Below are 69,371 nucleotides of genomic sequence, written 5' to 3'. Positions count from 1 at the left end.
ACGAAACAAAAAGAAAAGTCTTGGTAGTCTTCCATTTCCACTAACTTTTGAACTGTGTGCGTTTGTGTGTGATAGGGATGTAGATTTGGCTCGAAGGATTGGTGTGGCAACTGCTCTTGAAACCAGGGCCTGTGGCATTCACTATACTTTTGCTCCTTGTGTGGCTGTAAGTCTATGGATTCGGTACTCGTTATTTGTTTCAAGTTCAGACTGCAGTTTATCAGATTGCAAAATTTATGGCGTATCTACTAAAACTTCGAACTCCAAAATTTGTTTCTTATGTGGAAAAAAATAAAATTCTACAACCTTTTGTGTCTTCTTGTTCTTGTTACACTCTTTTAAGCCACCAATTTTGGTAAATTTGTAGCATATAAAACTGAGGTATAAATGTAAGATAATAAATTGAGGCATGAATTGAATGGGTTTGTGAAGAAATTCACTTGAATGGATTCTGAGTTTGACAGGTGTGCAAAGATCCCAGATGGGGAAGATGCTACGAGAGCTACAGTGAAGACACTGAAATTGTAAGCAAGATGACTTCTATTGTTTCAGGCTTGCAGGGGCAGCCACCCCAGGGATACCCAAAGGGCTACCCTTTTGTAGCAGGAAGGTAGAAAGTGAAAGAAGAGTTATTAGTCAATAATTTTCCATGCATACTTCTTTCATGAAACATATTGCATCTTATCTGAATTTGATAACATGTCTTTAATCATCTTTGTTTCAAATAAAATCAAATAATTATTTTCAAAATTGTATACTAATTGAGGAAAAATCGAGTTCTTGGGGGTTCACAACTTATGCTTACCATGTTCTTGTATTCAAATATTTAAGTCCTATTGAAAGTAATCTCAGATATTTGAACTTTTTCTTACTTTTTTATATTTCAGAAACAACATTATTGCATCTGCCAAGCATTTTGTTGGAGAAGGGGGTACAGAGAAAGGTGTCAATGAGGGCAATAATATATCCTCTTATGACGACTTAGAGAGGATTCATATGCGCCCTTATCTAGACTGTATTTCTCAAGGAGTTTCCACTATTATGGTGTCCTATAACAGCTGGAATGGACAGAGACTACATGGACACAGTTTTCTCCTCACAGAAATCTTGAAAGAGAAGCTAGGTTTTAGAGTAAGGAACCCACATATATCGTCTGCACTATTTCCTACTGGAAAAGAGGCCCGTACAGATTCCTATTAGTCTCTTCTCAACTAATTATAATCAGTCATTTCAGCATAAAGATAATATTGCATATTGTGATGGACTATATGTTAGAATTTTGATATCCTGAATGCTTCCTAGTCATCAGTAAGATGCAACTCTGCAAACATTTGAATGAACTTCAAGTTACCTTCCATATATTTTCTTGGTTTATTCAAAGTGCAGAGTTTCTCTAACATTAAATGTTGTATGTCTAGATAAGCATCATTTTGTACTCTGCTGCAGGGATTTGTGATTTCTGACTGGGATGGAATTGACCAACTTTGTGAACCTGAAGGTTCAAACTATCGTTTATGTATTTCGTTAGCCGTTAATGCAGGAATAGACATGGTACATATGAACTCCAAGTTTATAAGCCTAACAATGATTTGCTTTCCTTGATCCTACATTTGTCTAACTGAGAAGGTATGCAGGTCATGGTTCCTTTCAGATATGAACAATTCATTGAGGAATTAATATATCTTGTGGAATCTGGGGAGATACCAATGTCCAGGATAGATGATGCTGTTGAGAGAATACTAAGAGTGAAGTTTGTTGCTGGTCTTTTTGAACATCCCTTCACTGATACATCTTTGCAGGACATAGTTGGTTGCAAGGTAATTTTCAGAGCAGCATGTCTCATTTTCGCGTCATTGGAACCGCTACATGTTTTGCATGTTATCATTTGAAAATGGCCCATTGATCATATATTCTGTTTTGAGCATCTTGTACTTATGAAACAGTTTCTATTTCCATGATATTCTCGTGCAGATGCACAGAGATTTAGCACGTGAAGCAGTTCGGAGGTCATTGGTTCTTTTGAAAAATGGAAAGGATCCAATGGAACCTTTTCTTCCCTTAGAAAGAAACGCTAAAAGAATACTCGTTGCTGGAACTCATGCCGATGATCTTGGAAATCAGTGTGGAGGGTGGACAGCTACAAAATATGGTAGCAGTGGAAGGATAACAATTGGTATGGAATTATGTTGCTATTTTTCTACAATTTTTATGACTGAAAGCCTAATTGTTGATTATCATAATCAATGTGACATATGTCTCTGTGTGTGTGTGTGTGTATATCTTAATAAGATTAGAATTTCACTCGCATGCATCATGTTTTCTCAAACAATTTCATTTTTCCAAGTTCTGAACCAGAATTTTGCAAACTTTATTTTTGAAAACCATTATAAACAGGTTATAGAAGTTTTTTTTTCCTTTTCTTCATAGCAAAATTTTGTTGAAAACAAGAAATTGATAGATGGTAAATTTGCATGCTAGTATCTTTTCAATGCCTTAATTGCACATGTGCAACTCACTAATTAGATCATTTACATTTTTAGGGACAACTATCTTGGAAGCTATTAAGAAGGCAGTTGGAGATGATACAGAAATCATTTATGAGAAGTATCCCTCGACAGAGACCTTAGCACGGCAAGATATCACTTTCGCAATTGTAGCTGTTGGTGAAGCTCCATATGCAGAAGGCAAGGGTGACAATTCAAAGCTTGTGATCCCGTTGAATGGAGCTGATATCATAAGCTCAGTTGCTGACAAAATCCCCTCATTGGTAATTCTGATTTCTGGAAGACCCTTAGTTTTAAAGCCCTGGCTATTGGAAAAGATAGATGCTCTTGTTGCTGCCTGGTTACCTGGTACTGAAGGAGATGGAATTGCAGATGTTATCTTTGGAGATCACGATTTCGAGGGCCAGCTCCCAGTGACATGGTTTAAAAGGGTTGAACAGCTGCCTATGAATGCTGGGGACAATTCATTTGACCCTTTATATCCTCTTGGCTTCGGGCTGGCATACAATAAGGAGAGATGTTAACAATAAATAATTTGTTACTAGGTTGTTCCCAAGTCTATGTTTATTGAACTTGTGTAAGCAGAGCAGACCAGATATTCATGAATGAATCCCCCCTTGATGCCAAATATGGAGTTATGGGTGGCTAGAATAAGGAAGAAAAAATCTGCGTCTGTTGTTGGGTGTAGAGATGGTTCATAAGTGGGCTGATTTCTACACAGAGGGGTGTGCTGATATTGGATTTACCTAGGTTGGGCTTGTACAATTGAGCCTATTCAGAACTAGGTTGGAGCCCACTCCAGGCCAAATGCAAATCCGCCCTTGATATTGGATCCATAACATATAAATCATGTCACCCACTTATTATATTATAATACATGGATTAGTAACGTGTTGGAATAGTGTAATGATCTCAGTAAATAACATTTTTATAGAAAAAAATGATTAGGTCCACAACTATTGCAGAATTAACTTCAACTACTAAGCTTGTACATAGGTTTATCAAGGTATTTATGGATTATTTTTCTGTTTTTGGAAGTTCTTTCTGTATTTGCCTTGAACATTTAACCTTGGTGCTTAAGAGACATGTAGAGATTAATTTGACATTGAGCTAGGAGAAGAGCCACTTCATGGTAAGTCAAGGTATTGTTTTGGGACATATTATTTCTAGGTATTGAAGTTGACAAGGAAAAAATTTATTTAATTGAAAAATTGTTGCCCCTACTTCTGTAAAGGGAGTGCGAAGCACCTTGGGTCATGCAAGATTTTATCGAAGATTTATTAAAGATTTTTTTCAAAATTACTTGCCCCTTGTGCGGTTTATTGGCCAAAGATGCTGTTTTTAATTTTGGATAAAAATTGCCTTAATGCCTTCAATACTTGGAAAGAGAAATTATCTATGGCACCTATTATTATGCCTCCTAACTGCTCTTTACCCTTTGAAATAAGGGAGTTTCACTAAAACACCCAAAATGGGGGTTGAAATTATAAAAAAACCCAAGCACTATTTAAACATATAAACACACCCAAAACCCATCATTACACACACTCAAAACCCATTTATAAACACACCCAAAAAATTGACTTTGGGGTTGATTTTGGGTGTGTTTCTATGTTTAAATAGTGTTTGAGTTTTTTTATAAATACATGTCTAGAATTGGGTTTATTTATAAATTTGTATTGAAATAATGTGTGATGCTTTTGATTATGCCATAGGTGTTGTTCTAGGACAAAAGGTAAATAAAGTGCCTTGTGTTATTCAGTATGTGAATTGCACCGTTAATGATGCTCAAATTAATTATTTTACCATTGAAAAAGAATTACTTCTTGTTGTTTTTGCATTGGAGAAATTGCGCTCTTATTATTATTATTATTATTATTTTGGTCGAAACACACTTTCATTAACGAAAGGGAAAGGATGGGCACAGCCCAAATACAACCAAGATACAGCACCAAATAAACCAGAAACCAGGCTAACAACTGTAAAACCCCAGGGAGCATTACAAGGAGCCACGCATGCCGACTACACCAGCCTAACCCAAAAAATAAGCCACCAACCAGCTAGGACAAAGCAAACTAGGATGCCGCCCTAGAAGACGAGCGTCAGTTCCTAATTGGGCTAAAAAACCTTAGATTTGTGGAGGAGAGGGAAGGCCATCACTTTGTAGAACGAACACCAGGGAGGATGGGGGTCTGTTGAGCTAGACCTCATCGCACATCCTCCTCTTTGCTTCAAGAGCTGCAGCATCCACTTCTAGGAGCAAGAACCGAATAGTCTGCTTTTTTCCTTTATTGCTGCAAGGATTGGGTAGATTGTCCATCTACCATTTTGAATATTCCCCTTATGCTTTGAATCAACTCCTTTGAATCAGACTCACACTCTAGGTGGATGCTACCCAAATCCGAGGCGACCACCAGGCCATTTAAGGCTGCATGGGCTTCAGCTTCAATGGGAGAAAAGGCTAGTCTGACCATTCTAGCTCCCCTTACGAATCTACCATTTTTATCCCGAATGACAGCTCCTAAACTAGCAATTAAGGTCTCATTCTCCCAAGCCGCATCCACATTTAGCTTTAGAGTAAAGTGGGGGGGAGGGAGCCATCTCTGGACAGAAACATCCACTTGAGGATTTGTCTCCTCTACACCAAGACTATTTTAAAGTTTACAACCTCCATCATCTCCAGAGCGAAAAGCCTAGCCCACTCAATAGATTGCTTTGGATAAACATTTTTTCCTTAAAAAACAAAGGCACATCTGCTCCTCCACAAGCTCCAGCATATAAGACTAATTTGGACCAACATCCAATTAAGATTAGACTTATCCAACTAACTAGTCACACCGATCAACCACTCATCAAAAGTAGTAATACTTTGTATATCCACTCGGTAGTTTAGCGAACTCCCAAACCAAACATTTGATGTCCAACTGCAGTGCAGCAATAAGTGCTCCACAATTTCCGGAGCATTTTCACAAATCGGGCACAAGGGGGAGGATCCCAAATGCCTACGGAAGAGGAGGGCATTTGTGGGAAGACAACCTTTAATCACACGCCACAAAAAGTTTTTAATTTTTGGGAGCAAAGGGGAACACCAAATTAACTTCCACACCTTCTCAGAAACAAAGTGAGACCCCGAAGCATGCAGATTTCTTTGAGTGGGATGGTGGCAAGGGTGAATCAAATTATATCCAGATTTGACAGAGTAGCAACTAGCCTTATTGTAGGGCCAAACCAACTTGTCGGATTCGCAACCTCCTCCAATAGGCATGGCCTTTATCCTTTGAGCATCCTGATCAGATATACTGCCATTGAGATTCGATAAGTCCCACGTTTTTGTGATGGGGTTTATAATTTCAGACACAAAGTCATTTTCATCCACAAGCTCGTCATTTATAGGGTGAAGCAAACCATCAGAAGAAGAAAACCATCATGCGACACAGGAAACCACTTATCTGTCCAAAGCCTAACTCTTGTGCCATTTAAAATTTGCCAATGTGAACCCCTTACAATCACTAAAATGCTGGCCCACGCCCAAGATGCACGAGCACCTTTGCTGCCTTGAAGAAAATTGCTCGAAGGGAAATATCTGCTTTTCATGATCAAAGCCCATAAATAATTTGGCTCAGTAATCAATCTCCAGCTCTATTTTGAAAGTAAAGCCAAGTTGAAGTCATGAATGTTACGGAAACCCATACCACCCTCCATTTTTGTCATTCCCAGCTCCGCCCAGCTAATCTAGTGGATTTTATCGTTTTCTTATTTTCCCCCCACCAGAATTTAGCAAGCATCCCATCCAACTCTTTGCAAAGACCACCTAGGAAAAGGAACACAGACATGGGATAAGTGGGAATTGCTTGGGCCACAGCTTTAATAAGGATTTCCCGACCAGCCTGAGTAAGGAGTTTCTACTTCCAGCCCTCCACTTTGCTTAACATTCTTTCTTTCACAAAACTCAGCGCATCTCGCTTTGATCTTCCCCACATCGTTGGTAAACACAAGTACTTCCCTGGGTTATCAGTGTGTTAACATGCAATATGTGCCCTACCTTCTCCCTAAGCTGCTGAGGAGTATTACGACTGAAATAGATACTTGACTTCTCAAAATTCACCACCTGCCCTGATGCTTGGCAATAAGAAGTCAAAATCCTTTCAATGGCAGTGCAATTTTCCTCAGTGACCTTTAAGAATAGAAGAGCATCATCCGCAAAAAATAAATGGGATAAAATAGGACCGTCTCCTCTAAACTTGATCCTTTGGACTATACCCCTCTCCACTGCTTTGTTTAGCATTGATGATAGGACATCACTGACCAGAATGAAAATATACGGGGAAATAGGATCTCCCTGTCAGAGACCTCTAGAAGGCTTGAAGAGGATTCCAGCTTTACCATTAAAAGCACAGAGAAGCGAACCGAGGTGATACACCCCATAACCAGGCGCACCCACGTTCGATCAAACTTTTGCAACACTTCTTTCACAAAATCCCACTCAATTCTGTCATAGGCCTTATTCATATCTAGCTTGAGACCCGTCTCATACACCTTTGTCTTTTTCCGAAGTTTCAAGGCATGAAAAGCCTCAGGTGCTATCAGAATATTGTCTTGTATTTGTCTTCCAGGGATGAAGGCACTCTGCTGGGGGGATATGATCTCTGCTAGAATTGGCTTCAATTGATTAGCAAGGATCTTTGAGATGATCTTGCATGAGAAGTTACATAAAGCTATAGGCCAGAACTGAGTAACAACTTCTGGCTTTGGGACCTTAAGAATTAAAGCAATCTCTGTCATATTTAAACTATGAACCGAAGATTCACCCTTGAAAAAATCTTTGACCAACTTGCATAAATCCCCTTCGATTGTTTCCCAATAATTATGGTAGAATATTCCAAAAAATCCGTCGGGACCTGGCACTTTGTTTGCTCCCAACTGGAAAGCAGCCTCCTTTATCTCCTCGTCTAACACTAGATTGCACAGGCTATCATTCATCTGTCCAGTTATCACAGGTGATATAAAAGCAAGAACATTCCCCCAATCTTTTCTACCCCCAGCTGAGAAAAGGCCTTTAAAGTAGTCTTCGAAAGCCATTCGAACTTGACTAACATTTTTCCCTCAGACCCCATTCACGCCTTTAATCCTGCTAACTCTGTTTCTCCTCCTTCATTGGAGAATGCTATGGTGGAAGAAAGCAGTATTGGAGTCTCCGGCCTTTAGCCATTGAATCCTCGATCTTTGTTTCCAGAAACTCTCCATGTCTCATTAAGCTCAAATTTTATCTGTTCAATTCTTCTTTCATTTTCTTCCCAGCCATGTTGTAACAACTCAAGCTCATCTGTTAGCTTTTCAGCTTTCATCCTGGCATTTGGATATTTGCCTCTGCTCCACTTCCTTAACTCATATCTGCATCTTCTTTGTTTTTTACTCCAGCATGTCTCTATACCCCCCCTATTACACATATTCCAGCTCCTATGAATGACCTTTCCACATTCTAGGTCAGTGACCCAATGAGCTTCAAATTTGAAAGGACGAGACACCTTTTCCTGTCTTCCTTCGGTTAAAATCAGAATTTGACAATGATCCGAGCCCACACTCGGAAGATGAATAGCTATAGAACATGGCCAAAGCTCCTGCCAGTTTGAATTAATCAGCCCTCTATCAAGACGATCCTGGATCAACACCCCTTCTGCCCTGCGCCCTCTCCAAGTATACGCCTGCCCTGAGAACCCCATATCCATAAATTGCACCTGATTCATAAAATCCTGGAGATATCTTCTATTTTTGTGATTAAAGGCCCTTCCCCTTTTTTTTTTCAAATTCCCAAATTATTTCGTTAAAGTCCCCAATACACATCCACAGTAGCACTCCAGGATGCAAGCAATTACTATCCATCTCCAGAAATCACTATTCTCTTCATTATAGGGGGTACTGTATATCCAGGAGATACACCAACTTCTTTCCCCACCTTTATCCTTTACCTCAGTGTCGATTAAATATTTTGAAGAATCCAGAATCTGAACCTCCACACTGTTGTCCCACCAAAGCCCCAAACCACCAGCATGTCCATGCGGATCCATACAAAAGCTTTTGGGAAATCCCATCTCCTGACTAATCTTCTTCAGTCTATTGTGTTTCGATTTTGTTTCCATAAAAAACACAATAGAGGGTCTGTTTCTTTTAATGATCTCCTTTAGAGATCGAATTGTCAGGTTCGACCCAAGCCCCTGACAATTCCAAGATAAGTAACTCATGGCGATCTGGCGGCTGTTGCTGGCCAACCGCCACCGCCCTTTTCCAATTCAATAATCTCATCTTCTCATCTCAAAGATCTTCCCTCACCTAGTTCATTCGCCACACCAACATGGATATCAGTTAATCCCTCCTCAGAGAAATCCTGTTGTGAGAACCTCTTTGATTCCACTGCATACTTTGGCTTCCTTGTACTTGAGAAGTTCCTCCGCAATCTTTGGTTTCCTTTTAGAATTTTCCTTGTCTCTTGCCTCTCGCTTTGAGGCTTTGCCCTTTTTAACTTCGTTCTTACTCTTTTGCCACCTTGGATTGACATCTCTTTTAAGCCTCATCCTGACAAAGGCCTCATCAACTTCTTTATGGTGGATCTGGTATGCAGAGGTGGGAATAGTGTCAAACGGGCTATTAAAACTAGCTCAATAGAAGTCTCATTTGTGAGGCCCAAGGTCTCCTCATTTTGCCTAATCTCTAGTGGACCCGTTACAACCCAATCAGTGACATAGTGTTTTCCAAATGCAATTTGGGTCTTTGCCCATTTTAGTCTCTCCTCAAAAGGGATGGGTCCTACTCTCCCTGTGGGCCAAGGCCAATGACTTGGGCAGTTCTCGTTTACTAAAATAACCATTTTCCTTCCCTCAGTAATGTCTGCTCTGCCACCCTCAGAGTTCCAGTTGAAAATTTGCAATTCAGTATTTAAATTTGAGGGATAAGCAACTTTTTTACCTTTTGTGTTTGACACACATCTTAGATGACTTGAGCTGGTTGCGGAAGGATCCGTAGCATCAACCGTATGGCAGTGATGGGAATTCCCCTGTTGTGTCAGCACATTTTCCAAACCTGCTTGATTTATGGGAGCTAGTAGTTGTGTGATATGGGACATGTCATTGCTTTCATCTCCAAACTGGGCTACACGGGCCACCAGAACCCCTGGTCTGACCACCCTTGTTTGACCCACTCTCCTTCGAACTCCTCTTGGAACATGTACGCTGACTGGAGCCCTACTGTCTCGGATTGCTCTGGTTTTCATCCACTCACCATAGGCTGTTTGTTCTGAGTTCCCCAACTGACATACACTAGACCTGCAACTCCTCTGGAGATGACCAAGCTTGCCACAGATAAAACAGAAATTCGACAGCCGCACAAATTTAAATTCCACCCATGTATCCTGTCCTTCAGCACGAGGAAGCCAGAACCCTTGAGGGAGGGGTTGTTGACATCAATCATAACTCTTATTCGTAAAAAGCCTTTGGAGCCTTTCTCCCAAGGGTCTTCAACTTCTTTAACCTCTCCCAACTTTTCACCAATCTCTAGAGCGTTCCCTGCAGTGAGTAGATTCAAAGGGATCCCATGAGCTTGAATCCAATAAGCCACCTTATGGAGCGGGAGTTCCTCAATGACCATTTTACTTGGCCAACGTTGAACATTGAAACAGAACCCCATTACAGACCAGGGACCATCATTGATAATCTAGTCAGCCATGCCTTCATCTTGGACCACCACAGTGAAAAGATTATCCTTAATGTGAGAAATTTTTGCTTCTCCAAATATAGCCCACGCATTCTGGAGAATGGTTTTTATGGCTCCTCTGTTTGGGATTTTCCCTGCTATGATTGCTCATGCCAGTTTTGGCCCACTCTCTAGATTCAATATTCCCAGTGATTCCTCCAACCTTATTACTAGATCTTCCGCACGAGCTTCTACCATCTTATACCATAGTCCTCCAAAGCATGAAACAGATAGGGAAGATTTCTTACAAGTGTTTGTTTGTTGGCCGGTATTTTGTTGTTTTTGGGAAAGCAACTTTCTAAGAACTACTAGGCTTGCGAGTAGGCTCCAGGAAAAGAGAAATTGTTTGTTGTCTTGAATAGACCCAGCAATGAAACCAAATGACCAGAAATACTTTCCATAGAAACAACATCAGGTAACCAACACTCACCATTACTCCTCTTGAGCCCAGTGGTTGGGCAACATTTGCTCTCCCCACTGACTAGTCCACTCCGGATCTACAAGTGTTAGAGATCTGCCTCTCATCTTTGGATTTCTTTCCAAAAAGATTGATCTCCTTTATGACTCTAGCCCTTTCCTTGTTTGACAAGCTTGCTTGAATTTCACAGGCCAGATTTTGGTATGAAATTTTTTTCTCACACTGTGGTGAGGGTGCTCCCATTTTAGAGAGAGAAGCTCCCATTTTAGAGAGAGGTTAAATTTTTGTCACTGCTCTTATACTGAACAACTATACTGCTCTCTTATTTAAGTGGCTCTAATAATATTATTACCTATTTTGATTATGCGACGTTGAAATATTTGCTAACCAAAAAGGATGTCAAGCCTAGGTTAATTTGGAAATTAGGGACGAAAAAGGGAGCGAGAATGTAGTAGCGGATCACTTGTAGTGGCTGGCTATGGTGATATCCTACCCATCCTCGAGGCTTTTCCTCATGAACAACTCTTCTTTGCATGCGCATGGAGAAGAGCCATGGTATGCAGATATTGGTAATTATTTAACTAAGGTTAAGCATTGTTTTTGGGAGGAACCTTATTTATTTAAGCATTGTCCTGATCAAATAATAAGGCGTTGTGTCCCAAAATCTGAGCAGCAAAGTATATTAAAATTTAGTCATGAATTAAATTGTGGAGGACATTTTGGTGGTAAAAAGACTGCTTTTAAAGTTATTCAATCTAAATTCCTTTGGCTTACCTTATTCAAAGATGTGTGTAATTTTGTTGCTCATTGTGACAGGTACCAAATATATGGGAACATAAGCAAGAGGAGTGAGATGCCGCTCACAAGCAATCTGGTAGTGGTATTATTCAACGTTTGGGGTATAGACTTCATGGGTCCGTTTCCATCATCTTATGGGTACAATTATATCCTTATTGCTATTGATTACGTGCCTAAGTGGATTGAAGCGATTGTGACCAAGACTAATGATAGCAAAATTGTGATGGGGAGGGTCAATTTTGCAATAAATCTTTTGATGCATTTGTTGAAAAAGTACAATATCACCCATGAGGTAGCAACTCCTTACCACCCTCAAACATTGGGACAAGTCGAGGTAAGCTACCGGCAAATCAAAACAATCTTGGAGAGGACCGTAGGAACCACAAGAAAAGGATTGGGCATTGCAATCGAATGACGCTCTTTGGGCCTATCGCACAACATATAAGACTCCTATTGGTATGAGCCCATATCAACTTGTTGTTGGCAAGGCTTGCCGTTTACCGGTTGAATTGGAGTATAGGGCCTATTGGGCAATTAAGCGACTGAATTTTGAGATGAAGGCTGGAGACATGAGGAAGATGCAAGTGAGTGAACTAGATCAGCTACGGAATGAAGCCTATGAAAATGGGAAGATCTATAAGGAAAGGACCAAGCTCTATCATCATAAAGCGATTCAACTTTACACTGGGTATGAAAGTTTTGCTTTGTAACTCATGTTTGAAGCTTTTTCCAAGTAAATTAAGGTCCAGATGGATGGGTCCATTCACAATGAAGCCAGTGTTTCCTTATGGTATGGTCAAAATTGAGAACAAGAGGATTGGGTATAAGTTTAAAGTCAATGGGAATCGCTTAAAACTTTACTTTGAAGACCCCTCGAGAGTCGTGGATTCGGTACCAATGTTTGCATTCTATCTTTGCCTTACACTTTAAGGACAATGTTTAGTTTAGGTTTGGGGGTGTGGAATTGACCTTTTTGTGTGTTTTTGTTCATTTTAGCATTTTCCTTTTTAGTTCTCTGTTTTTCTATCTAAAATAACGTGAGGTTTACGTCTACTTAAAACAGTTTTTTCGAGTAACGAAGATGAAGATTTGGCCCATGTTGTCCTCTTCAATTTTTTTTGCTGAATCCATATCAGATTTTTCGTTCGGAAGTTATGATAAAATTTTCACTTAGGGATCTTTTGGTACATCTTGCTTGGAGGTGAAGGAATGTACCTACATTCTTAGTATTTAATTCTTTTCAAGAGGTCTATTTTCAGAAATTGAGCTTTTATTTCTTAAAATTCATATGCGATAATTCTTGCTTCTCTATACATTAACTCTATTATCAAATGCATGATGAGAGTGTAAGCCTAGGTTATGTATGAAAATAAGAGTGATTCCCTTTGAGGCCTAGAGTTAAGACAAATTCTATCCTTGACATTGAGGTATGGTTGCCTTTAAGCCAAAGTATTTTGAGGTTTGTTTCTACACTTAACACTTGGTGCATTTACTTGAACGACATAATTTTAGTCTTGAGTTAGGCTTCCGCTTACATTGGTTTTTGTTAGTTTGATTAAAGTGGTATTTTAAAGTTTTTGTTTTGCAGAGAGTAAGCGTTCATGAGTATCATAACTTGTAAACTCTAAGGAGACACAACTCCTACTAGGGATACCTAGAGGTTTAAAGGCTTGTGGCACATGTTTAGTGCCATTGTGATTTCCCTACGAAAGTGGCCTAGATTAACTTCTAGTTTTGTTTTCTAACTTGTTTTTTGTTTTGCTCAAGGACTAGAAAAAGATAGGTTTGGGGATATTTTATCACTCTATATTTATGCTTATTTTCTATATTCTATTCCTATGGTTTTTACTAGTTTCTTCTATGAAATTGATCATTTTGATGTGTTTAGTGTAAGTTTTGGAGGAAATCATCCCTAAGGGTGATTTGGAGCTGAAAGGAGCAGAATATGATAAAAATGAGAAAAGAATGTAGAAATTTGTAATTAGCAACTTGGAAGTCAAGAAATTGCATGTTACATACAGGTCAATTTTACTAATTAAATTGTACGTGCTTAGGAAGAGCTAGATAATGTGCCAAATATGCTTGTGAAGCTTTGGAAGTTTAACTTCTGGAGAATTTTGTGGTTTGTGATTTAGAGTTTTCTAGAGGAAGTTACATCAATTTTAGTACCAGTGGTTTAGTGTTGGAATTATGCACAATTCTTGACAACTTAGCATCGCAAGTTACCATTCTTGGTAAGCAAGCTTTTAGACGATTCTTGGGCAGTTTAAGGGCACCTAAGTCTATTATAAGTCAACTTTTTTCTGTTAGGTTTCAGTTTAGTTTGGACAATGAATGTGCATCGAAGGTCAAATCCTAATCTAAATAGGAGAACAAACTCCCTATTCCAGATGGATTTAATTCCTATCTTTTCTCTTAACCCTAGCAGCTGGCCACCTCTTTTTCATTTGTCTATAGATGCATCTTTTCTACCAACTTTTGGCAGAGCCTCAGCATATTGTTTGATATCTTAAAAGCGCTCAACTCACATATTCCCTAGTTTGATAGTTCATAGCCTTCAAGATTTATTGGAGGAGCTCAACTACAGTGGAGTCATCTAAGGGTTTTTCTATCTTAATTCAAACTTTGAATTTTATGATCATAAGTATATTGTTTGTTTCTAAGATGACTATAGACAACTAAATTCTTTGCTAGGGATCCAACGTAACCTAACATGAAGGTTCTTTGCTATTAAGTTAATATTTTATTTTTAATTAATTTATATTCCTTGTGTCATTCATTATTATAATTGTGACATGGTCATTATAGGTATTTTGGATTGTCTAAGATAAGGTTGGGTGAGGGGTTCATCCCTAATCTTACATTCATTATAGTAAGGTTGTTTATGCCCATAACCAACTTTTGGGATGTAGAAGTTGGTCTCCATTGATACTTGAGTATAATAATAGTTTTAGGTTGAGGCGTGTCATCATTATCCTTAAGAGTAGATATAGCCCCTTGGAGACAATGTCTCGATGTAGCAAGGTTGTATGGCGTCCTACCCTCAAAGATACAACAACCTATGACCCTCATAAGCGTCCACTTGCAATACTTGGATCAGATGAACAACTTGAATCTTTCCCTTGATAAAAGAAAACAAATTGGAACACAAACTCAAGAATGTGGAGGAGAAAATAATGAAGAAAGGTTCCAATATGATTTCTCTGTGTCCAACGTATAGCTCAAATGGTTTATGTTGATGCCTAAAATTGGTTCCACAGAAGATGACCTCTTCGAGATTGAGGTCGGGCAATTCTTCCGGACTAGGTCAGCGTGACCAACCAAGTCGTCCTCCAGAACCTGTAAAACAAGATAGCTTCAGTGGGTGACACCGGTGTGGTGCCCGCCAAGGACCCTTCGATGCTTAAGTCAGTTGAGTGTTTGAGAGTAAAATTGCACAATAGGTTCTAATGCTTAGACAACCTAATCCTTCTCGAAGTGGGACTCTAGAGCAAACCAGCTCTCCTTGAACTAGGACTCCAGAACAACCTAATCCTCATCGGACTAGGACTCCATTTAGATTGGCATCTTGGTGATCCCGAAAACATCCCAACTTCTTTAGGATTAGAAGTCCTTTGAGTGAACACCGCGTAAATCAAACTTATGTGCACCGAGGCTGAGCTCAAATGGGCCCCCAAGTTCACACGGGTCAGGGTGGAAAAATGTATGGCGACCAAGCTCAACCACTAACACCGTGGTCTAGCCCAGCTCGACCAATAACACCGTGGTCTAGCCTAGCTCGGCCTAGAGGTACTTTACCTCACAAACAGTTATATAGGAGCTTTCCAAGTGGAGGTTTGGTTATTAAACAAGCAATTAAGCTGCATAAAATGCTCCCACCGTTAAAACAATAAGTGGTCAACGTTAACATGGTTTAGAACCAAATATGAATAGCCAACGGGGTCTAGCCCAGTGGAAAAAGGCATTGACTTGCAGACTAGAGGTCTCAGGTTTGAACCCCCATGGCATCATAGTTGTGTGTGTGTGAGAGAGAAATCCTCATTCCTTGTAATTTAGACTATCGCTTGTACTCAAAAAAAAAAAAAAAAGGAACCAAATATGAATATATCAAATTAATGTACACTCAAATCATAGCCACTTACATTTGGCCTATATGTTTTCTTAAAATTCAAGACATTAAAATCTAAAACAAAACTGTCAAAAGAGATTAAAGCAATATTAATAATATCAATAGAACATGTTCTACCAAAAGGAAAAGGTTTTGAAATCTCAACATTAAAAGAATTAAAAACCACCATTTAATACACATTTAAAATTTCAATTCAATAAAGATAGTAATAATAACAAATATAAATTTAACAATAATTTTGAATTTTGAAATAATCACAAAAATTCCAACACATGTTTAAGCATAAATTTTTACAATAAGAGCATCTACAATGGTTAGGATCAATGCAATTTTATTGCATGAAATTGAACTAAAACAATAAAATCTGGCTTGCAATGGTGTGATTTAGTTCATTGCAATTGAGGGTGATATGTGATGAACCCTCTATTGCAATTGCAATAGGCTAACCATGGGACTCACATGCTAATTAAAAATAGAAAAAATATAGCAACTAATGCATTATGCCATTAAGAGCATCCACAATAGTTGTTTAATAGTTCAATGCAATAAAAAAAACAATTAATATATATTTTTAAATATATTCAAAATTGGTCTATTTTTAAAGATCTCTTTGAGAATATTTCAATGGTACAGTTTTTAGTGTTATTAGATTTATCTATTTTATTTTATTTGAGTATGTAAAAAAAAACATGTAAGAAGATATAACTATTGATCTAAAGCTATTGAACTGTGTCATTGCAAGTAAAACTGTAATTCAATTCAATATATGCCAAAAACTATTGCATTTCGACTATATTCCGCATGCAAGATAAATCGAAATCTCCAAGCAACGCTCCTCCAAAATCGAATGAGAAAGGGTGGGGTACCTTTACCTGCAAAAGGTACTAAGGTGCCCAGTTCAGTTGTTGTGTAAATCAGAGTGCACAAGTTAGTTCGAAAGGTAGAGCTCTAATACTTGTGGATGACCTTAGGATGCAAGCTCCACTACACTTGTCTTGCACCCACCTTCAACATCTTCAAGTTGTGGGAAGTTACATGGGATTAGCCCTACCACTTTTGTCTTGATCCACAACTCATGTGATCATGGAAATATGCTCAATTGAATGAATTGCCACCGAAGTCATATTAGGTTGATCCCATGTTGGATGATGTTCATCTAATCACGTCAACCACAATGCATTGTGCACATTGAAACCCATGTTGTTAGGTTATGTGTATCTGAACCCATATTGTTGGGTTGTGCACATCTGGACCCATTATCCCTCAAATAGGTTATGCCAAGTATAATCATGTGACATGGCGAATCGGTACCAAATTTATTGGCAACCACAATACCAAATTCCTATGTATTATACCATTGCTGTGTATTTGGCGACGACCTTGCATAGTTGATGCATTATTTGCCATATATCGGCAGGCTGAAGTGTCTCCACATGAAATTTGGGATAATGCAAGAAAAGTAGCATCCGTAAACCAAATTTTCCAACAACAGGCACCCAAAGACATCTTTTTTGATGATTTGAAGAACGTGATGGTGCACCGCTGCAACCATTTCAGCCTCGACGCACTCATAGGAAACCGAGGGTAGAGGACAAACTTTCCCAAGGAAGGCGTGCAAATGTTAGATATATGCCATAGAAGCTAATAAAATGGATAATTCTAAGGAAATAATATATAATAATCAAAGGGTCATGAATGTTGCTTTAGATACATAACGTACACAAAGTAACAAATCTATGGATTAAGATATAAATGGAAAGTGATCTAAAGAAGTTAGATGCACGAGACCTTTCCATACATGTAAATATCATATCCTAAAATATTCCTAATCATAGGAACACCAACTGGACAATGGTGACCCGCAAAGACTAGTACACACTATGTCTGCTCAATTGGAAGGATGACTAGTCTCAAGTCATTCGTGTAGAGACACTGAGACAGTTGTGTAGGTGCTTTATAGAAGATGAAGTCTATTGAATGCGATCAACTCTAGAATTCTTGTATGGAAGTCTTACTCACAAGTGTCAAATAAAGAATTCTAAGTTGTGATAATGCAAATTAATCCTTAAACTTGAGACATCACAGTTGTCTTGTATATATGTTGTTTCTCTTTGAGAGCACTATACGGTCGCATCAAAATAATGTGACTTAAAGGTGTTTCTCGGGATTCTCAACATATACGTAGAGACAGGTGAATGTACAACAAGGAATATTTGCTCTTAGTAAGAAAAGAGAATACTCTAAAGATATAATTCGTCGATCTTTGGCCAAAGTATTGGATGAAAATTGTAACAATATACTTAAAAACTACAAAACTCGTTTTTTTTAGGTTTTATACTCTTACACACATATAGCATTAATTGATCCACCCACCTATCACTACTTCTTCTTCCTTCAGTTCTCCTAGAGTGCACATTACTATTTGTTATTGAAGCTGCATATGTGGCCATGCATATGAGCAACATCCCAGAAATTTTGACTATACTTTATTACACCAAAAATAAAACAAAGAGGGATATGTCCAAACCCTTAAAATTACACACCGAAATAAAATAGAGGGAATGTTGTCCAAATACTTCAAATTACATAACAAACTCTAGTAATTAAATTATTTATCCTTGATGTTGCTGTTACCTCTATTGTAGTTACCTTTAAAGTCATCCTCTATGTTTTGTTCCTCATAATCAGAAGAGCTTTCATGCTCACTCAATAAAAAACAAATACAAAATTGATCATAATGATCCTCCCTAACCAAGGTAAATGGAAATTATAAATACTCAAAAACAAATGAAAGGAAAGAAAAAGAAAGGCTATTCCAGGTTCCCCAAACCATGGAAGTCCTCCAATGAAATGTTTTCCATCCACATTGAAGTCGATACAAGGAGACTCTTAATCAAAGTCTCTTTGGGTGACTTGAAATAAAATTTCTGAAGAAAAAATATTACTTTTTCTCCTCCCAATCTTTTGCCTCAATAGTATTTAGCTAAAGGTGAGCGGCCTTGCGTTGAATACTAGAAAATATGATGGTGTCTAAGGATTTATCCACGACAATGTGTGTGCCTTTTTACTTTTCGCTACCCTCGACAAGGCTTGCCACCATATCCATGATATCGTTCCTTTGGACAAACAACGTATCGAAGGTGTGAATTTGTTCTAGAGTTCGATCTTAATCAGCATTTGCTCTATTATTTTGATTCTTGCCTCTTCTAGAGTTTGGTAGACCCTGATTGTCCATGCCTTACACAAAAGGCAGTGAAACTTGAAATTTGAAGTTTGGACTTAGGGCCATTATGCTAACATGAGGGAAAAACAAATTAAACTCAGCCTTTGATTAATGCACATATCCATGTCTTTTCGTTTGATTAATGCCCAAACCATGGAAGTGCTCTAGAGAAATGATTTCCATTCACATTGAAATTGATACAAGGCGACTCTTCATCAAAGTCTCTTTGAGTGACTCAGAATAAAATTTTTGAAGAAAAAATATTATTTACTTTGTCTCCTCCTAATCTTCTGCCTCAATAATATTTAGCTTAAGGCGAGTGGCCTTGTGTTGAATACTTGAAAATATGATTGTGTCTAAAGATTTATCCACAAAAATTTGGGTGCCTTTTCACTTTTTGCTGACCTCAACCAAGCTTGCCACCACATCCATGTCATCGTTCCTTTGGACAAACAATGTGTCGAGGGTGCGATTTTTTTCTCGAGTTCGATCTTAATCAGCATTTGCTCTATTATTCTGATTATTATCTATTCTAAAAGTTTGGTAGACCCATGAAATGCCTTATGCAGGAGGCAAATCAATTTCAAAGGACGAAGAATAGCCATAAAGAGGTGTAGATGATGATGTAAATGAACCAAGGAGATAACTAAGTATGAGAGTGAAAGGGGAGGAAAGATGATGTAAATAAATAGGAGGAGGAGGAAGTTGGGGAGGAAGGGGGTTGGGTTTAATTCTTGGCTTTGAGGGATGTGAAAGCGGAATGGGTTACCCTTGCATAGGCTCTCCCTTCATCATGACATTAATATTCTTGGTGACGGAGGACACTGGAGAAAAGAGGTAATCACCTAGGCCAGACACCAAAAAAACAAAAAAATAAAAAGGTTAAATTTTCTTAACAAACTACATTACAAAGTCTAGTAATTAAATTACTAATTGTTGATGTTGTTGCTACCTCCGTTGCAGTTGACTTTGGAGTCCTCCTCCGTGTTTTGTTCCTCATCATCAGAAAAGCTTTCATGCTTACTCAATGAATAAAAAATACAAAATTAATCATAATGACCCTCCCTAACCAAGGTAAATGGAAATTATATATACTAAAAAATGAAAGAAAGGAAAGAAAGAGAAATGCTATTCCAAGTCCCCCAAATCATGGAAGTGCTCCAGAGAAATGATTTCCGTCCACGTTGAAATCGATACAAGGTGACTCTTAATCAAAGTCTCTTTGGGTGACTCGGGATAAAATTTATGAAGAAAAAAATTTCTCGAGCTCGATCTTAATCAACATTTGCTCTATTATTCTGATTATTGCCTCTTCTAAAGTTTGGTAGACCCATGACATGCCTTATGCAGGAGCAAATCAATTTCAAAGGATGAGGAATAGCCATAAAGAGGTGTAGATGATGATGTAAATGAAGTAAGGGGATAACTTAGGATGAGAGTGAAAGGGGAGGAAAGATGATGTAAATAAATAGGAGGAGGAAGTGGGGGTGGGTTTAATTTTTGGCTTTTAGGGAAGTGAAAGCGGAATGGTTTGCCATTGCATGGGCTATCCCTTCATCATGACATTACTAGTCTTGGTGAAGAAGAACATTGGAGAGTAGATGTACTCACCTAGGCTAGACACAAAAAAATGGCCAAATTTTCTTATGAGTAGAGTGAAATTTGAAATTTGAAGTTTGAACTTGGGGCCTTTATGCTAAAAAGGAGGGAAAAACAAATTAATCTCAGCCTATGATCTATGCGCATGTCCATGTTTTTTCTTTCATCTATGCACATGAAGGGGTCATGTTGTAGCTGTGTCTTGCAATCTTTCATATAGGCACCTGGAGGCATCATGTTGCGGCTTTTTCAATAGCTATTAGGGGAATGTTAGCCTCTAGGCTACTATAGGTAGAGAAATCCAAGGAAATTTAAACCCTCTATGTGGTTAATGAAATCAAAAGAAATTTTAAAACCACAAAACTCTTCTTCTTTTTTTCCCCCATTTTATTCTCTTACATAAATATATGGCATTAATTGATCCACCCACCTATCACTACTTTTTCCTCCTTCATTTCTCCCCGAGTGCACATTACTAGTTGTCACTGAAACTGCATATGTGGAAAAGCATATGAGCAACATCCCAGAAATTCCAACTACACATTATTATGCCGAAAATAAAACAAAGATGGATATGTCCTAATACTTCAAATTACACACCGAAAATTAAATAGTGAGAATGTTGTCTGAATACTTCAAATTACATAACAAACTCTAGTAATTAAATTATTCATTGTTGCTGCTACCTCCGTTGCAATTGCCTTTGGAGTCCTCCTCCGTGTTTTGTTCCGCATAATAAGAACAACTTTCATGCTTGCTCAATGAATACAAAATACAAAATTAATCATAATGATCCTCTATGACCAAGGTAAAAGGAATTTATAAATACTCAAAAACGAAAGAAAGTAAAGAAAGAGAATTGCTATTCCAAGTCCCCCAAACCATGGAAGTCCTCGAGAGAAATGTTTTCCATCCATGTTGAAGTCGATACAAGGCAACTCTTAATGAAATTCTCTTTGGGTGACTTGGAATAACATTTCTAAAGAAAAAATATTACTTACTTTGTCTCCTCCCAATCCTCTGCCTCAATAATATTTAGCTTAATTGTGTATGACTTACGCAGGAGGCAGGTCAATTTCAAAGAACGAGGAATAGTTATAAAGAGAAGAGAGGAAGAAAGAAAAATAGAAGAGAGAGATGAAAGAAAGTGCAAATACAATGTTAGATGGAATGATGAGGTTACTGCCAAGGATATGGAGGCTTATAGGAAAACAAATTGGGGATGGGGGCAGTAGCCGAACTCCACACATATTAGGTGGCGTGGGAGCACGTGTGGCCATTGGGTCCAACACGTAAAGCTTTGCGAAGAAAGTTGAGGTTTCACCCCAAAACCAATTGGGAATGAGGGGAGTAGCTCAACTCCTTATAAACCCAAGCTGGCCCATTAACTTTTCAATGTGGGACAAGTACTCTCAACAATGAGATTACTTTGAATTAGCTAATTATGTTGCTGTTCTCGACATTGTGAATCAATTGTTCAAAAGCAAAACTGCAATGATTTTCTTCTGTTGTTAGGTCACCTAATGTATCTACATGAAGAAACATTTATTTAATTTTAAGTTGTAAACTGTGAACATACTTCCCACTATGCATAAGAAACAAAGGAACCCGAAGTTTATACGGAAGGGAAGTGCTGAAACAAGCAGACTGCTAATAATGGCCAATTCTTTGAGTGTTTGAACATGGCAGCATTGTGGAAATTGCCAATTGTTTTTGTTGTGGAGAACAATTTGTGGGCTATTGGAATGTCACATTTGAGGGCTACTTCCGATACGGTAGGGTTCTGCATTTTGTATGCCTGGTGATCATGTGGATGGGATGGATGTTTTGAAGGTAAGGGAGGTTGTAAAGGAGGCGATTGGAAGGGCCAGGAGAAGAGAAGGGCCAACATTGGTGGAATGTGAAACATACAGGTTCAGAGGACATTCATTGGCCGATCCCGATGAGCTTCGTGACCCTGGTGAGTGTTTGAATTATGTCTTTCCTCTTTTAGATGTATCATTGTTTTAGACTTTTTACTCAATTCTAGGAGAGATGTTAATGCTTCTGCTCCTACGCTTTTTCGAGTTAAAATTTGTCTATGCTTCTGTCTCCAGCTCCTTTTGGTTCTGTTTCTGCCAACAGTTTCTTCTGTGATATACCCATTGAGTTTTAATATCATGATTTTTTTAATGTTTTGTTGGATTATGGACTTGAGCCACTATATGAAGTATGAATTGGATAGTTTCTTCTGTGTTAGTTTTTTATCTTTTCATTTCTGATATGCTGATTTTTTTTAATTTACTTGTGTTGGATTATGTAGAACTCCCCGCTATATTGGAGAGCATAATTCTCTCATTTTGCAGCCACCATATTCACTTCTTACTTATCCATATCATTTCATTCCTTTGAGTCGAAGTTGCTAAATATTAATCAATATGATTCGTTCCATTTTGGCAGATGAGAAGGCACACTATGCTGCCAGAGACCCCATCACAGCCTCAAAAAAAATACATACTTGAGAACAATTTGGCCACTGAACAAGAGTTGAAGGCCATACATAAGAAGATCGATGAGTTGGTTGAGGATGGCGTTGAGTTCGCAGATGAGAGGCCTCTTCCACCTCGCAGCCAGCTGCTCGAGAATGTGTTTGCTGATCCAAAAGGTTTTGGAATCAGGCCTGATGGCAGCTACAGATGTGCAGATCCTGAGTTCACTCAGGGCACTGCTCATGTCTAATCTATGCTGGATCTCTAGCAATCAACGTGTGCTAGCTCTCTGTTCCTAGATATATGCATGGTGTTAAATTTTTAGTTACTGCTAGCATTTACCTTGTCACTTAACAAGATGGTATCAGCTTCATCTACTGTAAGCAGGAATATGTTTGTCTGTTGTTTCAGTTTTGGTCATTTTACCGCTCATTTGTAAAAAATTTCCTTGTTTATGTCAAAAATTAAATATAAAAAGAGTTTGTGTCAAAATTAAACGTGATTAACGAAATTGACATTCGGCTTAATCTGGCGATATAGTCCTATATCATAATATATATCAATTCTAAGTATGCGAGTAACTTTACAAATTTCGAACTTCGAAAATTAACAAGGCCGGCAATGAAAGCACGAATGGTACTCTTCTACACTATTAAGTTCCAAAATTATGTACATGTTCAGGGTAAAATAGTACTCAAAAATCTGGTACAAAAATTATAAGACATGGTAAAAATAAGAATGAAGATATGATAATTAAGAAGAAGAAGCAACAAAAGAATGTGACGGGCAAGTGTCAATTCAGACAGGGATTACAACTTAAGAGCAGAAATTGCTTCCGGTTTAAAATCAACTCTCAGACCCAAAACTCGCCTGACCTCGGCTGGCGTCAGTCTCCAGGTCATAGGTCCTGAGTTCTCACCCCAGAAATCTAAAATCTCCGAGACCTTTTCTAAGTTGAGGATTGTTGCCATTTGAGTGAGACGAGCAAACTTGTCTCTAACAGTCCTTTGAGTCATACTAGAGAAGTGGCTTACCAATGCCCTAGCATCTCTGTCCAGCTGAAGGCCTCCAAGTTGACTGAATCTCTTCTGGATCATAGTTGCTTCAAGCCTCTTCACAATGAAATCAAGTACCAAATGTACAAATGAGTCATAATTGTTGGCAGTCATTAGTGGCTGGAGCCACGCTACATTCGTCTCAACAGCATGAAGCAGCCTTTGGACCCATGGGTCATTAACCTCATTGTCAGCATATTGAGCCTCTGTCAGCTCATAGCTGATGGTCCCCACATAATCTAGCACCGGACGGAGGCGGGGTGCCACTGTTGCCACAAGTTGTTCCAAGCCAGCATTCAAAGCTTGCTTGAATGTGTTGCTCATATCCCCTAATTCAGACAGACAGGACTTAACTTTTTCTCTATCAACTGGTGCAGGAAATACCTGATAAACATGATATCATTTTTGTTAATACCTGATATTGGAATTACATTTTATAAAGAAGCAAATAATATGTAGGGAAAAAAACATTACAATCCAACAAAAAGGATGATCACATCAGATGATAACATCTAGCATGAACCCAAGAGACCAAGATGGATATAAAAGAAGCCCAAACATTAATAGCCAGCGCATTTGCTAGTGTATACAACATCATATTAAAGCAACTAACAAGGCAGATGTGACCTACCAAGATGGATAAACGTTTGCTAGAGTTTACAGCCAAGAAGGTACCACAAGCATGATATATTGAAACTAAAACTTTTTAGTATGTAGTCGAAGCCATTTTATGAAACGTAGCTCTTAATGACTATTTCCATATCTACTGAATTTAATAACCAATAGGCAACAAGTAACAAATGGGGCTTGGATTGGAGAAATGCTAATCTGCCTCACTGAGTTACAATGCTCTCTTGACTCTTCATTTCTATGCACATGAATTTGGGTAAAAATAACAAAAAGAAAAAGAAAAATAACAAGGATTAAGAAAGTAAAGGCAACAGATCATGCACAATAAATAAAATACAACAGCAGCATGATCCATCAACCTAGTGGACAACAGATAAGAAACCTTAACTATAAAGTTTCACCACATAAATAAGCCTGCAACGGCAGCAACCAAAATGAAATTTAGCAAAGCAATCTTTAAAAAAAATATTAGTTAAGAGTACTAAGCAGCACTGTCAGGTGTTCATCAATATACAAACCACACACTTTCTCTTCAAAATTATGTCTGCACCACATCAAGCTCCACATCCTATTAGTATTAGGGACAAATGTTCTGTTCTCACTGTAAAGTGTTATAGTCAGTAGGTTCTAATTATGTTAGCAAAGATTGACAAAGCCATTGGAAAACGAATCTCACACTACAGGAAATCCGATCACTAGAGGGGGACAAACTCAAGTTAAATGGAGGATTGTGTTAAACTAATTACGCAAGACGGCTTTGGGGCTTCGACCTACTACAAAGCAAGATAAAATGTAAGCCAAAGACTTGCCTAAACAGTGTAGCTGTTATTCATGTCGCAAATCTTGAAAAGTAAAGCACAGAGTAAACTAAAGCATTTCAATTACCTCTAAGCATTGCTCCTCAATCTCGTGCTTCAATTTGAGGACATATTCACTACTGACATCCATATTATTCAAAACAGTGGCAATCTCCGTCCCAGTCTTATGCACACCAACACCACCCAAAAACAGCTTTGCACCAAGATTGGGCTCTCTCATCTTCTGTTGCAAAGCCTCGTGGTACTCATTGCTCAACAAGCTACTCGCGACACTCAACACAGCAATCACAGAGCTGATATTCGAAGTGGATATCGCCCTTCTTAAGCAACTCTGCAAAACATAGAAAACATCATCGACCATCGAAGTCGTGAGACTGTCAAGCACATGCTCATCAATTCTTATAGCCTTCCTCACATTCTCCACCATAAAGAAACCCTCTAATATGACATAAAACCCAGTAATTTCCTGAACCACCTTGCTAAAACTTCCACTCCTAAAAGCCTTAGTGGCTCTTGGTCCTAAATCCGGGTCAACATTCGTCAATCCCTTGACCTTAGACACCATGAACTCAGTATAATCCTCACCCAATTGCATCAAAGACAGTATCTCTTCCAAGAAGAGCTCAACCTCTCTAGGATCAGGCCCCTCGGACCCAACACCACCAACATCAAGCAAATTCTTGTTCTGGGAATTAATCTCCGAGCTCAACTTGGGCAATCTCCTATACTCCATGTACTTCTTCAAAATCAAACTGCCCCTCGTATCACACTCCTCCTGAAGCTCACAAATGGCGTAAACAACCCCATCTTCCCCACAAAGGCCTCTCAGAATCTCATCGTTATCTTCAACAGCCAAAACAATGTCCTTGAACAAATTGGTCAAACACCCAACAAAATCGACCGCCTGGGTTGGATTGTTCTGCTCCATAAGCTCCACCAAGTGCTCAAACTCGAGCCTGGATCTCATCCCAATTACCTTCCTCAAATAACCCACGTAAACCTGCAAGCCCTCCGTCTCCAAACCCAGCGGAGTGTAAAGCCTGATAAATCTCAACACGGTAGGATGCTCCCTCTGTTCCACGGCCTCAGAGAGCTTCCTCCTGACGATCGACTCGAGCTGCCGCTTCGACTCCATGAGCTGCTCTCGCTGCTCGGAGCCGCCCGAGTTCTTGTACTCGGAGTCAATCTGAATGAAACGCTGCACGTACTTGGCGGCAGACTCGTAGTCCTGGGCGTCGAGGGCTTGCTTGACGCCGTCGATGCAGTTGCCGCGCTCGACAATGGCGTCAAGGCGGAGGAGAGTGGACTTGACGCGCGACTGGGCGAGGTCGAGCTCGCGGACCTTGGCGCTGACTTGGTCGGCGAGGTCGCACGTGGAGGTGACGTTGGCGAGCACGTGATCGGAGTCGGCCTTGACGATGTGAAGGACCTGCGAGGAGCTGTGGAGGCTGAGGAGCTGCTTGTCGAGGTCGGTGCGCTGGGAGAGGAGGCTGTCAAGGTCCAGATCTAGGGATCGCTGGTAGGCTATGCACTCGTGGAGGAGGCGCGTCATCGCTCCCACGTCTGTCAGGGCTCGCACGTGCGAGAGCGCCTCTTGGGTCCCGAATTTTATCGACGGTTGATCCGCCGGCTCCATTGCTTCTCTCTCTCTCTCAGATGGTTCAGTAATTTCTTTGGACTGTTGGAGATGGAGCAGAAGAACGCGAAAACAAAAAATTTCCGAACGCAATAACTAAATGCCGAATTATAAACAACGATGGGACCCGCAAACATAAAACCCACCTCACTGTGAGGAGAGAGAGGTACATTATACATAGGACCTGCTCCACGGAATAGCTGCTCCATCAGATGTAGTTTTTAACTTCTTAATTATTTAATTATGGTTTTTTATTGTTTCCCGTTGAATTTCTTAATTATAGCCTCTTACACGTAATTGCACGCCTACAAGAGTTTTTTTTTTTTTTTTAAGTTAAATTTATTTTAGAATTAAAAAAGATAATGGGTAGTTGTATTTATAAAAATAGGATTCATTATTTATTTTTCTTTTAATTTTAATTTTTTAATATGAAAAAATATAAATTTATCATATTATCCTTATTTAATTAATAATTTCAATTTTTAATATTTACATTAACCAAGAACATTTTCTGATATTTTGAATATTTCACCATTCTCTGTATTTTGCTTTATATATTATGTAGTTTGTATGTAGATTTGCATTAATCCAGGAGGTATTTTTCTTAATTAATTATCTTGAATGTTTTAGTTTGTTATACCATGTATTTTTCTTACTCTTAAGTATTATTCTGGTAATCCGTAACGTTATATTTTATTATTTGGTGATATTTGAATTGATTATGCCTCTATTTTCTAGAGTTTTGTATGTTGATCTTCGACGGTACAATTTCAAATCATTTTAAGTTTCATTTTTTAGACAACCAAACATGGTGACTGCTTCAAGTCCTTTTCTAGTTTTGGCAAAACTTGTGGTTTTTGATTCTCTACTACTCTTATATTGATGAGTTTGTAAGTTCAAATCTAATGAATGACAGTTGTTGAATAAATAAATAAATGACAAATATGTGGTTTGAAAGTTGGAATCCTTATTTGCCACTACTCAAACATGACATGTATATATGTTTATTACTAAAATGACAAGAACAATGGATCACGGTTTCACCTTTTTGTGAAACAAAAGTATGTTCTCCTAATGCTGGTCCACAATTGTGCTACCAGGTTATCAATCTCTTTATCTATTTGTTGTTTAATTTTTTATTTGTGATGTGATGATTGATAGAATGAGAGTGAAGAAGAAAAACAGTAAGAAAGAAACAAAAAGAGATAAAGTCTTGGTAGTCTTCCATTTCCATTAACTTTTGAACTCTTTGTGTGTGTGTGTGTGTGTTTGTGTGATAAAGATGCAGATTTCGCTCAATTCTCAAAGGATTGGTGCGACAACTGCTCTTGAAGCCATGGCCTGTGGCATCCATTATACTTCCCTCAATTTTACTCAATTAAGCATATATGAATTGAAGGGTTATCTACTGTAGACGTTTCTGAACTTGGCCCCCAGTTGTAATTGGGTCCGTAAACTTTTTTTTGAGGCAATTACATCCATTAACTCAATAAATAGTTCCAATTAGGTCCTACCATCCAAGTCTGCCAATTTTTCCATCAAAATGAGGGGTAAAAGCATCCTTTTGTGCTACATAGGTGTTTTTAACTATAGACCTTCCTGAAATTTGCTCCCAGTTGCAGTTGGTCCGTGAACTTCTTTTTGAGGCAATTACAACCTTTAATTAGACAAGTAGTTCCAATTGAGTCCTGCCATAACATAGTAAAAGAGCTAAAAACTTAGAAACCACAAAAGACGGGTTTGAGGCAAAAGTCGAAGACCGTCAGCTCGCAAAGAACTTCTCAATCCTCTCCACGCCGACGGCGGTGGTTTTGAAGGTGTTGTTGGATTTGGCCACGTCGACCAACACCATGGTGTAGCTAGCTGCTGCAGTGGTGTTCATTCTAGCTTCAAGGGCGTCGCCGTCGTTCTGGCGGCAGTGGAGGAGGAGAGCTTAAAGGGATGGGGTTGCGGTGGGTTCAGCCTGGGTTGGGAGATGGCGGGGTGGGTTGCAGGTTGGGCTGGGATTTGGGTTTTAAGGGGTGGGCTAAGGAGAGACAGAGAGGGAGAGCTGTGAGAGAGAGAGAGAGAGAGAGAGAGAGAGAGAGAGAGAGAGACGGATTCTGGTACGGTAGGACTCAATTGGTATTACTTGTCGAGTTAAAGGACTAATTGCCACCAAAAAAAAAAAAAGTTCACGGACCCAATTGCAACTGGGGGTAAAGTTCAGAGACGTCTACAGTTAAAAACCCTTAAAACAATTACCTATGCAGCTCAAAAGGATGCTTTTACCCCTCATTTTGAAGGACAAATTGAAAAACTTGGATGGTAGGATCCAATTGGGACAATTTGTGAAGTAAAATGATGTAATTGCCTAAAAAAAAAAGTTCACTGACTCAATTGCAATTGGGGGCAAAGTTCAGGGACATCTACAGTTAAAAACCCTAAAAATGATTATGAGTTTGAAAGGTATGCAAAGATCCTAGATAAGGAAGATGTGCGACGAGAGTTACAATGAAGACACTGAAATTGTAAGCAAGATGACTTCTACTATTTCAGGCTTGCAGGGCAAGGCAGCCACCCCAAGGACACCTAAAGGTTACCCTTTCGTAGTGGGAAAGTAGAGAGGAGATAGTATATGGCTTTAATCATCTTTGTTTCAACTTCCTTAATAACTCATTATGTGTCTACCATGTTCTTGTATTCAAATACTAAAGTCTCATATTGAAAGTAATCTTAGATTTTTTTTTTCTTACCTTTAAATAAAAAAAAATTCAGAAACAACATAATTGCATTTGCCAAGCATTTTGTTGGATAGAGAAATGTGTAAATAAGGGCAATAATTTATCATCTTAGGCCCTCTCCAATCCAAATGGGGCTAAACCCAAATTTTCCCCCTCTAAAAAGTAACTATTTTGGTTTTGCCCGAACTCAAACCGTCCGTTTTTTCTCCCAACCCTTTAGACTCAAATTTTAAGTATGCAACTTTATTAAATTGTTTAAGAATGGTTTAAGTCATGAATAATTTGTCTTCATATAATCTTTTCAAATAACTTCATAATTTAATTTTTTTGAACAATTTGACCTAAAAATTGAAATTCTACAAATATAATTTTTATTCTAAAAGAAAACATGAAAAGTGTGAGAATGAAGAAGATGATGTGCTCGAAATGAGCAAAATCACATTATATGGATGCTTGGACTTGAACTCAGGACCTTTCTTAGGGGGAGCATTTGCTCCAAATCACTATACTAGTGGGTCCCTTGCAAAAAAAAAATCCAGGGATTTTTTTTAAGACATGATATATACGTTATATATTGGGAGAAGCCAAATAAAAATGGGATACAGGTGAACACCAATTTTGGGGATAGTAGATCCGACTCTGGTTATGAGATGTTCATTAGTATTGCTTCTAAAAGATGACGAGACAAATATCAAACTAGTTTCAAGGCTTCTTCTTTTTTGGGTCAAAAAGAATGAACCGAAATGCATTGATAATAGGAGGGAACCAAAAGAAGAGACTCCCAAAGTACCAAACTGGCCAGCACATGATCGCTGAGCACATACAGCAAAACAAAGGAAACAATATTACAACACCTAACATAGCACAAAGACGTGTCCAGATAACCAGTTGTTGGGTGAGAGACAACAAGACAACCTCAAGCTCAGAAGAGTTAGAGCCATCCAAACCAGCACACAGCATTAGGCACTTGTTGGCAGGCAAGGGAGACCATCGTTGTAGAGAACAAGCACAAGTGAGGTGGGGTGTATGGATGTCCAGAATTCTAAGCTCAACCTCAATAGTCCGACATCTGCCAAATGATCTGCAGCTTTGTTTTCAGACCTGCGCATCCAAGTCCAGTGCAATGTTTGAAGTTGTGATTATAATCGCAAATTCTAGTGAGAATGGGGTACAGACACCATTGTCCCATTCAGATATTGTCATTGATGTTGTCCACAAGTTCCTTTGAGTCTGATTCGAAATAAACACAAGACCCAGCTCCATTGCAAAGAGACAACCCCTCAAGAGCCGCATTAGCTTCGACCATGATTGCTGACTCAACCGAGAAAGAAATGACCTTGGTGCCCACAAACATTCCATGCGCATTACGAATAATAATACCTGCACCATCTCGGTGAGAAGAAGAGTACTAAGCTGCATCAATCTTTAAGTTTGGAGTGATTGGAGCAGACTATAGGTGCATAGGAATGGGTTCATCATGTCTGGTAATTATATCCATTGTCACGTCCAAAATCATATTAAGCTCTGTGAGTTCAGAAGTGATGGATTGAATGGTGAGGATTGGATTAAGAGGCACATCATCAAACATGGCTATGTTCCTTGCTTTCCAAATAGCCCACGCGGTGATAGCAATTTGGTGTAAATGTACTTTTGATTCTCTTTAGAGTTGATGCCTTTTGCGGTGCACTCCAAAAGCCATTGATCCAATGAGGTAACACTTTGCCTTTCAATTCTGTAATTAAGAGGACCTCCAGACCATATTAGACTCACCCAAGGACAAAGCAAAATAAGGTGCTCAACAGACTCCTCATGCTCCTTGCATAATGGGCAAATGAGGTTTTGTCTAATCTTGCGATTGAAGAGAGCTAGTGCAGTTGCCAAAGTTATGTGAACTGCCCTCTAGAGGAAGTGTTTCATTTTGAGGGGGATTGCTGCCTTCCATAGCAAATTCCAAACTTTTGGGCTGACCTCAAGAGAGTAAGATGGGCGATGCTTCATATTGGAAAGATGTTGGGCATGAATATAATGGTATCCTAATCTGACAAGGTACAACCCATTCTTTTCACCTGGCCAGATCAACCGGTCCTCAGTTCTTATATTTCCAATTAGGATGCATTGAATCATCGTAGCCTCTTCATTCGTTATAAAGCCTCTGATTGGTTCTAGATTCTAAGTCCTAGAGTCCCAGTTAATGATGGTTTCCCCTTTCATGTTGGCATCATTGATTTGGAGTTGAGGTTACAGCTGCCCACAAAGAATGGTTGTGACCCATCTATCAATCCATAGCCGCACGAGAACTATTCATAATTTACCATCTAGCTCTTTGTAAAATAATTCTCCTTCCTTCAATGAAGCTTGCCCAAGCCCAGAAGGGTCGTCCTTCTTTTTGGGCTACAAGGAAGTTGTTGATGGGGAATTAACAAGCTTTAATCAATTTGCCCAAAGGGAACTAGGTTCAATAATAAGTCTCCAGCATTGGCGGGTGAGAACGGCCAAGTTGAATTCATGGGAGTCACGGAAACCCATGCCCCTTACTTTGCTTTGGTAAGCTTAGAGTTGCCCAACTAGCCCAATGCACTCTTCTTTCATTCTCCTTTTAACCCCACCAAAACCGTGCGACCTCCATTTTCAGCTTTTGGCAAAAAGGTTTTTGGAAATTTGAAGATTCCCATAGGGTATGTCAACACCACTTGGGCCACGACCTTTATAAGAATCTCTTTGCCCGCTTGAGACAAAAGGTGTTGTTTCCAATCGCCAACTTTCCTGAGCAAACTTTCCTTTAAAAAGTCAAAGCCTCAAGCTTGGACCTTGCCCAAAAAGTTGGAAGACCCAAGTATTTTCCAAGATCAACAACAAGGGTCATACCAAGACAATTGCTTAGCTCTGCTTGCATAAACGTTGGAGTATTCAGGCTGAAGAAGACGCATGACTTATCAAAGTTGATGTGTTGGCCAGAAGCACGACAATAACCATTTAGGAGTTGTTTCACATTTCAGCAATTCACAAGATTGGCCTTCAAGAAGAGAAGGGCATCTTCAAAGAACAATGGGAGATGTAGGACCATTTCTCCCAATTTTTAGCCCCTGTAATAAATTAGAATGACATGTTTTTTAATTGGGATAGTGCCTCATTGACAGAGAAATAAATATGGGAATAAGGAATCTACCTGTTGAATTCCATGGGAAGGTGTGAATGCTTTTCCAGGTTTGCCATTAATGGTGACAGCAAACTTCACAGTTCGAATGAGACTCATAATTAGTTTGACCCAAAGAGGATCAAACCCCATCTTAAGCATAATTGCATCAAGAAAGCTCCACTTCACTCTATCGTAGGCCTTGTTCATATCAAGCTTGATTCCAAAATCATATTGCTTTGTGGTCTTCCTCAGTTTTAGAAGGTGGAAGATTTCATGAGCAATAAGGATGTTGTCTTGAATTTGCTGGTTAGGAATGAAAGCACTCTATGTATGGGATATAAGCTGCGGAAGGTAGTGTTTCAAGTGGTTCACCATGACTTTTGATAGAATTTTGAGAGAGAAGTTGCATAGACTGATGGGACAGTACTCGAAAACATTCTTCGGGTTCGGGACTTTGGAATAAGCACAATATTGGTACTATTTAGGGCCCCGGCTAGTTCTCCCAGCAAAGAATTCCTCTACAGTGCCCTGGACATCTTAGTGGACAATCTCCTAGTAATTTTGATAAAAGATCCCCTGATAGCCGTCTGGCCCGGGTGCCTTGAGAGAATCCATTTGCAATGCCACCTCCTTCACCTCTTGAACAATTATGTCCTGCAACAGTGCATAGTTGGTTTAATTTGAAACAACATGATCCACACAACATAAGATATCATCTTCATTATGTGCAGCCTCGGTGGAAAATAGAGTCTTGAAGTGGTCCTAAAAAACACATCGAGTCTCATAATCTCCAGAGTACCATTGACCGTTGTTATCTTTGATCCTTACAATTATGTTCTGTCTTCTTCGAGCAATTGTGGAATGGTGAAAAAGGCAGTATTGGCATCTTCCTCCTTTAACCACTTGACTCGAGACCGCTGGTGCCAATATTTTTCCTCTTGGGCCCAATTCTCATTGATCTCAACTATTATCCTTTTGATATCATCATGATTATTCTCCCAACAGGCTTGTTTTTCTGCAACATACAATTCTTGGAGTTTTTTTTTCTTATTATTCGCAAACTTATCCTTACTCCACCGTTGCAAGAGCTTAGAGCACGTCTCAAGCTTACGTCTCCATTTCTCAATTGACGGATCTTGAACCTAAGAAGCCCAACCTCTCTAAACAATTTGTCTTACTTCCTCATCTTCTGCCCAGTAGGATTCAAATTTAAAAAGTTTCTTCCCTTTTTGGAAAGACTGGTCAGTTTCCAAAATGATAGGATTGTGATCGAATCTAATGAGAGGGTGGTGCATGATCATTGAGTTTGGCTAGAGTTCCTACCAATTCAAGTTCGCAAGCCCCCTATCAAGTCCAGGAGTTCAGTCTTTTTATAAAATCCTGGAGAAATCTTAGTATATAAGGGGAGGGTCGATTCCTCCATTTTTCTCAAAAGACCACATGATCTCGTTAAAGTCCCCTCCGCAGAACCAAGGAAGGTTCGTATAAGGGAAGTCAGACTTCATGTTGCCCAAAAGTCCTCCTTCTCTTCTCTGCATGGGGTGTCATAGACCTAGGTAGCTATACATTGGATACCAATTTTCCCGTTCGTCATTCTCATATCAGTTTTTCGAGAAAGCAATTATTTCTAAGTCATAACAGTTGTTCCACTATAGACTGAGCCCCCCAGTTGCTCGGATGGGTGGGACATAGAACCCATGTTGACAACCATAGCTTCTTCGTACTGTTGTTACTCACCTTGGTCACCATTAAGAGCACAGCAGTAGGCCGATATTTATGGATGAGCCCCCGGAGAGCTCGTCTTGTCAAGGTCGACTTTATGCCTTGACAGTTCCATAATAAGTAGATCACTGATGTAATGCAGTTGTTGTAGGCTAGCCCTTTGCTTGAGTTATACGGACCTCAGTGAGATTTGCTTCAACAAAGACATCCCTTTTCGTGTTCTCTGCTCGTCTAGTGGTATTGCTCTCTCCATTATTTTGCTTCCTTGCCTTGTAATAATTTCTCTTGTATTTTTTGCTGCTTTGGGTAGTTGCCTTCTCCGTTGTAGTTTTCCTGATTAATCCTGGGTTATTTGCTTTATTGTGGCTTTTGTGCTTCTTTTTTGGTGAGCCCAAATTGCAAGCTTGTTCCCCACTGAGATTCCTTTTCAGGCCCACATTATGGAACATGGTTTCCACTTGAGAAACAAATCTGTCTTATTAACTAGACTCCTTTTTGTCTAGAAAAATAAATAGTAGAAATTAATTAAAATACTTCCAAAATATGTCTTATTTTTATCAATACAAACTATTTTAATAATTCCCCTTAAAGTATATACATGTATATATATATACACATATATAAAAGTATGTGAATTATTAACTAGACTCCTTTTTGTTGAATTAATAAAAGGAAATCTTTATACAAATGATTTTTTTATATCACAAATAGTCTCTTAACTTTTTAAAAGCCCTCATTGACTTTAAAATTTCATGTCATCACGTGACTAGGGATGGCAACGGGTCGGGTAGGGGCCGGGTATGACAATATCATCTCCGTCCCCGCTCTTCATCCCCGAACCCATCCCCGTTTAATAGGTTTCGGGGAACCCTCATCTTCGTTCCCGTCGGGGGACTATTCCCCATACCCGCCCCAAATCCCCAATTTTTTTTACATAAAAAATATTTATAATACATTTTAACATTACGTTTCATATTAAACTATCATTCAACGCATCCAAATTAATTATAAAGTTCAACTTAACTATTCAAAATCACATCAATATGAAATTTCAAAGAAGATTAGAAAAAATTAGGAGATGGATGTTAACTTAGGATTAAACAAAAATATTATAATTATATATTTATTTATTTAAATATAAACATATATATGTTCCGGTCGGGTTTGGGGATAGGGACGCCAATACCATCCCCTCCCCATACCCGTATGAGATTTTTCAAGTTCGGGCATCCCCGTATCTAATACCCGTTTGGTCCCGAAATCTCCCCCCGTTAAGGTCGAGGATTCGACGGGTACCCGCCCCCGTGGGGATTTTTGCCATCCCTACACGCGACCAACTTTAAAAGGGCATTTTCATTACAATTTAGGATTTTAGTCATAAAACTAACATTTTTCTCCAAAATATCATATTTTCTCCATTTAGGTTACATTAATGAGAGCACATAGCTTTGTTGAGCAAAATACGTGAGATTTACTTTTTGTTATAGGTAGATAGGTTGTGTTTTGATGAAAGTACTATTTTAAAGTTGATCATCTAATAAATTTTAACGAATATTTTGACAAAATGCGACGAGATGGACTATATTGATGTGTTGAGCAAAACATTAAAGACCAAATTGATTGATTATAAAGTTGAAGGATTCAAATGAAAACTTTAGAAAAGGTCAAGGACTATTCATGATTAAAAATAAACCTTAAATAGAAGGCTAAAAGTCATTTTTTGTCCATGTAATTGACCTTTTTTTCTCTTTTCGTCCATGTAGTTTCATTTGGTCAATTGTGCCCTTATAGTTTCATAATTGTAGCAATTGGACAAGTCACGAATTTTCTAGTTCTATAATAATAATAATAATTACCTAAAAAGAAATATGATTATCCTTGAAATTAATCTCAATTTTCTTATTCCAATTTCATAACCAAATAGCCAACATCAGACAAATAAACCTGCATTCATCATCATAGCCTTAACATTGTGAAAATCAATAATGACGAAAATTCCCTTGACACTGTGAAAATCAATAATTACGGAAATATCTTTGACATTGTGAAAGAAATTGACAGAATTCGTTACTTGTTCTTGAATTGCTATTATTATGAAACTACAAGCCACAATTGATCAAATTGAAACTACAGGGGTGAAAAGTGAAGAAAATGTAACTTTTGGCCTAAAAAGAAATATGCGTCAAGTCCAAACGTCGGCTTTAATCTTCTACTGTTTCCATTGTCTGTACGGAGACACTCACAGAGCAATTGCTCGCCTGTTGATGCAGAGATCATAACGTTAGTGTTGGATCCTTCAAACTGAATGAGCGAATCTTGACCGTCCGATCTCGTTCACATTGCCCTTCAGATCCAACTCTCTGGCCGCCCATCTCGACCCTGATCTCCCCTCAACGATTGTATTCGCTAACAATTTCAGGTGCATAAACTTCTCTCCTCATTTTTTCCATATCAAATCTGAACTCGTTTCATGGATGAATTTTTTATTTAGTTACTGGTTTAATTGTCTGCTTGTTGATTTATGGATGAATGTTGACAGTTTTGTTTGGTTTCTGAGATTTTTTATGTAGAAATTTGGAAGTTTAAGCTTTATTTCACGTGAATTATGATGGGTTGGTTTTGGTTTTGGAAGATTGAAAAGTGAAATGAGTTTTTATTTTTGTTCGTACTTGATTTTCTTCTTTAATTGTTGCTCTGTGCTGGAAAATAGTGAATTTTACTTAAACACTGTATAATTTGCAAGTTGCTGAACACATATATGTAGAATTCTAATAATAAATACACAACAAAACATATATGTAGACGCTTGTCAAATGATGTCTGTCAATCAAACAAGGTTTACAAAGATTTTATTCGATGAGTTCTGCCAAAGTGGATGAAATGTATGTTGTGAGATAGGGAGTTGTGTAATTACATGCAAAGAACTAATAGCATGTTGAATTGTTATTTGGATAAATCATCCTGATCAATAAGAACCGTTTTGGGTCATTTTAATTTATATGAAATAAGATAAATTCTTTAGTTTCTGTGGCATGCTTGATGGTTACTGTAGATTTCATAATTTCATATAAACAGAGCTTAATTGCTGTTCCTGTTAGTCCCTTCGAAAACCATTATCATTAGGCTACTTGTGCAATTGAACTAAACTGAGAAAACAAAAAGGAAAGGAGGAAGATTTTTCCCAACTTAGCATTTTTCTCATAAGAGTACTATCAATCATCTCAGATCATGAATCATTTTGCCATGATGGTCCCATTTTTTTTCACATTCCTTTTCTTTCTTGGGAGTCTTCAATTTTAAAGGCATCATCCTCCATATTGATTGCAGTAACAGTCTTTTTGTTTTTGTTTTAATTTTTATAATGAGAAACAAAATTTGATTAATGTTAGCAATCAGATATTACAGAGGACAAGGTGGTCACTGAAGCCAAATATAAATGCAGGTAATAGTACAAATTTTCAATATGATGACAAAAAACTGCCTCCTGCAAAGTAGAAGCCTCCAATTTGCAAAGTTAGCAACAACAAAAAAAGTTATAAAAAAAAAAAAAACAGAAACCTGCAAACAGTACCAGGCGTTTGTTGCTCATGATCAAACCACTATAATTTCCTTTCTGTCACTTTGTTCGCTTGTTATACTCTGTGTTACACTAGAGAATGTTTAATGCATCTAGTACTAGTATTTCACTTTTCAAATTGCTCTGCTATGTCAATAGCTACATTTTAGGTGATTCCTTCCTATAGGCTACAATTTCAAGTGGGCCTGTATCATAGTGCTTCTGAAATGAAACTAGTGGTGATGCCTTTTGTTCCTATCCTCTCAAATAGGAATATGTTTCTTTTGAAAAGAATTTTTTTTATGGAAGTTCCATCTGTGAACTTATTTTAGTAGCCTTCACTCTCTTGTTGATCTGTATCTTAAGCAAGCCAAAACAATTGGTTCGCCTGCAGACGGCTTCTATGGGAACAGAGGAGATTAAGAAAGATGTCAATGCCAGCAATTGGCAAACAGATTTGGCCTATGACCAGTGGAAAGCACTCCCTGTTTCTGGTCCACGACCTCCGGCTCGCTATAAGGTACACCTATATTACAACTTTAAAGAAACTCTAAGATTAAATCAAAGGGAAATATCTTCTGAAGTCCACTTTCTTTCTCCCCCTTGATTCGTAAGATTAAAAGCTTTTGTTTTGATGGCAAGTGGACAATCAAACTTTTTGTGTATCTTTAATGAAATGTACTCATTATCTATCACAAAGATATTTTTTATTTGTTTTGAAAAAAAAAAGGAGAAATTGTTGACTAAATACTTACCATGCTGTTTTTCTTTCCACTGTAGCATGCTGCTGTAGTAGTCGATGAAAAATTATACATTATTGGTGGGAGTCGTAATGGTAGGCACCTATCCGATGTTCAGGTATTGTACATGCTCAACTACTTTTTGACTTTGAGGTCCTTCTTTTGCTGTAATGTAGTATTGGACTCTTCTTGCAGGTCTTTGACTTTAGAAATTTGTTATGGTCTAATATAAAACTGAAACCCAATTCCGATAAATTTGAAGACAGTGGCTTGCAGGAAGTTCTTCCGGCCATCTCTGCTCATAATATGGTAAAAATTCATGTGCACAATTATCTTTTGCGTTTGTGTGTATTTATTTGTTTATATTTGCCCTATACTCCTTTTGTTTGGTTTTCAGTAGGCAGTTGAACAATTTTGTTTCTGTCTTAATAGGTTAAGTGGGGAAACAAAATTCTTCTTCTTGGTGGAAATTCGAAGAAATTGTCTGACAAAATAATAGGTTTGTTACTTCAACAGCCATATTGTTAGTTCATGGATAGTGTAGATCTCTCCTGAGACATTTGATAGTTCACTTTAATTTCCATATTGTTAAATCCTTATGCAATGTTAATGGACTTGTAGTGTGGGTCATTGATCTGGAAACGCACCTCTGTGGCATCTTGGAGACCTCAGGAAAAGTTCCGGTATGATGATCAAATCCATGTTTTTCCTTGTGCTTTTTGCTTTCAACTGTTTCATTATTTATTATTTATTTTTGTTTCAAAGTTGGGTGAATTATACTTTGGCCTCCTGTGCTATCACTTTGCTATTTATTTTTTGTCAAGTTGCATAAAATAAACTTTCCCTAGGCAAATGCATTTCACGTGGATGTTATATCCATTTCAACTGTAACACCCGAGTAATTTTGTGATGGCAAAGTGATATTTGCCCACATGGTGCAAAGTGAAAATAGACCATATAATGGGATCTCAATATGTGATATTCCTTCTCTAATTTGTTTGCTCTAATATATTTGATTTTGTTCTGTGGTAAATGAAACTGTTTGGTACGCATGCCAATTATATTTCAGGTAGCTCGTGGGGGGCAGTCCACAACACTGGTTGGTTCTAGACTGATAATGTTCGGTGGAGAAGACAGGAGTAGAAGATTGTGGAATGATGTTAATATTCTGGATCTAGAGACAATGACCTGGGATGTGGTGGAAGCAATGTAAGTATCTTTATACTTTTATTTGAAACTACTTCTATGCCGTGCTTTTCAAAGAGTTATGCATTACTTTCTTGTGTTATGATAGGCAGACACCTCCAGCTCCCAGATTCGATCACACAGCTGCAGTACACGCAGAACACTACCTTCTAATTTTTGGTGGTTGTTCTCATGATAGTTTCTTCAATGATCTTCATGTACTTGACTTGCAAACAGTAAGTTGTTTACCGATCACATTAAAACTAGTCTACAAACTGTGCTCTGTACAATACCTGTGCATGTTAAAATGTTTTAATTTGTTATTTTTCTATTGACAAGTGGATTTCTGGGCTAGAAGCATATTGGAGGTCATTGTTCAAATTCAATGTAGAACGTTGTTAGTTGGTAATTATTATGTTGTCTGGCAAGACAACTATTACCTACCAACCCTTCTGAGACCATATTGAAAAGTATTTTCACTTTAGATTTATACCAAAATTGATATTTATTGTTAGAGCTATTTTTCTATGTATGAATTCAAGCTTCTCAAATTTTTTGCTTCTATCCGGCCCTTTAATTAAATGAAAGAAGATTCATGTTTTTTTTTTGTTGCTCTATCTGTATACTCTCTTGAGATCAGAAGATTCAAACATCATACGAATCAGTAGTGGGCTGCATGCATCAAATAGAAGTTCTTGTCGGGTTTTTGGACAATAAGAGAATTAGGTTATGATGAAGAGCAAAGTATTTAATTGCTGAGTCTGTCCATTTGCCTTCTACCATATCCCACACATCCTGGGATGTTAGAGTATTTGTTGAACTTATTATTTATAGTTTGAGAGGAGCGTAGTTTTGAAGGTTTTCATTCATATCTTGAAAATGTAATTACTTCGTCCTATATCAACAATATGATTCTCAATGCTTTTTAAGCTGCACATATTAATTGTTGTATTATCAATCTTTTTTGTTTCTTCCCCACAATTTGCCATTATTTTTCAGATGGAGTGGTCCCAACCACAAGTTCAGGGTGAACTAGTCACTCCTAGGGCTGGTCATGCTGGTATAAAAATTGATGAAAACTGGTATATAGTTGGCGGCGGAGATAACAAAAATGGTATGCATAATTATATGCTTTACTGAAATCTATAATGAAACAACTTATTCACTTAATGTGTACTCTTGTGGCTTTTACTGATTTGTTGATACATTTCCTTTGCTAGCTTTTATGATACAAACTATTAAATGTTACAGGTTGCCCAGAAACTCTGGTATTAAATATGTCTAAGCTAGTGTGGTCAGTGCCAACCAGTGTGAAGCACAGGGATGCACTTGCAAGTGAGGTCTGTTCCTTTCTTTGATTATATATGTGTTTCTTCTACAAGTTTCAGTTTTAAAAGAAAGTTGGATGACTACATGGGTTGAGATACAGTTCCATAAAAATACTTCAGGAACATGGCAGTGATCATAGTTAGTAATATACGGGATGGAAAGGATACATATGCCATACACACCTGCATAATTGGCTAGATTTTATACCTTTTAAATTCTTCTCATTCAGCGGCTCATTCTTTCAATCCTCAAAAGGAAAAGAAAAAAGCTTTTAGCCCTTTTCACAAACTATGCTACTGATGACAATGCGAATATTCTTAAGCAATAATTCCATTAGAAAATATGGAGTGCTATAAAGAAATTAAATGCGTCCCGAAACATTTCTGACACTGTAAAATATACATAAAGGTAAAGGAAACAGGAATAAGCATGTGAAGTAAGAGAGATAAAATGTTAAGAAAAATAAAGGAGAAATAGAATGTGATAGAATATTGATGAGATCTTAGTATTTGGGGAAAACAAAGCTCCCCTCTTTTGAAAAAGCCCCTTAAGAATATAGAATTTGGTTAAAGGTCCAATTCTTTATTTAATATTTCTTTCTGCTTGTGTTTTGTCTGTGCCTATTACTTAGTCATGTACGTCATTGAAAAAAGTCTATGTTCATTTTCGTATAGTCTGTATCTGTTAGGGTTGAGTGTCAATACTCTAATATGAGTAAACATGAAATTCTATTATATCGGTTTGCACTTAAGAATATGGTTTGGAAACAGGGACTCAGTGTCTGCTCAGTGACTATTGATGGAAAGAAGCATTTGGTTGCCTTTGGTGGCTATAATGGGAACTATAGCAATGAGGTATGTTAATGACAAATTTCATGTTCATTACTCACAAGTCTATATTGTATGAATACAAGTTATCAAGTGCATTATATTTTGCATATTTAAAGTGCAGTAACGTTAGTTTTGTGACCAGTAACTTCCACATGACTCATAATTGAAGTTGTCTAATCTGATAAGTGGATATGGTGTCTACTTGAGATACATGGGCCATGGCGATCAACATCTAGATGAAAGCAAAGTGAAAGGGTTCATGTACTCATGTGATACACTGATACTCATCTTGAGGTAGCAATGGGAAAGTGGACATGATGATTTGTAGTACCACCCTAAAACAAGTCAGGATAAAAATAATTTGAGTCAGGCTTAAAGTTTTCTTGGAGCTTGTTTATGTAAAAGTTGCAACTCCATCCAAGTTTGTTTGAGAATGGCACCTTTTAGAAAAGAAAAATCTCCGGTAGTATAGTTCAACATGGTCAAATTTGTGCATTCGACTGGTTAAATAAATTGTCTTTATGTGCATTTATTTGCTAGTTGTCTGTGCTATCTCAAAAGGCTCTACTGTTGTTGTACCAGTTCTCTAAGGTGTGTAGCTAGAGAAGAGAATAGGACAAAGATACACTTTCTGAAACAAAAGATCTCCCACAGTTGTGCAGTTACTGTGCATATGGTGATGCATAATGGCTACAGAAAATAACATAATAAAAACCAAGAAAGAGAAAAATGATAGTTTATGATCACCAATCCTAGAACCAACTTTGTGGTGGGGTTTCTATCAAAGATTTATACCTCCCTCTAAAAGGGTAAGGAATGAGTGGAACCTACCCTCCAAAAAGAAGCTGCTATCCTGATGGGCATGCACTTGCCCTCTGTAGTGCCAAAAGGGTATTTATTACACTAAAGATTGAGCCCCAATCCTATTATCTGATCTTTGTCCTGTATTCTTTTGTAATTAGAAGGTTGAAAAATAGTCCTTTCTGGTGTCTTAGCAATGAAATGGAACATGGATGCATTTGACATAAATAAGAAAATTAGAACTGAGCGCACAATATTATATATATATATATATATATATATCATATATAAAGAGGTAATAAGAGATGATAGACAAGGAAATTAGAACTCAGTGCATAATGTTTTATACTCTCTTTATGCTGGACAATTACCATTTAGAGTGATAGCCTGGTTATTTGTTAACTTCCTGCGTAGTACTCTAATACTAGATGCCGAATCTTACAGCCTAATCGATGCCTAATGTTCTCTCTTCTGAGTTTGCAGACAGCTGTTTTTCCATGAATTTTCATTGTAGTTTGTCAATGTAATTTGTTCTCTTATTTGATTTCTTTCCTCTTCTTTTCTTACAGGTTTTTGTAATGATGCCCAAACCGAGGGACTCATTACAACCAAAGATATTCCAGTCACCAGCAGCAGCTGCAGCAGCAGCTTCTGTCACTGCTGCATATGCCTTAACTAAAATAGACAAATTAGATTTCAAGACAGCAGAATTGAACTCCAAGGGGACTGAAAACCATCATTATGAACAAGATTTCACAATTGACCTAGAAACCCTTACAGAGGAGAAAAGCGTGCTGGAATTGTCGCTTTCAGAAGTCAAGACAGAAAATTCTAGGCTCGGGCAGGAGATTGAAGAAGTCAACAATACTCATGCTGAGTTGTCCAAGGTATGCTCCTTAGATGCACTAGTTAGCAAGGTGATTATCATGTTTTAGAGTTTTTCATCCTTTCAACTTTCCCATTCAGGAACTTCACTCAGTCCAAGGGCAACTAATAGCTGAGAGATCAAGATGCTTTAAATTGGAGGTTTCTCCTTCCATCATTTGTATTTTTTTTTCTTATTTGGCTTGGGTCAATTATTGACGTGCCCTTCAACAGATGGAATTTGTTTTACATGGTGGCTGATTCTTTTTCAATATTCTATTTGTAGGCTCAAATCAGTGAACTACAAAAGAAACTGGAATCAGTGCAGTCCATTGAGGATGAAGTACAGGCACTTCGGGGACAAAAATCTGCATTGGAACAAGATATGGAGCTTGCCTCATCTGCTCAGAGACAAGGTTCTGGCGGGGTTTGGCGGTGGATTGCTGGGGGTGGCGGCAGCGATGCATAAAAGTTGTAAGGGCGGTGCATGAAGTCCTGAAAAAAAGGGGAAAAAATGGAAGTCCTTTCCAAAATATTGAATTGGGGAGGAGCACCTATAACTGTTATCTGTGACAGCTCTCTCAAGAAACTCGGGCAGATCTCAGCAGTGGCCTGGCGGAAGAATATGTAAAACTAATTGCATTTTGTCGGAATGGAAAATCTCGAAGTGATGACCCTACAGTAAGATTTTCGTATTAAGATAGTAAAAGGATGAAAAATACAGTCTAAGATAGGAATATGTTTCTGTAAAAGCATTGTTGTTTGGATTCCATAATCAGTCATTTGATCATTTTTTTGTATCTTCAGATTTTTATTCTTGTCTGAAGTGATCGTGAGTAAGGATTTGTCAGATACAGTTGTTCGAAGTGTTTTTATTCTCACGGCCTCGGTAAAGGTTTGTGATATTTAATTCTTTTGGCCAATCCAACTCGTCATTACACTAATCTTTGATTAAAGTCGGTCAAGTTTTGTGTGTTACAAATTTACAAATACTGTCGCAAATTGAATTACTAGAAGGATTGAGATTTCAAATCTGAAATCTATTTTATTACAATGAGAATTGACTGGATTGGGATTGATTGTTCGCAACCATGATGATCAATTTTACCATGGTAAAGTTGTTCCTATGAAACTCAGCTTTGGTGGCTGAAGCTTGAGCAGCTTTGGTGGATCAATTTTGCATTTGTGCAACTCATCTCTCTCTGGAATGAATCTGGACCCTAAAGAACTCATTAAGAGTAGGGAGAGGATGCATTTGCGCCAAAATCTGCATGTTTGGGCCTGATTTCATGAGGATTTGTAGTAGCATTATAACAGGTAATTAGCCCGAACTGTACTCCAAGCAATCCTAGCCGCTAAGGTTGCTGATATATAAACGACTTTAGAAGAAGAGAGAAATGTCCTCACCACAATTACCTCAGTCAAATTGATTAAACAGATTTCACACAAATTCCGAACAAGTTTTGGCAATTTCTAGAGCCAATTCCTAGAGCTTTTAACACCATTGAAGATTGTTATGTCATCTTTTATTTTATTTTATTTTTTATCTCCAACTCACCTAAAATTCTAGTTGTGATCATGCTTGATTCATGCAACAATAATTGAGTATGAGTGGGTAATTCTTCGTTCCGAATAGAGTTCTTCCGACTAGTGCATGTGAGTTGTGACGCTCACGGTGACGGTGTTTATATAAATTGATGAAAATTAAATATTTCATACGTGCACATGAGGTGGCAACGCAGTGAAAAAGTGAGTCTATTCTCCCATTCCTTCTTTAGTACATCCGGTTAAATTCACGTAGAAGACAACTCAATATAATATTCCTTATTAAAGAAAAAATAAAAAATAATATATTTGACATGGGGGTGATGAAAAAGTAACTAAAAGGTAAAATTGACAAAATTCAAATTACAATAATTAAAGGTTTGTTGCTCCTCTGGTTAACTCTTCGTCGTTGCAATTTCAAACATCGATGCATCAGTTTGCAGAGGTTCTCTTTACTCTGTAAATGCATAAGCCTTGGTTTTCCAAGCTCATATTGACGATCACTGATCAGCCCTTCGATAACCGGTCAGCCTTCTCTCTGTCTTTTGCTAGCTCACTCTCTATGAAATAAAAAGTTGCTTCGTTTTCCTTTTCTCGAATTTTGTTTGATTCAAAGAGTTTGGTTCTTGTGGGCCTTGAGCTGAAAGTTCAAAACTTTTCAAGTTTTGGAGCTCAACCCCCGAGAAATCAGACCCCATGAGGCTGTTAGAAAGCTCCAAACTCAGCCTCTTCAAGTTCAAAGCTTGCTCATTAAGCTCACAAGTGACCCCGTTTGGCCCCTTCAATTCATTTGTGCAAAAGAGGTGGAGAAAGCCTGTAATTTCCGCCCAAACACGCTTAGAAGATCGAACCAGGGACTCAAACCTAGACAAGCTCACAACCCACCTCAAGAAACTCGATATCATCTTAAAACTCCATGTCCTCATGTCCAGTCGGAAGCGCGGACCATTTGTGTCCTTACAGCTAATGTCCCGATGGAGGAACGTCGTGGGGCTTAATGTCGGCATTGGCGCCTTTGTTCACAAATACCCACATGTTTTTGAGGTGTTTACACATCCGGCACGGCGCAATTTGTGTTGTAGGATAAGCAAGAAAATGATGGGTTTAATAGAGGAAGAAGCAGATGCTATGAAACAATTGGAGCTGGAAGTTGTCCATCGGGTAAAGAAGTTATTGATGATGTCTGTGAGTGGCACTCTTCATCTCCATGCTTTGAGGTTGGTTAGGAGAGAATTGGGGTTGCCTGTGGATTTCAGGGAATCCATTCTTGGTAAATATTCGAAGGACTTTAAGTTGGTTGATTTAGAGGTTGTAGAATTGATTAGTAGAGATGAAAATTTGGACGTGGCTGAAATTGAGAAATGGAGAGAGAAGGAATTTAGAGAGAAGTGGTTGAGTGAGTTCGAGACAAAGTATGCATTCCCTATCAATTTCCCAACGGCGTTTGAGATCCAGGCTGGGTTTAGAGATAAGTTGAAGAATTGGCAAAGACTTCCTTATGTGAAGCCTTATGACAGGAAAGAGTCTGTCCGCATTCGTACTTGTGGAGGGATTGAGAGGTATGAGAAACGGGCGGTTGGTATTCTTCATGAGTTCTTGAGTTTGACAGCAGAGAAGATGGTTGAGGTTGAAAGGTTAGCTCATTTTCGGAGGGATTTCGCCATGGATGTTAATGTGCGTGAGCTTATCCTGAAGCACCCTGGAATTTTTTACATATCAACCAGACGTAATAGTTTAACTGTTTTTCTTAGAGAGGCATATAGTAAAGGGTGCCTCATTCAGTCTAATCCGATATATGATGTTCGGAGGAAAATGTTGGACCTTGTTTTCCTAGGGAGTCGAAATACTAGAGAAATGCCAGCTCAAAAGGAAATCAAGGAGTTCAAAGTAGATGGGGATGGTATAATGGATGGAGACTGGGTTATCACAATGTTAGAGAACTTGGAGAATGGAAGTTGAAATTGGTAATTCAAGGTTTCAGGAATACAGTCAGATTTAGGGATGGAATTATGGATGGAGACTGGGTTATCCTTGTATGAGACATGTTTCATCTCTTAAATAACTTGAGTTGAGCCCCTCAGTCAAGAATGTGTGCCCTCACAGACCACAATGCGGTAATTTGTAGTTCCCAATTAAGATATCCCTTTTAATATCGTTAACATGTATGATTTTGTGGTTGGAAAAAGGATCTCTTATTTGATCTGTGAAATTTTACTCTGTAGTTTACGAGGCTGCATCATTGCAGCCTTCTCTTTGTTTTTATACAAAATCATTTGGTATTTGTTTGAAAATAGATCATGCTTGTCTATGTTTATAACCTGTGATTTTACTCATTAACTATTGACCCAAGCATTCACAGGCTTAATTCTGTTCTAATAATAGCTAGCTAGTCAGTGATATAACTTTTGTAGGATTATTTATGCCATATTAATTATCCATCTCATAATTCGTCTTGTGCTGAAACCAGGATTATGTTAGGACATGAAAATCTCTGAGCTAATCTGAACTCTAAGAAAGTCTTGAAAACTTGCACTTGCCATATTACCTTTTAGTTGTTTCATGGGGTTTCATATCTCCTAGCTGATTTATGTTGTTGGTCCAAACTAAAGATGGAGAGTGAGAAAAAGAGGCTAGGAGTTCATTTAATGGCGGATTTGAGAGGGGTTATCAATTAATTTAGGAACCTTCTGTGGTGGTGCACTATTGCTTCTGCTTAATAGTGTCTTTAAAATACCTGTAGATCAGAACAAGGAAGAAACTTCTTCAATAAGATTTGTAGAAATAATAACATTTCCATGTAGGCACATGCAATCCCATGCTCCAACTATATTTTTTCATAAAGTTGCAGTCACCAATTATGACTTGATTCTTCTTCTGTTCTTTGTTTGTAATTCTAATGGCAGAACTGGGTAGTTTTTAGAAAACTTATTATTCCTGGTTCCGAAAAATAAAATAAGGAAATTAAAGACTTTATGCTTTAGTAATCAACCAGTTCCCTGGTATCTCTCTAATTTGGTGGTTGTCAAAGTAAATTGGAATGTAGGGGCATGACATGGAGGAATCATTCTCCAGATGAGTTTAGTTGTTTTCATTTCAACATTAAGCAATTAACACTGTCCATCTGGCTGAATCAGTTGGAAAGACAAATTCTCAGACATCGTTTTCAAGGGAACTCCTAGGTTGGAAAGAGATAATATGAGAGTTCCAAAATGTTCTGGTTGATGCTTTTTATGTTGGTATTGCAGACTCTCTATGTAATTTATATGTCTTCATGTATAAATTTTATCATTATTCTAAGGGCCTCATATATGCCAAAAATGATTTATTTCCTTGTAATGTATATCCAAAATGGTATGTAAGGAGTATAGGAGATAACAGCAACTACTTTTTGTGTTCTAGGAATACGACTTGGACATTTCCCAGTATCTTGTTGGGGTGTGTTTCTGGTACTTGGTTTTTCCTTCTCTTTGTGACTTGACTTGTCTGAACCGGTTACTGACTGATCTGTCATCTGTTGTACAGGCATAACTCTATTTTGCTATGCTCTAAGAACAACATGACAAGGCTAGTTTCTGGAGGACTAGATATGAGTTACACAAGAAATCTGCTTGCCTTCAAATATCTGGGTCTATAACATTTTGGAGCTAAGCTCTATAGCTTTTTCCCAATTTAATATTCTTTTACAACCAAAAGCACCACAGATTCAGGGGCTCATTCCGGTCATTAGTCTTCAGGACCTCTCATTGCATTGCTTCAACTCAAACATTTGATTAGTGAGCAGTATGTGTTGGCGATATTAATTAAGTGAGAGGAGAATTGGATTGGTTCTTAAAGTGGAGAACATGGATTGGTTCTTCAAATGTAAAAAACTCAATTGTATGATTCAAATGACAATCACATGCTTTGCAATCTAACTCTTTCCACCTTAATCTTTATTTTTATAACTGCATTATCCTCTATATATTTAAACAAGGTACTAATTATGTTCGCTCATGCATTAGCAGGCCATCGCACGTTTGACTTTCTAAAGGTCCTCCAGGTTTCTAGCTTCTCCTGGAATTTTGTAAAAGGAGTTGGGCCTGCAGATGACCTTGGAATGGCAGAGGAAGAAAACATCACAATCTGGAGACTATTTGCTCTTTGCTTTGTAAATTAACCAGTTCCTTCCTTAAGATTTTACTTGCAGGTGACCTCGGAATGGCGGAGATAAACCCAACTCTTCTTACTTTTTTGTATGGGGCCACCTGAAATTTCCGAATAGAAAAGTTAAAACAGTGTTTCTTAGACTGATGGCTACAGAAAAAAGAGGCAAAATTACAAAGAGTGACCTGGCCGGCAACAAATTGAATGACTTGGTCTTCAGTGAGTCCATCTGGACTAGCTGCTCGCACCACATATGCCATTGGTATTTGTCCTGCTTCTTCATCTTCAACCCTGCAGTTTGTTTTTTGTATTATGGAAAGAAACAGATATAGATAGAAATAGAGAATGACAGGGAGACGCTAAGTGGCGCACGGTATAACCGCTGCATCAAGAATTTGAGGGTGACTCAAAAGTATTGCCTCCAATTCTGCCGGAGCAACCTGCACAATGATTCAAACTGTTTAATTTGGAGTGCGTAAATCAATTATGATTAGCTTGTGTCTATTTCTTGACATTTGGAAAACTATTCAATTTGTAGAAAAATGCTAGAGAGATCACACTTTGGTCATACTTGCTGACCACTTGATGAGGCAGTGAATTAACATCAATTGTCACACATGCGGTAGCTAATCCGGTCTAAAAATGTGATCGCTCTAACATTATTGTTTGGTTAATTATACAAACATCAGTCGTAATGTGAAATATTGGTTCAAATATCCATTCAAGTAAAGTATTGGTGATAAGATGAGTTTTACCTGATACCCATTATGCTTGATGAGCTCCTTGATCCGATCAACAATGTAAAGAAGCCCATCCTCATCAAAATAACAAAGATCCCCAGTTTTCAGCCACCCATCTGAATCAATTGTTGCAGCTGTTGCTTCCACATTCCCCAAATACTCTTTCATAATAGTAGGACTTTTCATCCACAGCTCCCCTTCCTTATATGGTGGCAAGGCCTCTCCAGTCTCAATATCAACTATCTTAGCACAAAAGGTTGGCAGCAACAACCCACAAGAGGCAGAGTGAGCCCTAGCCTGTTCATCCGAAATGAAAAACGTTGCTGCACCACAGCTTTCTGTTAGGCCATAGCCTGGCCTCATCTGGACCCAAGGGAACCTCTCTCTGAACTCATCAACTACTTCTTTGCTCAATGGTGCAGCTCCTGAACTTACCCTCCTCAACGATGACAAGTCACACGCAGCTTTGCTTGCATGCTTTACTAGTCCAAGAATCACCGGCGGCACGGCAGGTATGTTACTCACCTTGTGAGTTTTTATAGCATCCAACATGGTGTTGAACTCATACTTTTGCATCAAAACAGTGGTGGTTCCTGAGCAAAACAATCCAAGACCAAAGAAAGCGAGCCCGTAGATGTGGAACATAGGAATGAAGCACAGAAACACATCATCTTGAGCTGATGTCCCGTCCACAGTCCATCTAAGCGTTGTCATAACGGCAATGAAATTTGCATGTGTTAGAACTACACCTTTGCTTGTCCCAGTTGTCCCTGAAGAGTACAAAATAGCAGCAGTGTCCGACTGAGTTGGGCGGGCTTGTATTAGCTCGGTTGGAATTGGATCACAGCCTTCAATCAATTCTTCAATGCACAGAGAGTTGTCTCCACTCAACAATGGCCTCGATGTTAAAATTGTAGGCACCCCAGTTGGGGCCAACTTGTGAAGCTCCTCAGGAGCTGAAATAGCAAGCTTGGCACCCGAGTCACGAACTTGCTTACCGATTTCTGACTTGGTGTTGAGTGGATTGGCAGTGGTTAAAACTGCACCAATGGATAGCACTGCCAGGCATATTGTTGGGTACAGAAGTGAGTTTGGGGACAAGAGAAAAACCACATCCCCTTTTCTAACCCCAAGTCCCTGGTACAAGCCTGAGGCAAGACACTGAATTGAGTGATGAAGCTGTGCATAGGTGACACGCTGGTTGGTAGCTGAGTCAATGAGTGCAACTCGTGACTTGGCCTGGTGATGGGGTGGGAACTGTGACAGTACAAATGTGGCAGTGTCAAGGTCATGCCTGGTGGGGATTTTGTGACGGTGACCGAGTTTGGGCAGGGCATGATATATTCCGGTTTTGGCATCAAAACCATTCATACTTCCGTCGGTATAGAGCTGATCATCGCCGGAGAATTCTTCAGTAGACATTGTTGCAAATGTGGTACACTAAAGTTTGGTGTAACATGGGGCAAATAAATAGGACAGTACGTTGGGTTATATTATTGTTGTCTGAGTATGACAAGGTCGAGGTTTAGCTTTGTTAAAAACGTCCATCAAAGTTTATAATTATAGTTAATTGCTTAAAACATATATATATATATATCATATATGTTAGTAGCCGGCGGACCAGTTCAACGAATATTCATTTATGTTTTATGATTATGCCTTAAGTGGTACGTAATATGGTTGATAATAACTTAATAAGACATGTACTAATGCCAATTAGCTAGACAGAAATTCCTGTCATATACCAGCCATACAGAAGAAACAAGAAGGAAAATATTATATCAAAATACTTGTCTCCTTCCTCTCGAAGTAGGAACTCTTTCCTGCTAATCATAGCTTTACATGCGTGCATACATTTTTCTTTTTGTGTTTTGATGAATTGCTTAGGTATCAAACTGTGATTTACAGAAATTATAAATGTCTCTTTCGAGGGTAGGAGGCAAGCAGTGTCCAATAGTATATAGAGTGCATACTCTGAGGCATAAACAAGAGAAAAAAAAAAATCATTTATGGTTGAAATTAGATGGGATTTGATGAGCTCATTTGAGTTTTACATCATGTTTATTTGTTACTATAAATGTTATAGCATTTGCTTAGAGCTTGAATTAGTAAACAAGTTCTCAGAAACTCAATGGTCCCAATTAGGCAGAAACAAAATATGTCAATTCATTTTGCAACTGGCATTGTGCACAGAAAGCCTTTTTCATCTGGAAAAGCTGTTGTAATTTATTCCCAAGTGCAAGTAGTCTCCAAGGTTGTCTGGTGATTTTCAACTTTCTTACATAATAAGGCCTCCCAGAAAGAGAATATGAACCTAACCACCCTTTTAAATTGAAAATCTTGAGTAGCAGCATCATTAATGCGAATCATATTACATCTGATGCTGTTCTTGTTACTCAAGGCCTTAAAACAAGATTAAAAATTTGGCATATTAGAGAAAAATGGAGGCTAAGTTGCAAGGGACTTGTAGCTCAAATAGGTAAGAGCATTTACACATTTACTTGAGATTGTGTTTTTGATTCTCCTCTCAACCAATATTGCTTATATAAAAAACCAAAAAAAATGAGGCTGAGTTTTCACAGAGGGACACAAGTATTACAACTTTACAAGTGCTTTCGTGGTAGATTAAAGGCAAAAATGTCATTTTTTGTCAATGCAGTTTTTCGGATTTTCTATTTTTGTCCTTGTGGTTTCAATTCTAATTTGACCCATGTAGTTTGATATCCATCGCAATTCAAGGACGCGTCCAAATTTCCGTTCAATTTCATAATACACCTCCACATGAGGGATACTTGCTTATTCCGTCACGAAATTGAACAGAAATTTATACGTGTCCTTAAATTACGATGAATATCAAACTTCAGGGATCAAGTCAAAATTGAAACTATAAGAACCAAAGGGGAAATCCGGCCGCAAACTACATGGACCATAAGAAAATTTTTCCCTAGATTAAATAAGTGGTGAAGTGAGGCCTTGGGCCTTTATTTAATCTCCCACAGGGAACTCCAGCCCAAAGGAGCCCATCAAAGTAGATCCTAGAGAATTTTATCACCCAAATTAGAAGCTGAACCATCAATGTAAAATAGTTACGAGAATCTGTCTACATTTTCGCACCACCAATTCATTATTTTTATTCTACAAATTCAACACCTCCAATAATTTTTTTGTTGGAACTTGCTTTTTTCAACGTAAACAGACAAACACATTTGTCCTCTTTTGGTTTGGCTGGTTGAATTGAAACTTCAGCGAATGCATAGTCTTGTCTTGGTGTGGTGTGGGATGTTGAAAACACAAGCACCAGAAAATAGTGGTGGGCACTAAAAGGAGATAGAGATAGAGATGTATATGTAGAAAGATAGGCCCTTTTAGGTTAAATTTGTGCACTTGGTTTATGCTCATGAAATTCTGCCCACAGATTCGAGGACTAGCTAGCTGTTTGACATTTTTTTGCAACTAAAACAACTTGTAGGAACCACAGAACTAGACCATGTCAAATTCTTGGACTTTGGCTGTTGGAATGCTACTGCAGAATCTATATATATTTATATTTTTTTTTCAGAGGAATATATTCATAAAATATTTTGAGTCACTATTATTGAATTCGAATATTGGAACTTTTCTTATAATAAAATTTTGAACTACTATGAAGACCAGCATATAGTGTATGCCCAAATCTAATTGATGAGGCATTTTCTATTCTCAACCGGATGAAGACCCTCCCTCATTGCCAGCCCGACGTTTTTACATACAGCACCTTAATAAAGGTTTGCATTGATGCTTTGATATTCCAATTAGTTGAGTCCTTATATGAGGAAATGGTTGAACGGTTAATAACACCAAAGTTCTAGATTTGTCGACGTTGGGTTTAGACGCAAGAACAGAGTAGTAGAAGAGATCGTGACATGTTTTGCCTACATGCACAAGATCATGGCAACAACCATTAGTTTACACCAGTCCCACCCACTTTAGAAAATATTGCCTCCAACTTCACGAGCGCACGTAATGGAGATATGTTTTTCACATTCATCCAAGATCTTCGAATTTGATGCCTTTGAGGTTTGAACTGAGATAGAAGGTACAAGGGAAACTGTAATTTCAACATATCGGTTCTAAACTTGTGTACTCTTTACCAAAGCAGTGTGGAAGAATAGATCATGGCATGTTTTGCCTACATACACAAGATCATGGCAACAACCATTAGTTACGCTAGTTATACCTTCGAAAACACTGCCACCGACTTAGCGAGCGCATTTAATGGAGATATGTTTTTTTACATTCATCCAAGGTCTTCAATGAGCGCACTTAATGGAGATATGTTTTTTACATTTATCCAAAGTCTTCGAATTTGATACCTCTAAGGTTGGAATTCTGAAAATCATTCCATATGGACTCGCCAAAAGCAAAATGACCAATAATGGATACATATTTAGTGTGCCCATAGTGCTTTGTAGTATCCAGTTAGTTTCTATTTTCGCTAGGAAATAGAAATAACTCTTGGATGGAGTCGGGTTTTAAGTGTTCGTTTATTTATAAGGCTTCTTGCAAGGGTCTGAATGATGGAATATGAAAACGTCCAAGTACCTCATAAATACATAACCGATTTAATTCCTCGATAATAAAGACGAAAGTTTCTTAAACTTGGTTAAGTTACAATACATTGTCATCCCATAATAATCGCTTATGATTGAACCTACTAATTGTACAACATCAATATATAGTCCAATGGTTTATACTCTAGGTAAAAACGTCTGTTATTAACAACGTTTTTGTATAACAACAGGAGAGACACTACTTAATTACTACCAATAAGGTTCTGCCTATCTCTAAAGATAATAATATTGGCATAGCTTCTCTCTCCATTAAATTAAGTTCCATAGAATGTGTACTTAACTTTATATATTGTTGATCCAAATGGTGAATCCATGACTTCTTCTTCTTGGTGTGTGACATGGAGTTCGCACACTATGCCTAGTTGTCGTTGGCTCCTTGCTCGCTTCCCCATACCTACTCCAAGTTGATAGAAGTCCAAAAATCCAATCAATAGTTGGGTCTAATCCTCGAATTATTATTTGTTAATACAAGTCCTTTGACTAGTTTGTCACGTAGATTACATTCCATTTTTAACATGTTGATTCAAACTTTTGTATTTAATTTTTTTTTTTCTATTATATCCCTTTTGTCTAAAATGAGTAAGATGAGAATTTATATGCCATTAATGATTAGATTTGATCATGTACAATTAAACAAATAATTACATTTTGAATGTAAATGTCGAACCTTCTTTTGTTTTTTTCCTTGACTCAAATTCCTATTTAACGTGGATTTTATTATTGCACATACTTTTAGGATTATTTATTCTTTTGGAAATACAATTTCTCCTTGAATTTAACTTATTAACCAAATGCACGTTTTTCTTTTTTGTTCTTCATCTCTCTCTTCTTCTTTCTCCATTTCTTCTCCGTTCTCCATCTTCTTCTTTTCTTTATATATATATATATATATATATATATCCTATGGTAGAGCATGTTGATCTTGTACGATCAATTGACAATCTGTACATTGCCACATATAATTCTAAAGCCTCCTCATGTTGATGATTTTGAATGTGACCCAAGATCATGGCATTCCATATTACAAGATTCCTTTACCCTTTCGTTTTCTTCAAAAAATTGTAGGTAATTATTTTTATTTTTGTTCACCCTATGTTAGAGGTATAGTATATGCTTTTGTAGATAAATTATCCTATGGTGTAGGTATATTGTCATATTGCCTATTGCATAGGTATATTGTCATATTGCCTATTGCATAGGTATATTGTCATATTGCCTATTGCATAGGTATATATGTGTTTTTTTATATTTTAGACAATGAATAATAGTATTTTATGTACATTTTTTTATAGGTAACATACAATTTTATTTTTCTATTTTTGTATCTGACTTATGGGTAGTCATCTAATTTATGTTCCTAACTTAGGTGGTATTCTAATTTATGTTCATGACTTATAGGTAACACGATATTTATGTTTGCCCGTTTTGCGTTTACTCCTGTGATGGAAGGGCAAAGTTCCCCACTGCCTTGAGAACCATAGACTGGTCAACAAGTCGCTTTCTTTGGTGTGCGAGCGTGCCACTGCTAGTAATAAAAATTCTAGCAGACTTAGTTTGGAATGGATAACTTGCGCCCCAAGTTACTGATTTCTACAAACAAACGATTGTGAATTTGGGTGAGGAATATCTCCCAAGTAAGTTCTTTTCTTGCCTCAGACTGGTGAGGACTTTAACAATTTATCTCAGTATAAAGAGGTTGTTCTGGCCAGAATGGTTGATGAAATTTAAACTGTTTTTAGGCAGAACTGCTTTTACAAAACTATAACAATAAATACTCATGTTAGAGAGATGAAGATATTGGAACTCCATTTCGCGAGATGGAAGGTTCTGCTACTGGAAATGTCCGGCCGATTTGAGATGTCCGGCCGGATTTGGAGATGCTTGGATGGACCGTTGACAACCTTGATTGCTAAGCTTCAACTATAAATCGATACCAAAGGTTGATTCAGTGAGAGCTTCAATGTACCTTAAGCTTTGTGAAGCTTCGAGTGGCGAATCTGCGGCTTCTTGATCTGTAAGGGCAAAAGTGGTCATTCTCGAGGACTTGATGGGCTAGAGACTGCACTGTAAAATTTGTTGAGGTTTTCATGTTTAGGAAAAGCTCAAGCTCTACCTGTCTTGGTTTTTTGCTAAACCAAATTTGTAACGAGAGAAATCTCGTTTTGAATGACTTATTTTCTAAGTCCGAACCTTGGGAATTCTAATCTAAAGCTGGTTTTCACTTGGAATTCAAGTGAGCTTCTGGTTGATTTTGAGTTGTTGTGTTTGTGTTTTGGCTCAATGAGCTTTGGTTGCTTCAGTGTTTTGAAGGTTTTTTGAGATCAAGTGATCATTTTGAGTTTTTGTTTTTGATTGATTTTTTGGTTGTTTGGTCCTTTACCCTGTTCACTCCTTCTTGTATTTATAGTAAACTGTTTCTTCTCTGGAGTAGGGTGATTGTGTTTATTTATTGGGCGGCAAAGATATCTCCCCCCTTTTTCTCTTCTTCTTCAGTTTTGGCAGATAGGCTCTCAGATAGGCAATCACTTCCCTGTTTTTCTTGAAAAGGAACCTAATCTCTTTCCCAATTTTCAACTGCCTTTTGTGATATTTTACCCGTGATGGTTAGTTTGATTCCTTTTCGGACAGCTCCTGCTTTCCTGCTTATCCTCTCTCGAGATTGTAACTTGCTTATCTTCTTGGGAGAATTACCTTCTCAAAAGACAAGAAAAATCTCGAATATACATATATAAGAGGATTTGATCTTGATTTTTCGAATCAACTTGATGTCATGAACCCTTCAATCACTTCTTCTATGACGCCATTCTTGACTTTTCTTTATCCCGAGATGTCACGTGAGATTGTTCCTGTTTCGGACTCCTCTTCATATTGCCTTGTTTGCTCTGATGAGCCTTGGTCTCTTACAGTTTTGGGTTTCCATCTTTCTTTGACTTTTTGCAACTTTATTCAGGCCTAATTTTTCTTGGGTGTGTCAATTTTGGCCCAAACAATTTATCACTACGTTTTTTTCGTTGCTAATAAGAACACTATTTACCTGTATGTTAGGTACAATGTGGGTGCTTGTCTAATTAATTAGTATAATATGTGGGCCTTTACTTTCATTGATTAATTTGTATTTTACCCATATATAAGGTAAATATTATCAATGAAAGAATTCCAAATTTAAATTCTGAAATTTAATTATAGGTAAATAATTCATTAAATTTAGATTTTCAATGTTTTCCTTATTTACCTCAAAGGGTAAAATCGACACAATAAAAAAAGTAATAAAAGTTAAAGGATCCATATCTAAAACCAAAAACGCGTGGACTAAACCCAATGACAGCTAATCGTTTTGAACTTAGATCTAAGAACCCCTTATTATAATTGCCTGGTATGACTCAGTTGGTTGCTCTTATAGAATTGTGTGTCATCTCGATAATTCTATCCTGCCTAACCAACTTAGAACTCATTATAAGATATAGGATAGGCTTACAACAAATTTTTGTTAAATTTTGTAGGAAGACATAACTTTCACTAAAAATTCAAACCATCTTGCTGAAGAAGACACCAACCATGGTGCAGCATAAATATTTTGATCACAAACTGAAGTTCTTTTCCTTGGTAATCAACCACATGGTAACAAAGCAAGAACTTTTGTTTGAAGAAGCTTACTATTATTATTCACCAAAAAAAGACCTAGAAAAATCGAAAAGACAAAAGGGAAAGAGATTTTTGTGGATGAGGCAGAGTTGACAAGTGTCATTTGCATGGCCTTATACGAAAATTTCAAATCATCCTTTTCCAACACACACTGCCTCCTCCCTTTCTCATCATCTTCCACCCTCTCCCTCTCTCCTTCTCCCTCCAAATCAGTCTCTCTCAAAACAGACCATCTCTTCACCTATCTTTGTACACAGTCTCTCTCTCTCTGAAGCTCTCTGTCTCTGTTACCATGGCAGTAGCGGAGCTATCAACACCTTTATACACAAGGACCCGCCTTGTTCACTCATCCCAGCTCTCATTCTCCTCGACCCATCTCCGCAGTCACAGGCGTGTCGCTTTTCGACCGCTCCCTCAGGCTAAAAATGCCAGAATATCTTGCTCTGTTGCATCCAAGTAAGCTTTTTTACATTATATATTCCACAGTTCTTTTCTTCAGCAAGGAGTAATTCTCATTCTTGATCTCAGTCAAGTTCAAGCTCCTGCTGCTCCGCCACAAACCGTGGAACCGAAGAACAAGGCTGAGTGCTTTGGCGTCTTCTGCCTCACCTATGATCTCAAAGCTGTAAGCTTTCTTCCTGTTATTATCTGGATTTATGCTGATTCAATGGATTTTCTTATAGATTTATTGTGGGGTTTTGACCATTTCTTAGTAGGCCTGGAGCTTCATTTTGTTATATAAGTGCCTGTTTTTCGTCTGTCAATTTGTGTAGTCGAATTGCCATTCATATTCAGACTCTCTTTACCAACTAGTAGAATAAAATTTGCTCTGCTTCCCTTAGTAGTGATTCTATGAGACCTATTTGTTTTATATTTGAATCAATTTTTACTTTTTAGTCGTGAATCAGACAAGACAAACTTTTCATCTGCTAATTTTTCTTTCTGCTGAAACAAAAACCATGCAGTTCAAAGATATCTAAATTGGGGTTTTTAATTTAAAATATGCCTTTCTCATGGCTTTGAGGTTGTATTTGAAATTGATACGGTTGTGGATGTCCTCTTGAATCTTGTGATTCTATTATATCTAACCCTTGAAGGTTTTCCACACATAAGCCTTATAATGTGTCACGTATATGAGCTGTTCTCAGCTTTTGGATACCAATTTTAGCAGAATCATGATGCATGCCATCGCCGATGCTCTTCAGCAATTGATAAGTTTTGCATATGTTTGGATTGGTGCCTCTACTTAAGAACTTGATCTGATTTAGACTAATTGGTGTTTGAATTTTTTTTTTCTTAGTTCATTCTGAATACTTTGCATTGGCAGTCATGCTCCTAGTTTTTGGTAGGTTAGAGAGAGAGAGAGAGAGAGAGAGAGAGGACATATCTGAATATTAACTTACAGTTTCTTTCCTTTGCAAAGATGGGCTCTTGAGATCAATCTTGTATGTATCAATTTTGTCTATCTAATAACTGTGGTCCAATGCTCACAGGAAGAAGAAACAAAATCCTGGAAGAAATTAATTAATATTGCAGTATCAGGTGCAGCTGGGATGATATCTAATCATTTACTCTTTAAAGTAAGTATTTCTTGCATCCAAGCCTCTGGCTCTTTTTCTTAAATTGTGGAGATCTTGATGAATGATTCTTTCTGAAACTTATCAGTTAAGCTTGCAATTTGGCCCTATTAATTTAACACAAACATTATCTTACTATTTCTGTCATTATGAGTTTTATTGCCATTGAAGCCTGCAACCATCCCTGCATGTTTATCTTAGTTTTAGACTACAATCTTTTCGATAACCTGTTTAGTCTAAGAAGCAGTCTAAACTATATTAGGGTTAAACTGGAAAATAGGGCATATAGCAAGTAGTATCTGAACTGACAAGAAATTGGATTTTACTTTTATTTACTACTGAGCATTTGGATGTATCTCCATTCAGTTCCCCACTAGCATGTGGTAATTCAAACCATTGTAGGATGGAGCCTTGACATATTGTAGCGTGAGCATAAAAACATCATGAAATGACATTTTATTTGTTCCCATCTGTTATTTTGATGGCTCTTTCTGGCCTTTTCTGCTGTAGGACTCCACACTAGAGATTCAAAGGTGATTTCCAAATGATAATCTTTAGTTTGTAGGAAATGGTTAAGGTCCAAGCTTTTGACTAATCTATTTTAAATTGTAAAATGAAAGTTCTGCCTCTTTTATTAAAGAGAAAAAGAATTTCGTCCGTCTATTTTCACAGTAAATTATATTCACTATTGAAATATAACTTCTTTTTTTTATTATTAGAATTTAACAGCGTTCAATATTTGCAACATGATTTTCTTCTTAACCAGCTTGCATCCGGTGAGGTTTTTGGGCCAGACCAACCTATTGCATTGAAGCTATTGGGATCTGAAAGGTCGTTACAAGCTCTTGAAGGTACGGTTCTGAAATAGACATTATTTGATTATAGATTCACATAAATGTGCACTGCAAAGCAGCATTTATTTATTGTCTGCAGTGTGATCTAGAACCCTACCTGAAATTACACACATAATAGAATAAGTAAACATAGATATCTGTGCAACCACTTATGATTGGTTTCCACCCTTACAGTTGTGAGGAAGCAAACAAACACATGCAGACAGGATGAGCTATGAGCTTATGTGTACATATAATTGTAATCAAGTTATTGATACAATTCAAGTAAGCACAATATTGAATTAAAGTGTGTCAATGCGTCCTATCTCTGGACTGACTTCAAGGTGTTTGACTACTGTGTCAGATACCTGGATACCCCTTACTTGAGGGTGTGACTGTGTTTCGGCAGTGAGAAAATTAAGTAACATGCATTTAATGATGTTAGAAAGGCAGTCAGCTAGAATTACAGTGAAAGATAAAATTATTGATCTATTGGAATAACTTGCACAAGTTTCGAATTCAGTAAGTTAACGTGTTCTGATTAGGTATCTTTCTTCAGCATCACTAAACTTGAACTCTCCTGAATTATGGTTGGTATGTATATGGCTGATTAAGAGGACAGTTTGTGTGTGCAGGAGTTGCAATGGAATTGGAAGATTCCCTATTTCCGTTGTTGAGGGAGGTCAGCATAGGCATTGATCCATATGAGGTGTTCCAAGATGCAGGATGGGCACTTTTAATAGGAGCAAAACCTCGAGGTCCTGGAATGGAAAGAGCTGGCTTGTTGGATCTAAATGGGCAGATTTTCGTCGAGCAGGTTCCATTAGATTTTCATATCTCACATGCACCTCTCTTGCGTAGACAGTAACACAAGTGGTTCTGTAGTTTCTGCTTATATATTTTTTATTTCTAAAAACAGGGAAAAGCTCTTAATGCCGTAGCATCACGTAATGTCAAAGTGATAGTAGTTGGCAACCCTTGTAACACAAAGTAAGTTGTTATTTTCCTTCTCTTTTAACTTCTTTGGGGCAGAGGGATGCCCAGGTAGTGGAGAAATGTAATATGCCTATCACTGCTAATTATATTTCTTCCTTATGCAGTGCACTCATTTGTTTAAAAAATGCTCCAAACATACCTGCAAAAAATTTTCATGCTTTGACACGGCTGGATGAAAACAGAGCCAAATGTCAGGTAAAAATATACCTCACAGACATTAAGTAACATAGGTGATACTCAATTTATGATATCATGACCAGAAGGAATAATAACATATTTGGCTTATGATTTATTCAGCTAGCCCTCAAAGCAGGTGTCTTCTATGATAAAGTGTCAAACATGACCATCTGGGGAAATCACTCAACCACTCAGGTTATTTAAACACACTGTTATTAAAATGTGGATAATTTTCTCTACCTTCTCTATTTGAAGAAGAATTGTGTAATTCTTATCAGGTTCCAGACTTCTTAAATGCTAGAATTAATGGCTTGCCTGTCAAAGAGGTCATCAAGGATAAAAAATGGTTGGAGGAGGAGTTTACTGAAAGCATCCAGAAGGTAAGACTCTGGAACATATATTTCCATGATTCAACATTGTCTGTTATTAGACCGTATCTACCTCTCATCCTCAAAACCTGAAGACTTATTCAATTTGCAGAGAGGAGGTGTGCTCATAAAAAAATGGGGAAGATCTTCAGCCGCATCAACTGCCGTGTCAATTGCAGATGCTATAAAGTCTTTGATTACTCCTACCCCTGAGGGCGATTGGTTTTCATCCGGAGTAAGTTCATGCTTGTTTGATATGAATGCACATCATGTAAGCCTATAGATACTGTCTACCTTCTGTAAGAACCAGACCATTCTTGACCAACCATATGATCAGAACCTACTTCATAAGTGATGGTGGAGAGACAGAGTACTTTGATGCACCCAACTCTATGAGAAGCAGAAGCAATTAAATTAAATGTCTTTTCCATTTCCTTACATTTTCGCTCTCTACTTTTTGGTTGCCAAAAAAAGTCTGCTTGTGTATATACTCCAATGAACTTAATTATTTTGGTTTTCTTCAATGGCACACAAGTTCATGGTTATTTTAATATCTAATTCTTGTCTGCCATTCTCTTGTAGGTTTACACCAACGGAAATCCCTATGGTATAGCAGAGGATATAGTATTCAGTATGCCATGCAGATCTAAAGTAAGTTTATGTAGGCGATTTTCCTTTCTACTGTTTATGATTATAATGTAGGCACTTCCAACAAGTTATTATAACTCTCCAGGGAGACGGTGATTATGAACTTGTGAAGGACATACAATTTGATGACTATCTTCTCAAGCGAATAAAGAAGGTATGCCCTCTTCTCATCCATTCAAGGCTTCTTTGCACCATTGACTTAATAAAGTACCCTAAGCATGGAAATAAGAAATTTATGCTCTATAAATGCAGTGAGTGAACAAGCAGATATCACAGTAGATTTGATAACAATGACTAGGATAACTGATTTGACTAATTGATTAACATAAATTCTTCTTGGTCTCATTAGGAACGCAGTACATCTTAGTATTCAATCTAGACTAGAAATAATGTGCTGCAGAAACGAAAGTTGGTTCATATGAGAGAGAGAGAGAGAGAGAGAGAGAGAGAGAGAGAGAGTCTTCTTCAATTCATCCCCAGCTAGTATTTTCAGAGTTTGGACTAATTGTCTCGTTTGACACTAATTTTTTCAGACTGAAGCTGAGTTACTAGCTGAGAAAAGATGTGTCGGTCACCTTACCGGGCAGGTATGTTTTTAATTGTTAACACTTTTGATACCTTATGTATTGTTGATACCGTCAGTCATCTTAGTTCCCATGTTTGCTGTTTTCCAGGGTATTCCTGTTTGTGATTTACCAGAGGATACGATGCTTCCTGGAGAGATGTAATCCTAAGCAGATACCTCTACGTCTCGAGAACATTTAATTGAGCAGATGAGGCAAATTATACAAAAATTATTTATGTAGTGTAAGCATGAGAATAAATCAGAGGGAATAATGTAACTCATTAAATTTTGTGATTGTAATAAGTTTCTGTTGTGGAGCCTGGATCTTGAACATTGATGCCTACTTCTGCTTGTTGAGTTGTAGCCTAGATGTAATGCAAGTAGTTGCAAATAACCGTATATTCAGAAATGCCTATATCATTCATCATCCATTGTATAAGCTGATTACCCCAAGTGGCTATTAAGTGCCTACTATGGGCTTCTCTTACAGTAATAAACTGAGAATGCGCGCCTCCGATTGTATGTGGGCACCCACAAGCACCATCAATCGGCAAAATTGATTTGGATTACTCTCAATTGTATGTGGGAACCCACAAGCACCATCAATCGGCAAAATTGATTTGGATTAGAGGTTTAAGCGAAACTACAGAGGGCTGAAAATATGCACATCCACAAAAGCTCACAAACGTTATTCTCAAAACGATTGACCAAATCTCAGCCGTTGGATGAATTGAATCCAATGGTGACATTTGCCTATGCCCATAGTACATAGGAGGATTGAAGAAAAATGGGACATCAACAAACGCTCACAAACGTTTTTCTGAAAACCATTGACGGTGGTGCTTGTACATGTTCCGATGCTACGGGATCCGGCATGTCGAAAGCATGACAAATTTTAACTTTCCTAAGCATTTGAGCTCCTGCAGAGTATGGCATCTTGCAATGATGTAGAGAACCATTGACGTGGTAATGAGTAATGCATTTGCTCCCTTCTCTGCAAAGGTAAAACTATTAAGTGTACCGCACTTGCTTTCAAAGAGTTGGTCTACATCATGGTTCACAAAAATAAGCAAAATAGTTGTAAAAACACACCCTATATTATAGTTTTTCTAGGCTTCAATTACAATGAAATAGTATATAAAACAAAAAGTTACAATGAAGCATTACATAAAACAAAACTTCAGTCTTGCATTCGTTCAGTATATAACTAATCAAAATAGAACACAGTCGTGATACCATCTTATGCAAATGGTTTGTATAAATAACTAGGTTTGGAAGTTAGTATACGGTATACAAATTAAACTAAAATATCGAATCTGCAAGAACATGCTTTCCCCTAGTGAGGCTCAGGGGAAATTCACTACCGGATAGTCCCACCTGTTCCATCGAAAACTCACCCTTACTGAAGAAGCATCACCTGGTATAGACATAGCAACCAATTTTGAAACTCATTGAGAGAAATAGGACCCAAAAGAACATAAACAAAAACCAGCCCCGCATCACAACACATCCTGTCTTTCCAGAGAGTGAGCCATCCATTGGCACCAGATTGCCAGAATTGCCGTCATTCTGCGACAGCTGAACAGAAAAGACAAGGTTGACAACCCCGTCCTTGCCAAAAGACCAGTCCATCCTGTTGTCACTTGAAGTTATGTCTCTAATTCTGATCATGCCAGCAGTAATATGAACTGGACTGGAAGATGCTGAACCAGAATTTAGCCGAAGAATTGCATCTTTAGCAGGGAACTCTGAAGCAAATGCAGGTGGAGCAGGTATGTTGCCCAACATCATGTGACTGGCCTTTTTGATGAAGGGATAGTTAACGTCTGGACCACAATAAAGGCACACAAGAATGAGCCCAGAAAGTGAGGAAAAGAAGACCATTGACAGAATATAGAAAGTTCTTAAAATATCATGTACCAAACATAAGCTTTCAATACTCTTTAATATACATATATAAGTTACTAAACGAGCTAATGATGCTAGCCTGCTAGTTCAAATTAAGATGTTATACCTGATTCAAGCTTGAACTCTGGCTTTTGCTCCGATGAAGATGCATCATTGGTATCCTCTGCTTGTGCAAGATGTTCAACTCCCATTGGTAGTTGTTCAGTTTCGCCATTCACAAGCTGCTATAGAACGGTTTGTTAATTGAAAGATGCTACTTAAAATTCAAAATAACAGGAGGAAGAAACTCTAAGTAAACTTCTACCTTCTGGTAAACTGGAGATTGGTCAGGAACAGAATTTTCAACCCCCATCATTCCACAGGAATCAAAATCAATATACTGAGAAATGTCATCATCAGCATCAAAGTATGTAAGGTACTCATCAAGCATGTCAAAGCCTGCAGTTGACTCAACTGGATTTGAAAGATCATTAGTTTCAAGGAATAGCCCATCACCAACTGGTGGATTTTCAGCAGTGTTAAAATAAGGTTCATTAAGTGGGTAATTGACATCAGCAGGATTCGTATCATTGCTTGGTTCAATGAAACATTCATCTTTGACTAGTTTTGCATCTGCCTCAGAGTGCTCTGGTACGTCAAAGAATTTCAAGTCATCATAATTTTCTGAAGTTAAATATTCATCTTTCACTGTCTTTCCACCCATCTCATAATCCACTGGTAAGTCAAAGAACTTCTGGTCTTCATGGTATTCCGAAGTTTCCCCAGTGCCCATCACAGCCGTTGTACCATCATCAACAAACTCCCCAGAATGCTCAACATAGTTGCTCGTCTCCCCATAATAAAAGTTCAATGGAGGACATTCAGATGGAATGCCTGCGTCAAATTTCTGAAAAAAGAAACCATTTATAAAATGTACAGCATCTAAGCATAAAAACCTACATAACACAGGCAGTACAGAGGTTAATCATGAATACACTAAACAAGAAAACCTGGCAGAAAAAGCAGGCACCTGGAAAATTATATGTATTATGGAACTAATTCATATCCATACTCATAATTTAAGAGGAACCCTCAAAAGAGGGTAAAATTTCAATTGTGCCCTTTCCAAATCAAATAAGTTGGATAACACGTGCAAAAATTAAGGTTATTTAGTAATTCAATCACATTCTCACTCCAAACAAATGTAAGAATTCAAATAAGATATAAATTAACAGTGCAAGGCATCCAAAAGTGCTGTATATAGTAAAGTAATGCCCAGTTTCAGCCTTAACTGGGACCAATTTTCATAAGTCAAAGAAAGGATCACCAATAATCTGATTTTAAAAAACAAATAAAAAAAAGATGATCGCCAAAGCTTGAGCATATACAATCACTTGGAAAACACACTACAATGACTAATGAGATAGTTGTTCTGAATAAATTGCTCTCCATAACAAAAGAAGAGCAGCAGCAGCAACACGAAGTTCAAATTCTATTTAAGTAACTTAGTGGGCTGTTTTAGTTATTCCTCTGCACAAGTTCATTTGCCGACATTGGTTAACTCATACATGTATGTGCATACTATACTTCAGGAACTTTACACTCTTTTAACATATTTGTATTTTCACTACCTTCAAATTATAATACAATGGAGACCTTTCTACATAGTTATGTAAAGCATAGTCGGATTCAAGTTACAATCATTTGACCTAACAACTAAAGCATAGCCCTCCATGAGTATTCATGCAGCGCTCTCTACCATATTTAAACTCCAATAGCTGGACACAATCAAGATATAACCTTGTCACTTACCATAACACATCAGGGGGTTTCCCACGTGTTCTGTTTATATTTTAGTTCAGTAATTCTAGCAAAATATATCTATCCCCATATGACACAATTCACCTACCAAACATGAAATGTAAAAGCTGAAGTGAATTAACAACCTGATCATTGTCAAACGCTTCAACATATGCCCCATTGCTGACATCATTTGTCTCAACATATGGCCCTTCGCTGACTACCACTACATTATCAGCCGCCAGTTCACTAGGTACACAAGTCACATCATCATCGTCCCATTCCTCCTCAGCAATAGGAGCACCATACTGCTCCCCATTCTTCGGTCCTGTTCCACTCTTCTGGAATATCCTACAAAGCACATACGGATCTTTCTGGATCCAACCACCACCACAAACCCAAAAATCAATCCCAATTCAATAACATCAAAAAATGCAAACAACACATAGACGACAACAACAACAACAAATCCAAACCTGTTGAATTCCAGATTTCTCCAGCTCCTCATTTGAAAGGCGATACTCATGCATAACCCAATTAGTTCTGGCACCTTTCGGGGCCCTCCCGCTATGGAAAACAAGGGTTTTCTTCATCCCGACATTCCGGGAATTGTGTAGAACCGGGCGGTCCTTACCAGTAGTCTTCCAGTACCCTTTTTCAGTTGCCCGATTCGTCCTCGACGAATTTCCATACTTCTTATCCAAAAAACTGAAGAAGTACCACTCCAAATCCCCCGTCTTCAGCTTCGACTTGCCTATTAAGACCCAAAAAACAAAAACCCATAAAAAATAAATCAAAAATATAGACGCAGGACACCTACATATACACATATATGGGGAACTTAGAGAAAAAAAGAAAAAGATTTTGACCAGGTAGGTCCCAGGGCTCTGTCTTGTAGATATCGATGACGGAGATGGGATCAAATCGGAAGTTTTTCCCAGACACCTTACGCTTCAGATAGTACCAGACCAGTTCTTCATCGGTCGGGTGGAATCGGAACCCGGGAGCGAGGGAGTTACGTCCCATGAATTAATCAAATACAGTAAAAATCAAAAATTGTGTCGAAGAACTCAAGGAAAGTAGGGTTTACGAAAGAGAAAGGAATTTCAATAATTGGGAATTAGGGTTAGATTAGGGTTTGGTTGTATCGAAATCAGAGGGTTGGAAGTTGGGAACGACGGATGAGAGTTGAAGAGTCCATTGGGTAGGTGCGCGAGACTGCGACCAAACTCGAGCTTTTGATAAATATAGTGATTCTTGCTTAAGAGAGAAGCAGTCCGCGAAGAATTGCCGGTGATTTTGCTTCGTCACAGGCAGTAATTTTATGCTTCTCACACCGACATCAATAGTTGACTGATGTGGTGGTTCTGTTTAGGTTCCAAGTGTCATGGATGTTTGATTACAATACGGCTGATGTAATTGCATCCGTCAAGTTACCCACAATGACACTTGAAAAATGGATATGTAGGAAATATGAGATAATTATTAGTTTTTAATTACAAGATTAAAAAAACAATTCTTTTTCTATAGGAAATAGTCTTTTTTTGAAGAAAAAAATAATAATAATAGAAAAAGAGATGGGGGTTTTACTCACACACACTATTGTTTAGGGATTTCGAAACTAAGACGAGTTTTTGAGTAGATGTAAATCCACAACCATCTATTCAAAATTGGATGTGTTGAAGAAAAAAAATTTAATTTGCCTGAAAGAAATGGAAATGATAGTTTACACCCATACTCTTTTACTTGAAACATTTTATGTTCATTTGTTTTTATTTGATGTTTCTTAGAGCACTTTCAGCGTGCAAGGCCAACCCTGGCAGGAGGGCCCAAGCTCAATTTTGAGGTTCCAGCGGGCTTCAGCAGCCCAGCAACAGGAGGAGGCCACCAACCTGGCAAGCCCAAAGACAGAACGAGCACGAGCTCTTGCCCA

The 69,371-nt window shown here is 38.0% G+C and overlaps 8 protein-coding genes and 1 pseudogene across 16 annotated transcripts in view; 5 read left to right on the top strand and 4 right to left on the bottom strand.

Annotated features, from left to right (window-relative positions):
• LOC103343216 (uncharacterized) overlaps positions 1 to 3,114 on the top strand; it is a 3,907-nt gene extending 793 nt beyond the window's left edge. The window contains exons 3-9 of the mRNA XM_016796986.2: positions 76 to 166; positions 465 to 610; positions 888 to 1,131; positions 1,447 to 1,551; positions 1,635 to 1,817; positions 1,972 to 2,173; positions 2,541 to 3,114. Coding sequence (XP_016652472.2) covers positions 76 to 166; positions 465 to 610; positions 888 to 1,131; positions 1,447 to 1,551; positions 1,635 to 1,817; positions 1,972 to 2,173; positions 2,541 to 3,028 — 1,459 coding nt within the window. The 3' untranslated portion in view covers positions 3,029 to 3,114. The remainder of the gene's footprint in view (positions 1 to 75; positions 167 to 464; positions 611 to 887; positions 1,132 to 1,446; positions 1,552 to 1,634; positions 1,818 to 1,971; positions 2,174 to 2,540) is intronic.
• Positions 3,115 to 7,705: 4,591 nt separating this feature from the next.
• LOC148916999 (uncharacterized) lies at positions 7,706 to 8,224 on the bottom strand. Its single transcript, XM_089052345.1, has one exon. It carries the CDS (start codon positions 8,222 to 8,224, stop codon positions 7,706 to 7,708), a length of 519 nt encoding a protein of 172 aa, XP_088908471.1.
• Positions 8,225 to 22,047: 13,823 nt separating this feature from the next.
• On the top strand, positions 22,048 to 23,386 carry LOC103343219 (pyruvate dehydrogenase E1 component subunit alpha-3, chloroplastic-like; annotated as a pseudogene). The gene is made up of 2 exons (XR_016126790.1): positions 22,048 to 22,374; positions 22,854 to 23,386. The product of XR_016126790.1 is annotated as a pyruvate dehydrogenase E1 component subunit alpha-3, chloroplastic-like (transcript).
• Positions 23,387 to 23,504: 118 nt separating this feature from the next.
• On the bottom strand, positions 23,505 to 27,169 carry LOC103343215 (conserved oligomeric Golgi complex subunit 4-like). Its single transcript, XM_008246886.2, has 2 exons — positions 25,453 to 27,169; positions 23,505 to 24,321 (listed from the first exon to the last, which is right to left on the bottom strand). The coding sequence occupies exons 1-2, from the start codon at positions 27,019 to 27,021 to the stop codon at positions 23,692 to 23,694; spliced, it is 2,199 nt and encodes a 732-aa protein (XP_008245108.2). The 5' UTR covers positions 27,022 to 27,169; the 3' UTR covers positions 23,505 to 23,691.
• Positions 27,170 to 36,810: 9,641 nt separating this feature from the next.
• Positions 36,811 to 44,830, top strand: LOC103331483 (Galactose oxidase/kelch repeat superfamily protein). 3 transcript variants are annotated; one of them, XM_008234103.3, is made up of 15 exons: positions 36,811 to 37,021; positions 37,999 to 38,044; positions 38,553 to 38,678; positions 38,939 to 39,016; positions 39,094 to 39,207; positions 39,331 to 39,397; positions 39,520 to 39,581; positions 39,968 to 40,107; positions 40,193 to 40,319; positions 41,083 to 41,197; positions 41,335 to 41,423; positions 42,183 to 42,266; positions 43,613 to 43,930; positions 44,010 to 44,069; positions 44,194 to 44,830. In XM_008234103.3, the coding sequence occupies exons 2-15, from the start codon at positions 38,039 to 38,041 to the stop codon at positions 44,374 to 44,376; spliced, it is 1,569 nt and encodes a 522-aa protein (XP_008232325.2). In that variant the 5' UTR covers positions 36,811 to 37,021; positions 37,999 to 38,038; the 3' UTR covers positions 44,377 to 44,830. The 3 variants fall into 3 exon arrangements, with proteins under 3 accessions (XP_008232325.2, XP_016650156.2, XP_008232327.2); XM_016794670.2 differs by having other exon boundaries at positions 36,820 to 37,021; positions 37,992 to 38,044; XM_008234105.3 differs by lacking the exon at positions 37,999 to 38,044 and having other exon boundaries at positions 36,820 to 37,021.
• A 1,001-nt stretch (positions 44,831 to 45,831) lies between these two features.
• Positions 45,832 to 50,311, top strand: LOC103331481 (Ubiquitin carboxyl-terminal hydrolase family protein). Of its 5 annotated transcripts, none has more exons than XM_089051855.1 (3): positions 45,832 to 47,566; positions 48,975 to 49,328; positions 49,457 to 50,311. In XM_089051855.1, the coding sequence occupies exon 1, from the start codon at positions 46,149 to 46,151 to the stop codon at positions 47,409 to 47,411; it is 1,263 nt and encodes a 420-aa protein (XP_088907981.1). In that variant the 5' UTR covers positions 45,832 to 46,148; the 3' UTR covers positions 47,412 to 47,566; positions 48,975 to 49,328; positions 49,457 to 50,311. The 5 variants fall into 5 exon arrangements, with proteins under 5 accessions (XP_088907981.1, XP_008232322.2, XP_088907980.1 ...); XM_008234100.3 differs by adding an exon at positions 48,852 to 48,887 and having other exon boundaries at positions 48,975 to 50,311; XM_089051854.1 differs by adding an exon at positions 48,852 to 48,898 and having other exon boundaries at positions 48,975 to 50,311.
• Positions 49,300 to 51,757, bottom strand: LOC103331482 (putative CoA ligase CCL5). The gene is made up of 3 exons (XM_016794669.2): positions 50,351 to 51,757; positions 49,968 to 50,035; positions 49,300 to 49,886 (listed from the first exon to the last, which is right to left on the bottom strand). The coding sequence occupies exons 1-3, from the start codon at positions 51,755 to 51,757 to the stop codon at positions 49,568 to 49,570; spliced, it is 1,794 nt and encodes a 597-aa protein (XP_016650155.2). The 3' UTR covers positions 49,300 to 49,567.
• A 6,926-nt stretch (positions 51,758 to 58,683) lies between these two features.
• LOC103331480 (lactate/malate dehydrogenase family protein) lies at positions 58,684 to 64,178 on the top strand. Its single transcript, XM_008234098.3, has 14 exons — positions 58,684 to 59,043; positions 59,116 to 59,212; positions 60,081 to 60,167; positions 60,931 to 61,015; positions 61,633 to 61,814; positions 61,917 to 61,987; positions 62,098 to 62,188; positions 62,291 to 62,365; positions 62,449 to 62,550; positions 62,651 to 62,773; positions 63,121 to 63,189; positions 63,272 to 63,340; positions 63,720 to 63,773; positions 63,861 to 64,178. Exons 1-14 carry the CDS (start codon positions 58,880 to 58,882, stop codon positions 63,912 to 63,914), a joined length of 1,323 nt encoding a protein of 440 aa, XP_008232320.2. The 5' UTR covers positions 58,684 to 58,879; the 3' UTR covers positions 63,915 to 64,178.
• A 651-nt stretch (positions 64,179 to 64,829) lies between these two features.
• Positions 64,830 to 68,592, bottom strand: LOC103331478 (NAC domain containing protein 2). 2 transcript variants are annotated; one of them, XM_008234096.3, is made up of 6 exons: positions 68,308 to 68,592; positions 67,915 to 68,192; positions 67,585 to 67,812; positions 65,964 to 66,545; positions 65,766 to 65,883; positions 64,830 to 65,577 (listed from the first exon to the last, which is right to left on the bottom strand). In XM_008234096.3, exons 1-6 carry the CDS (start codon positions 68,462 to 68,464, stop codon positions 65,165 to 65,167), a joined length of 1,776 nt encoding a protein of 591 aa, XP_008232318.2. In that variant the 5' UTR covers positions 68,465 to 68,592; the 3' UTR covers positions 64,830 to 65,164. The 2 variants fall into 2 exon arrangements, with proteins under 2 accessions (XP_008232318.2, XP_008232319.2); XM_008234097.3 differs by having other exon boundaries at positions 65,766 to 65,880.
• Between the last annotated feature and the right edge of the window lie 779 nt (positions 68,593 to 69,371).

Source organism: Prunus mume, linkage group LG5 (assembly GCF_029339155.1).
Source record: "Prunus mume cultivar Tortuosa linkage group LG5, ASM2933915v1, whole genome shotgun sequence".
NCBI classification, from domain to species: Eukaryota; Viridiplantae; Streptophyta; class Magnoliopsida; order Rosales; family Rosaceae; genus Prunus; species Prunus mume.
The sequence above is the reverse complement of the archived record's forward strand: the minus strand, read 5'-3'. Positions and strand labels throughout refer to the sequence as shown.

Coding starts and splice junctions, on each gene's coding strand:
- LOC148916999 (XM_089052345.1), bottom strand. CDS start 8,224: ATGGGGTTCTCAGGGCAGGCGTATACTTGGAGAGGGCGCAGGGCAGAA.
- LOC103343215 (XM_008246886.2), bottom strand. CDS start 27,021: ATGGAGCCGGCGGATCAACCGTCGATAAAATTCGGGACCCAAGAGGCG. Junction 24,322..25,452: donor TTGAGGAGCAATGCTTAGAG/GTAATTGAAATG, acceptor CATGTTTATCAG/GTATTTCCTGCACCAGTTGA.
- LOC103331483 (XM_008234103.3), top strand. Junction 40,108..40,192: donor TGGGATGTGGTGGAAGCAAT/GTAAGTATCTTT, acceptor GTGTTATGATAG/GCAGACACCTCCAGCTCCCA. Junction 40,320..41,082: donor ATGTACTTGACTTGCAAACA/GTAAGTTGTTTA, acceptor ATTATTTTTCAG/ATGGAGTGGTCCCAACCACA.
- LOC103331481 (XM_089051856.1), top strand. CDS start 46,149: ATGAGGCTGTTAGAAAGCTCCAAACTCAGCCTCTTCAAGTTCAAAGCT.
- LOC103331482 (XM_016794669.2), bottom strand. CDS start 51,757: ATGTCTACTGAAGAATTCTCCGGCGATGATCAGCTCTATACCGACGGA. Junction 50,036..50,350: donor TCAAGCATAATGGGTATCAG/GTAAAACTCATC, acceptor ATCATTGTGCAG/GTTGCTCCGGCAGAATTGGA. Junction 49,887..49,967: donor CTTGATGCAGCGGTTATACC/GTGCGCCACTTA, acceptor AACAAACTGCAG/GGTTGAAGATGAAGAAGCAG.
- LOC103331480 (XM_008234098.3), top strand. CDS start 58,880: ATGGCAGTAGCGGAGCTATCAACACCTTTATACACAAGGACCCGCCTT. Junction 62,366..62,448: donor GAAATCACTCAACCACTCAG/GTTATTTAAACA, acceptor AATTCTTATCAG/GTTCCAGACTTCTTAAATGC. Junction 62,774..63,120: donor GCGATTGGTTTTCATCCGGA/GTAAGTTCATGC, acceptor ATTCTCTTGTAG/GTTTACACCAACGGAAATCC.
- LOC103331478 (XM_008234096.3), bottom strand. CDS start 68,464: ATGGGACGTAACTCCCTCGCTCCCGGGTTCCGATTCCACCCGACCGAT. Junction 68,193..68,307: donor AGAGCCCTGGGACCTACCTG/GTCAAAATCTTT, acceptor GGGTCTTAATAG/GCAAGTCGAAGCTGAAGACG. Junction 67,813..67,914: donor AGAAATCTGGAATTCAACAG/GTTTGGATTTGT, acceptor GGTTGGATCCAG/AAAGATCCGTATGTGCTTTG.